The sequence below is a fragment of the Ranitomeya variabilis genome, chromosome 8 (genome assembly GCF_051348905.1).
Source record: "Ranitomeya variabilis isolate aRanVar5 chromosome 8, aRanVar5.hap1, whole genome shotgun sequence".
In the NCBI taxonomy this organism is placed as follows: Eukaryota; Metazoa; Chordata; class Amphibia; order Anura; family Dendrobatidae; genus Ranitomeya; species Ranitomeya variabilis.
This window is the reverse complement of record NC_135239.1, coordinates 53,304,400-53,376,488: the sequence shown is the minus strand read 5'-3', so window position 1 is coordinate 53,376,488 and position 72,089 is coordinate 53,304,400. Positions and strand designations below refer to the sequence as shown.

Here is a 72,089-nt window from a genome sequence, read left to right as displayed (position 1 = left end):
ATGGCATTTTAAGGGTTAACAAGCTCCCGTTTCAATTCTACAACTGAAAAGGAAGTAAGCGAGTTACTAACTAAACGCAAGCGTGGTTTTACGATGGTCGATGCAGAAGAATATTGTCATTATTTATCACGATTGCATCAATGGTCCTAATATAGTGACCCAATATAGTCAGAAACATCTCCGGTCACATTAGGGTATGTTCCCAAGGTCAGGAACCGGCAGCGCTTTGGACGCAGCTCATGTCTGCCCTGTCCAAAGTGCTGCCAACTTTCGAACGCAGGTGATTCCGCATGTGTTCATTGAACCGTGCGGAATCACTGCATCCTATACATTGGACGGTGATATTTATCTTACGGAGATGGAGCGTCTCCACAAGATAAATAGGCATGCTGCGGTCTAGAAAGATGCGCCGCATGTCTGTCTCTGCAGGTGGGCCGGAGGCTTCCCTGCACGCATAGTGGAGATGGGATTTCTTCAAATCCCATACACTATGCTGTAACATCTGGACGCTGTGGGTTCGACGCTGTGGATTTACACAACGTCCAACCCACAGCGTTTCCTGACCGTGGGAACATACCCTTAGAGATTTGCGGTGTTGCTCTGCCATTTAGGGGATGTGCATACAATGTCTTTTTTCAGGTTGAACCCACCTGAAAAGCGGCAAAAAAAAAAAAAAAAAGCCAATGAGAACGAACATATGCACTGCAATGTCAAAATATCTTGCTGTGAATACGTGCTATGTTTTATGACTTCTAAGTGCTTCAGGCTACGAAAGCAGTGAAGTGGCTAAAAGAAGTGACCGGTCACTCCTTCTGGTGGCGTCTGCTTGGAAACTACTGTCATGTTATATGAAATTAAAGAAAAAAAAAAAAAAATTAAAAGGCCACAAAATGCTTCCAAGAAGATGATTGGGAAAGGGGGAGAAGTCAATTAAAAAAATAAATAAATAGAAAGTCGTCTGCTTCAAAAACAATGCTGGAATGCTGGCGTCTAAGACGTCATGTGCACATACCCTTATCTCTTTTCAGATTGTCTATTTATGAACAGAAGCTGCACCGTGGGAGATATACGGATTCCTTTACTAAAGGATATAGCGACCATAAACTTCATAAACTCCCAAGAGTGAGAAAAGAAAGTTTATCGGGTCATTCCACAAAAATATCAACAAAATAAGCCTAAAAAGAGATTTTGATGTTCGGCGTCAAGCGTAATTTTTCATCATGTGTTAGGTCATGGCACAAGCAGTGGTGGACACAGACCAAAGACGGCCCCAGTGCAAGTACAATACATGGCACTTCGTAGCCCAATTCCACCTGCTTTAGGGGGTTTAAATGGCCCCTTACCTCTTGGGCCCTTGGGCACAAAATATTGTGAACTAATGCAAAGTTAATAAATCTCACTTCATTAAGTAAAAATAAAAGGTTAATCTGAATTAATAATTAATCAGATTTCACATTTTGCTGCATGTACACAAATACTGGCGACCAACAAGGAAATCTGACAATAGATATCAGCCGGTATGAGCTCCGGCTGCACAATATCCTGTACTGCTTTCCAAGAGCTAAACAAGGCATAAAGATGGAGGCACAAAGATGGAGGCACAAAGATGGAGGCATAAAGATGGAGGCATAAAGATGGAGGCATAAAGATGGAGGCACAAAGATGGAGGCACAAAGATGGAGGCACAAAGATGGAGGCATAAAGATGGAGGCATAAAGATGGAGGCATAAAGATGGAGGCACAAAGATGGAGGCACAAAGATGGAGGCACAAAGATGGAGGCACAAAGACGGAGGCACAAAGACGGAGGCACAAAGACGGAGGCATAAAGACGGAGGCACAAAGACGGAGGCACAAAGATGGAGGCACAAAGATGGAGGCACAAAGATGGAGGCACAAAGACGGAGGCACAAAGATGGAGGCATAAAGATGGAGGCACAAAGATGGAGGCACAAAGATGGAGGCATAAAGATGGAGGCACAAAGATGGAGGCACAAAGATGGAGGCACAAAGATGGAGGCACAAAGATGGAGGCACAAAGACGGAGGCACAAAGACGGAGGCACAAAGACGGAGGCACAAAGATGGAGGCACAAAGATGGAGGCATAAAGATGGAGGCACAAAGATGGAGGCAGTACATTTCTAATTGAAGGATATTGTTGGAAAAGTGCTGATGATTTACTTCCAAATCAAACTTAGTTTCTAGTCATTGCTACTTTACTATAGTTCACAAAATATGAAAAAGGCAACACAAAACTATCGTCATATTGATTGCTATGAAAACATACACTAAATGCAGCTATTTATATTTACTATCAATGCGTCATCTGTGTCTAAAATGCCAAAAATAAAAAGTCCAAGCTTCTCCTACTGATTAACTAGTCGAAAATGTAGAGGACTCTGAGGACATAAAATGGGATCTATGAGGTTTTGGTTGTTTTGCAGACACTGCAAAAAAATAAAATAAAAATATGGGTAAGTGAACAGCTTTAAAGCCTATAAGTCCATGTTCCAATGATGAGTTTTTGATGTTGCAGATTTTCGAAAAAACGCCAATAACTTATTTTACTTAATAGGTGGAGAAAATCTGCAACATCAAACACTCACTTTAGCAACAGAGGCTAATGGGTGCATGTTTTATCCATGAAAAATCCATCTAAATGACGCCATAGAAAGTGGCAAACTCTTACATTCATCAGCCATTGCACTGAAAACAAAGTGGTTACATTAACGGGAATTTAAAGGAGAATGGCGGATAGGAAAATTTCTTCTGAATCATTAATATTCACAATAAATCCCAATTAAATATAATTAATATCTATCTATCTATCTATCTTGATACTATACAATTCACTACATACAACTACATACAGATTTATATATGACCAAGAGAAATTCTAAAAAAAAAAACACTTAAAGATGCAAAATTAGGTATCTCACCATATTCAAGGGGAGAATATTATTCTAGCTCACCCCCAGCACACCTATTAATATATAGAGACCATCTAACTAAAACAAACAATGAGCACTGATAGTAAATAAATAGTAAAGGATGCTAAAACATTTTGATTAAATAAATCTACTTTCTTATTTATTGTCCTGGTTGCTGCACACGTCTTTATGTAATTAATCCCAATGACATGAGGTTGTGTTCTTGAGGGGCACATGTCCCCCCCATACAACCAGAGTCTTCCTGTCCAGTAATCTCACCAATGAACGTCGCACCCGGCCTCTTCCCAAACTGTACAGAACAATTTCGTGCCCGCTGCGACGCCACAGATGCAATAGCATCATGTGAAATGTCTCAGGAGAATGGCGAATATGTGAAGATATTATTTTTGCATTCATTGTGCAAGACCTTGGGGTAACGGACCCTTAGAAGAGGCCTCGTTTCACAATTCTCTCCATGGACTTAGCTTCCGCTTGTAAATGTAAAACATACGGAGTTAATTAGGGGTCACAATAAAACTGCGTCCTCCTGAGAGCGCGGATCCGACTTCAAATGATCCCTGGAAATGATTTTCTCCCTTGAGAACATGTCTAACATTGCAGAACGCCGACTAAGTGTCCGTGCCCAATCACAGACGTCGCGGCCTCGGTTGTGTAGAATGCGCCACATGTTCTCGCTGTGACGTGAAGGATATAGGGCGGTATATTTAATACCCGGGGCCACAGAATGTGAGAGCACAGAGTACCGATACCATGGCAGGCAGCATCTACCAGGACGGGGAAATGGAGAGAAAGCCCAGATCTCCTGCAGCCATGTCCCTGCTCACAGCATGGAGAGAGTGTTTTAGGATTATTTCTATGCAACGTGGAGCTGTACCTTGACAGGTGTATACAGGGACAAGGAGGTGCTATACGATAATTACCCCTCAAGAGTCATCTGGGTGGGGCCAATTAGAAGACACGTGCAATCCCATGCCCTTCGTTTCTTGATAGATGCCCCATAGGCTGGAAGGTGGGGTGGTGCTGGGGGTGCACAAAGTTCCAACTTAGCTCTTTGTTTAGATGACATTACAGCTATCTGGAAATGATGTATCCCATGTGGAGGGTCATTAGGCCAAACTCTTGCAATCTCTGGTAATCCCAAGTTTAGACCCTTCAAAACACTTTCTATGAAAGATCCAGTCACCGTGAAAATGTCATCCATTCTGCAGGCACCATGTCAGAGCAGGGGGAAGGGAGCAGACTGATATATAGTTTTAAGAGAAAATGTTCAGTGTAACCCATGAATTTATCATGTAATCCTCTGCTCTTTCCGGATTTCCAATCCAATGGGCGGTCCTCTCAGTGACTGCTCTGTATGTACACTATAGCTGTCAGTCACTGATCGGTCCAGTGGGCGGTCCTCTCAGTGACTGACAGCACGCTCTGTATGCACACTATAGCTGTCAGTCACTGATCGGTCCAGTGGGTGGTCCTCTCAGTGACTGACAGCACGCTCTGTATGCACACTATAGCTGTCAGTCACTGAGAGGACCGCCCACTGGACCGGATATCCCAGAAACAGCCGAGGATTAAATGATGGGAACACAGGTTATACGGAATATTTTCTCATAAAATGATATATCAATCTGTTCAGCTCTCTCAGCTCTATAACATGCTGCCTGCAGATTGGACAGCAATTTCTATGGGATATTGAGGTTTAAGTGTTTTTTTTCCTGCAGAACTTGAGAAAAACGAAAAAAAAAGTGCACATTGCCTCTTTGAAGCGGACCCTGATGAAATCTGCTCAAAACTAAGCATTGTCAAATCAAAAGACTGAAAAGAGAGAAAAAAAAAACTTTTCCAAAACAATTCTAGAAAACACTTCAGGTATGATCAGACAGGTTTATTCATTTAAAAATCCACATTGGAGGTTTTATATCTGGATTTAGAAGTCAGTCTGGTTCAAAATATACAGACAAAAAACCCTCCCAAGTCTGTATACCGTACAGGTAAAGAAAACCTCTAGATAAAGGGGCGTCCTGTAAAGAAGCTGGTGCTTGAAAAACTTGTCTCTAAAAAAAACTCTGAACATAAACTTTCCATCTTTTATGTAGCAGCCCAATGTTATATGACATATGAGAGTGTGGAGTGATAGATCGGTATATAATAATAATAATATAATAATAGTATATAACATGTAATGTAATATTATACAGGGAGATCAGAATGAGTTCCCAGGATCTAGGGCTCCTGTTCTTGGCCTTCAGTGTCAGGTCCTCATGTGGTCAAGGAACATTCAGAACATTAGAACTTCTAGAAATATTTACATCAATATAATAACTGAACAACAATGATTAGATTACTGATACTCATCACTTTATATATAATCCAGGGGGTGTAATGGAAGGATCATGACACACTCTGATTACAGGCTGGTGGTCTCACCTAGTGCGGAGGTCCTCTGCCAGCAGGACACAGCCACCAGCAGCAGAATCTGTAGACAGCGCATGGTGTGATGTAATCCGGGGTGATGAGATTAGGGCGGTAGTCCTGGGGCTCTGGTAATCCGGGGGTAGCCGCTGACACTGCAGAGTAGATGATCCTGTCAGTCCTCCCGGACTCCGCTGCTGTGAGGAGCTGTGTGTGACTTGTCCTGCCCGCTGCGCTCTTTATACTCACCTGACTGGGAGGAGAGTCCGGCCTGACTCACTGTGCAGCTCTTCCTGTCATTACCGCTCTGTGCCGCCAGAGGCCGCTCTCTGCGCTAATTACTTCTACAAATTGCAGAAGTTCGGAGTCGCCTGTAGCCAAAAGTTCTGTGTGATCAGGAGACAGACAGCGGTCACTGGTGAGAAAGGGCGAATCACGTCTGGACTGCAGTCTATATTAGGACTCATAGCTGTCTGCTATCTGATACCTGTCTATTATCCCTCAGAATATAGTCCTATCTAGCTATTTGCTATCTATTATCTATCGATCTATTTATGCATTCATCTATTATCTATCTACTATCTATCTATTATCTATCTGCTATCTATCTATCTATCTAGTCATTTGTCTATTATCTATCTATTTATCCATTCATCTATCTATCTATCTATCTATCTATCTATCTATTATCTATCTATCTATCTATCTATCTATCTATCTATCTATCTATCATTCATCTATTATCTATCTATCTATCTATCTATCTATTATCTATCTATCTATCTATCTATCTATCTATCTATCTATCATTCATCTATTATCTATATCTATCTATCTATCTATCTATCTATCTATCTATCTATCTATCTATCTATCATCTATCTATCTTTCTATCTATTATCTATCAATCTATCATCTATCTATTATCTATCCAATTACAAAGAAGACTTATACAATGAAGCATTTTCTCTCTTGCCTATCAGACCATATAATATACCTGCTACAGTGTCATTGCGATCTTTTTTATGAAGGGGAGACAACCTGTGATCTAAAAACAAGGCTGACTCAACATAGGTATACGATTAGGAAAAAAAGGTTAGACTTACCTGTACCTAAACATTTTACGGAACTCAAGCACTCTGAGAAGAATCTCAAATTCAGAATCATAGATCAGGGCCCCCCATTGAGGAGGGGTGTAAATAGGGTCAAAATACTCAAAATTAAAGAATTGGAGTGAATTAGGAGACTGAACACGTTTAATCTATCTATCTATCTATCTATCTATCTATCTATCTATCTATCTGTCTGTCTGTCTGTCTGTCTGTCTGTCTGTCTGTCTATCTATCTATCTGTCATATATCTATTACATACCCTCCCTACTGGATCTATCTATCAAAATAAATGAAATCACACTTTCCCCTGTCCTGGAAATCCGCTGCCTCGGAGTAACCCTGGATTCTGCCCTGTCCTTTAAACCACACAGCCAAACTCTCGCCACATCCTGTCGCCTCCAGCTCAAAAATATTTCCTCAACACTCACGCTACCAAAATGCTCGTGCATGCCCTAATCATCTCCCGCCTCGACTACTGCAACATCCTCCTTTGTGGCCTACCTTCTAACACTCTCGCACCTCTCCAGTCCATCCTTAACTCTGCTGCCCAACTAATTAATCTCTCTCCTCGCTACACTCCTGCTTCCCCTCTTTGCAAATCCCTTCACTGGCTCCCAATTTCCCAGCGTATCCAGTTTAAACTACTAACACTAACCTACAAAGCCATCCATAACCTTTCTCCTTCGTATATTTCCACACTAATCTCTCAATATCTTCCCTCACGTAATCTCCGGTCCTCTCAAGACCTCCTCCTCTCCTCCACGCTTATTTGCTCCTCCCCCAATCGCCTCCAAGACTTCACCCGAATATTCCCCATCCTCTGGAATTTTGTGCCCCAACACGTCCGATTATTCACAACATTTGGATCCTTCAAACGGAACCTGAAAATCCACCTCTTCAGGAAAGCCTACAGCCTGCACTGACCACAGGACCACCTCGACACCAGCGGACCTACTGCAACCCTCAACCTACTGTCTCCTTCCCCACAATCCTGCAGAATGTAAGCCCGCAAGGGCAGGGTCCTCTCCCCTCTGTACCAGTCTGTCATTGTTAGTTTTGTTTACTGTAAGTGATATTTGCATTTTGATGTAACCCCGTCTCATGTACAGCACCATGGAATTAGTGGTGCTATATAAATAACTACATCGTGGCCCAATTCTAACGCATCGGGTATTCTAGAATATGCATGTCCACATAGTATATTGTCCAGTCACATAGTATAATACTCCATGCAGTTATGGCCCCATAGATGCCCCATATAATGCTCCATGCAGTTATGGCCCCATAGATGCCCCATATAATGCTCCATGCACTTATGGCCCCATAGATGCCCCATATAATACTCCATGCAGTTATGGCCCCATAGATGCCCCATATAATGCTCCATGCAGTTATGGCCCCATAGAAGCCCCATATAATGCTCCATGCAGTTATGGCCCCATAGATGCCCCATATAATACTCCATGCAGTTATGGCCCCATAGATGCCCCATATAATGCTCCATGCAGTTATGGCCCCATAGATGCCCCATATAATGCTCCATGCAGTTATGGCCCCATAGATGCCCCATATAATACTCCATGCAGTTATGGCCCCATAGATGCCCCATATAATGCTCCATACAGTTATAGCCCCATATAATGCTCCATGCAGTTATGGCCCCATAGATGCCCCATATAATGCTCCATGCAGTTATGGCCCCATAGATGCCCCATATAATGCTCCATGCAGTTATGGCCCCATAGATGCCCCATATAATACTACATGCAGTTATGGCCCCATAGATGCCCCATATAATGCTCCATGCAGTTATAGCCCCATAGATGCCCCATATAATGTTCCATGCAGTTATGGCCCCATAGATGCCCCATGTAATGCTCCATGCAGTTATGGCCCCCATAGATGCCCCATATAATGCTCCATGCAGTTATGGCCCCATAGATGCCCCATATAATGCTCCATGCAGTTATGGCCCCATAGATGCTCCATATAATACTCCATGCAATTATGGCCCCATAGATGCCCCATATAATGCTCCATGCAGTTATGGCCCCATAGATGCTCCATATAATGCTCCATGCAGTTCTTTATGGCCCCATAGATGCCCCATATAATGCTCCATGCAGTTGCAGCGCCCCAGAGTCCTGGTCGTTGCAGTACTGTGGCTCCGCCGCTAAGGGGGCTATGGTACGTCTGATGGCACTGAAGGAGTTCATCTGACCAGGTATCACAGACACCAATACATTTCACAGTCTGGCCTCCAGGGGGAGCTAAGGGTACTATTCATTAGGCCACTCCTCACAGTCTGGTAAAACTGGGGGTTAGGCAGGAAGTTAGGAAGAACGCTGACTGGGTTGGAACCAGGCAACACCTTGTGGCAGAGGGTGTTGTAGGGGAAGATTCGGTAGGGTCCCTGTCAGGGGTGGGATCCTGACAGACGCCTGGCAAACAGAGAGAAAGCTACGGGACCGCGCCTGCACTTGATAGCGGCGGTGCCCTAAGAAAGGACAAGAAGCGAGATTTATTGTGCTGAGTGAGAAACGAGATCAAAGCAAGAAGGAGAATACCAGTAGGAGTCGTGCTGTAAGATCGAGGCAACATCCTACTGAGGTGCAAACAACCGGCGGCCGGAATGCCGAGGAGGTACAGAGCTCTAAGCCATACTTCAAACCAATGGCAGGACAGTCAGTCACAGGCGGGCTGTCTCACCTAAATCACCTACGCAGACATAGGGGGCAACCTTTGGAGAGGGGCGACTCTAGGGTCCCGGAAGAGCTCCGAGCCTACCCGTCATACGGGTGCGTCCCAACCATAACACCAGGGAGGGACGGAGGATTAGCAGAAGATCATCTAATCGAGTTGTGAGGGAACACGAGAAACAGACACAACAGTTGTGGGGACTATCCCGTAAGCTCAGCAGGGGAGGACCACAACACACAAGCGCTAGAAGGAAGGCACAGATTTCCACCTGCAACGGGAACTCTGGAGGTGCCATCGGACCGGCCGGACTTGCGCAGCCCGGTTAACCGTATTCCGGACTGAGGACCCAGAAGCCTTCAGTAAAGAGGTAAAGAGACTGCAACCTTGTGTCCTCGTTATTAACTGCGACCGGCACTACACCGCACCACTACCACCATCCACATCTATTACTGTACGCCCCTCAGCAGGGTCACGGACCTGGTCTAGCCACCGTGACAACCCCAGAGCAGAGACTCAGAGGCCCGGTACCGGGTACCCCTCGGCCCTGCGGCAGTGGGGGCGCTACAACTTGGCGTGATGAACAGGATCTACTTAAGCCTGAATAATCGGGTCATGTGTGCCTTGGAACTGTGATTTATTATACTTGGACTGTGATTTATTGCAAAGACTGTGCCGCGCCATTTACCGCCAAAAGGTTCCCGCCAAAAGCCGCCGCCATTGAGACATTATGTGGCGGGCGGAACGAGTGGGGGTGTCGTCGTGGGAGTAGCTTGGAAGAATGGCGCGAAGGTTGAGCCAGCCCCTCACAGATACTACTATGTTCGGGAGATATGCCCATCAACAAGGAAAGCCCGCCTCCTAATCTGGGACGGCGGCGGGAAGAAGAACCGCTATCCAGAAGGGGTAAAACCGGAAGCCCTGGACGACGCGAGGCAGAGCCAGATTGGCGAGATGACGAATGAAGGTCGCCCAGAAGAGGGGGAGAAGGCCCGCACCAGTCCCAGCCAATGGGAGCTGAACAACCTTTCACCAGGCTGCGAGGACCAGGAAATTCTCGGGGCGGAAGTGGAGGAGCTCTGCCGTCAGCTTCGGAGTCTGTGTCGGCGGAAAGCCGCTACCAGTGAGGAGCCGCGCCACTCCCAAGCGCCGACACCGCAAGCTGAGGAGAAGAGGACTGACGCCGGGGATGTCGCAGAGGCGGATGGTGCCATTAATCCGGCCCGGGCGGCTGAAAAGCCCCTGCTTGTGGACGTAGATGCCCCTCCACCCCGACGACCCAGACGGGTGTGTAGCCGCCTTGAATGTGAGCGGCCGTGGGAGACGCTAAAGACCGCTGATGTCCCCTTACGGCCCACCGTACAGCCCGTGAGCCTCCAGGGTGAGTGGATGACCTTCGAAGGGACCCGCGCTACCACCAACCATCAAAGCAAGAAGGAGAATACCAGTAGGAGTCGTGCTGTAAGATCGAGGCAACATCCTACTGAGGTGCAAACAACCGGCGGCCGGAACGCCGAGGAGGTACAGAGCTCTAAGCCATACTTCAAACCAACGGCAGGACAGTCAGTCACAGGCGGGCTGTCTCACCTAAATCACCTACGCAGACATAGGGGGCAACCTTTGGAGAGGGGCGACTCTAGGGTCCCGGAAGAGCTCCGAGCCTACCCGTCATACGGGTGCGTCCCAACCATAACACCAGGGAGGGACGGAGGATTAGCAGAAGATCATCTAATCGAGTTGTGAGGGAACACGAGAAACAGACACAACAGTTGGGACTATCCCGTAAGCTCAGCAGGGGAGGACCACAACACACAAGCGCTAGAAGGAAGGCACAGATTTCCACCTGCAACGGGAACTCTGGAGGTGCCATCGGACCGGCCGGACTTGCGCAGCCCGGTTAACCGTATTCCGGACTGAGGACCCAGAAGCCTTCAGTAAAGAGGTAAAGAGACTGCAACCTTGTGTCCTCGTTATTAACTGCGACCGGCACTACACCGCACCACTACCACCATCCACATCTATTACTGTACGCCCCTCAGCAGGGTCACGGACCTGGTCTAGCCACCGTGACAACCCCAGAGCAGAGACTCAGAGGCCCGCTACCGGGTACCCCTCGGCCCTGCGGCAGTGGGGGCGCTACACAGTTCTTTATGGCCCCATAGACGCCCCATACAGCATTGTGCCACATGAAATGCTGCTGCTGCTGCAATAAAAAAAAAATCACATACCTCTCGTCGCTGCTCCTCAGCATCCCGTCTCTCCGCACTGACTGTTCAGGCAGAGGGCGGCGCGTACACTAATACGTCATCGTGCCATCTGACCTGCACAGTCACTGCAAGAGGACGGGAAGACGGAGCGGCGCCCGGAGGATGGAACGCGGACAGGTGAATCCTGGCGCTCCTGATGCTGTCCCTGCCTGTCCCATGGTACCGCAGCTTCTTCGCGCCTGCGCGAGAAGGACCTGCCATGACGTCACGGTCACATGACCGTGACGTCATGGCAGGTCCTTCTCATGCAGGCGCGCAGGGCCTGTGATGACGTCACGGTCACATGACCGTGACGTCATGGCAGGTCCTTCGCGCATACCATCCTTGCCACTGAAACCTGCCGGCGGAAGGTGAGTGTATAATGATTTTTTATTTTTTTTATTATTTTTAACATTTGATTTTTTTACTATTGATGCTGCATAGGCAGCCTCAATAGTAAAAACTTGGTCACACAGGGTTAATAGCGGCGGTAATGGAGTGAGTTACCCGCGGCATAACGCGGTCTGTTACCGCTGGCATTAACCCTGTGTTAGCGGTGACTGCGGGGAGTATGGAGCGGGCGCCGGGCACTGACTGCAGGGGAGTAGGGAGGGACTAAGCGGACTGTGGCCGTCGCTGATTGGTCGTGGCAGCCATGACAGGCAGCTGGCGAGACCAATCAGCGACTTGCATTCCATGACAGACAGAGGCCGCGACCAATGAATATCCGTGACAGACAGAAGGACAGACAGAAAGACAGAAGTACCCCTTAGACAATTATATACAGTAGTAGATAATAATTATCTATCTATTTATCTTCTATCTATCTAGCTAGCTAGCTATATACAGTGGGTATGGAAAGTATTCAGACTCCTTTAAATTTTTCACTCTTTGTTTCACTGCAGCCATTTGGTAAATTCAAAGAAGTTTCTTTTTTTCCTCATTAATGTACACTCTGCACCTCATCTTGACTGAAAAAAAGTAGAAATGTAGAAATTTTTGGATATTTATTAAAAAAGAAAAACTGAAATATCACATGGTCATAAGTATTCAGACCCTTTGCTCAGACACTCATATTTAAGTCACATGCTGTCCATTTCCTTGTGATCCTCCTTGAGATGGTTCTTCTTCATTGGAGTCCAGCTGTGTTTAATTAAACTAATAGGAATTGATTTGGAAAGGCACACACCTGTCTATATAAGACCTCACAGCTCACAGAGCATGTCAGACCAAATGAGAATCATGAGGTCAAAGGAATTGGCCAAGGAGCTCAGAGACAGAATTGTGGCAAGGCACAGATCTGGCCAAGGTTACAACAGAATTTCTGCAGTACTCAAGGTTCCTAAGAGCACAGTGGCCTCCATAATCCTTAAATGGAAGAAGTTTGGGACCACCAGAAGTCTTCCTAGACCTGGCCATCCAGCCAATCTGAGCAATCGTTGGAGAAAAGCCTTGGTGAGAGAGGTAAAGAAGAACCCCAAGATCACTGTGGCTGAGCTCCAGAAAAGCAGTAGGGAGATGGGAGAAAGTTCCACAAAGCCAACTATCACTGCAGCCCCTCTACCAGTCGGCCTTTATGGCAGATTGGCCAGATGGAAGCCTCTCCTCAGTGCAAGACATATAAAAGCCAGCATACAGTTTGCTAAAAAACACATGAAGGACTCCCAGACTATGAGAAATAAGATTCTCTGGTCTGATGAGATGAATTTAGACCTTTTTAGTGATAATTCTAAGCAGTATGTGTGGAGAAAACCAGGCACTGCTCATCACCTGCCCAATGCAATCCTACCAGTGAAACATGGTGGTGGCAGCATCATGCTATGGGGGTGTTTTTCAGCTGCAGGGACACGACGACTGGTTGTCATTAAAGGAAACATGAATGCAGCCAAGTACAGAGATATCCAGGCTGAAAACCTCTTCCAGAATGCTCTGGACCTCAGACTTGGCTGAAGGTTCACCTTCCAACAAGACAATGACCCCAAGCACACAGCTAAAATAACAAAGGAGTGGCTTCAGAACAACTCTGTGACCATTCTTTACTGGCCCAGCCAGAGCCCTGACCTAAACCCAATTGAGCATCTCTGGAGAGACCGGAAAATGGCTGTCCACCAACGTTCACCATCCAACCTGATGGACCTGGAGAGGATCTGCAAGGAAGAATGGCAGAGGATCCCCAAATCCAGGTGTGAAAAACTTGTTGCGTCATTCCCAAGAAGACTCATGGCTGTACTAGACCAAAGAAGGGTGCTTCTACTGAATACTGAGCAAAGGGTCTGAATACTTATGACCATGTGATATTTCAGTTTTTCTTTTTTAATAAATTTTCAAAAATTACTACATTTGTTTTTTTCAGTCAAGATGGGGGTGCAGAGTGTGTAATAATGAAAAAAATGAACTTTTTTGAATTTACCAAATGGCTGCAATGAAACAAAGAGTAAAAAAATGTAAAGTGGTCTGAAGACTTTCCGTACCCACTGTATACAAAGTAGACAAGTAGACCATAAAAAATACAACATAAAGGGAAAGCCCCAATCACTATCACATACAATATTGTAGAAAATGCAGGAGTTTTTGATATCATCCACTACACAGATATATATTTTCTTACTATATATCTGCTAGAATCCTGCTTTAAACAAGTTTTATTAAGTTTCCACTGTCCATGTGTGAGATTTGCTTGGAAACCCTACAACTAGGATTGAAAAAGAAATGAAAAAGAGCAAACATTGGACAGAGATAGAAATGTTTGGTCAGATTTATGACCCTCATATTAATGGTCATGTGGTGGTCATGATGTGACTACGTCAATAGATGAGAACTAGGATGAGCAATTCTTATTGGATCGATATCAGGTTATTTCTAATCTTTACTTTGACTCTTTTCCAGTTTCATCTTACAGAATATATGAACATGAACTTGCCTGAATTTCATGCATAATCCTGTATATTCTTTATCCATTATATAGCTTCTCTGCTGACTCAAGTTTACCACGTTCATGTCTGATCATGAAAAAGAATGTGGAAAGTTCATCAAGCTGCCTAATTTACAATACAGATTTATCAATGGTAACAACATTCAATGAATGCCTCAAGCAACTTTTTCCTCATAACTGAACCTGAACCTAGTTAGTATATATTTGGTATGAAGACTTCCGTATAATATATAAAGTACAGGTGGGGCTGGCAATTTATGGCCTGGAAGAGAAAAAGAATGAACATAACTATGTGGTTAATGGGGCCAGAGCTGAAAGGTGGCCAAAAAGCCTCAAACATACAAAACCTGTACCAGGGTCCCCAAACTATTATGTGCCATTTATAATCCTGCTGTCCAGGGGACATGGATCTTGTGAGCCCACCTTTTATCTATAAACAACGTTCACGTTGCCTCCTTTGTGTCCTTTGGGTGGTAAAATTGCCCTCTAGAAAATATTAATGCCCTGTGTAAGTTCCCAAGAAAAGTGTCTACATTTTGCCCCTAGAAAGTAATAATGCCCCATGTGCACCTTTGACTGTCACAATAATTATACTTTGATTATAACAATAATGCTTCTTAAGTGTCCCCTTAACGTTTAATAATGTTCCCAGAGTGCCCCATGTATAGCTCCCCTATACACAGTATGATGCCCTATACCTCTCCTATACATAGTAAGATGGCCCCACAGCTCCTCTATACACAGTATGATGATTCCACAGCTCCTCTATACACAGTATGATGCCCTATACCCCTCCTATACATAGTAAGATGGCCCCACAGCTCCTCTATACACAGTATGATGCCCTATACCTCTCCTATACATAGTAAGATGGCCTCACAGCTCCTCTATATACAGTGTGATGATTCCACAGCTCCTCTATATACATTATGATGGGCTCCCAGTTGCACCACAGAATAATGCTCTCACAGCTTCCCTATACACAGTATAATACCCCCTGCTCCCTTATACACAATATAATGCCCCCACAGCTCCCCTATTTACAGCATGATGGTCCCTCGGGTCCTCTATAAGCAGTAGGTTGCCACCACAGCTACCCCTAAAACACAGCATAATGGTCCACACCATCCTGCATTGATCAGGGGGTTGGACATGATGACCCTGGAGGTCCCTTCCAACTCTAACAATCTATAATTCTGATTCTATGTATAAGGACCCCTGCATTTGCTCCCATACTGTAAAAGGACCCCCAGATTAACTCTCATGCTGTATTAGGGCCCCCTTCATTAGCTCCCTCGCTGTATAAGGGCCCCGGCAATATCTCCCATGTTGTATAAGGACCCCTTGATTAGCTCCCATAGTGCGCCGGTGCACCACCTGCTGTTCTGTAGACAGCAGCCTTAAAGACCCGTGGTCTTCAGAACAGAGAGCAGTAGTGAAGGGAGATCGTGTTTCACTGCTGTGCTGCAGAGATTAATTATATTGTGGTGATGCACACTCCAATATAATTAACAGTAGCAGTAGCTCCTATTGGACCCCTTCGAGCACGGGGCCCGAGATGACTGCCCACCTGTAGCTTTGCAACTGGTCCATAATTTTGTCGGAGTCTGAAATTCTCTGCTACTATTGCAGCGCCCCCACCGCCGCAGGGCCGAGGGGTACCCGGCACCGGGCCTCTGAGTCTCTGCTTCTGAGGTTGTCACGGCGGCTAGGCCCCGGTCCGAGACCCTGCCGGGGGGCGTACAGTAGAATGCAAGGTGTGGGTGTTGGTAGTAATGATAGCGATGTAGCGGTGCAGTTGTGGGGTGCAGGTCGCGGTAAATAACAAGGACACCAGGTTGCAGTCTCTTTACCTCTTTACTGGAGATCTCTGAGTCCTCAGTCCAGAACACGGTTCACCAGGCTACGCAAGTCCAGCCGGTCCAATGGCACCTCCAGAGTCCTCCTCTCAGGTGGAAATCTGTGCCTTCCTTCTAGCGCTATGTGTTGTAGTCCTTCCCTGCTGTGCTCACGGAAAGTGACCCCACAACGGTTGTGTCTGTTTCTTAAGTTCCCTCACAACTCGATTTGATGTTCCTCTGTAATCCACCCCGCCCTGTATTCAGGTTGGAATGGCACCCGTTTGTCAGGTAGGCCTGGAGTTCTTCCGGGACCCTAGAGTCGCCCCTCTCCCGCAATTGCCCCCCAAGACTTCATAGGTGATAAGTGGTAGACAGCCCGCCTGAGACCGACTGTCCTGCCGCTGTTTGGAGTATGGCTTGAAGCTGTATTCTAATCCACTCCCTCGGCGTTCCGGCCACCGGTATTGCGCCTCAGTAGGGTGCTGCCTCTTTCAACAAAACCCCTGCTGGTATTCTCCTTCTGCTTGATCTCGTTTCTCACTCAGCACAATCTGCTTCGCTTCTAGTCCTTTCTTGGGCACCGCCGCTAAGCTGAGCAGGCACGGTCCCGTTACGTTCTTTCTATGCCAAGCCTCTGCCAGGATCCCACCCCTGGCAGAGACCCTACAGTCTCTCCCTTCACAACACCCTCTGCCACAGGGTGTTGCTCTGTTCAATCCCGTCAGCGTTCTCTCTCTAACTTCCTGCCTGACCCCCAGTTTACCCACTATGGTGGGGAGTGGCCTAATGAATAGCACCCTTAGCTCCCCCCGGAGGCCCTGCTGTGAAACATATTGGTGTCTGTGATACCTGATTGGAGGAACTCCTTCAGTGCCATCGAACGTACCATGGCTCCCCTTAGTGGCAGAGCCACAGTACTGCAACGACCAGGACTCTGGGGCGCTGCACTCCCCCCTGGTTAAACACAGTACTCCGGGACTGGGAAGAAAAACAACAATACAGATTAGTAAACAGACATACAATTTTGTTGAGTGCAAAACAATAAGTATACTTGAACAGGCTTCCCTTTATGGGAGGTGAGGACACTTTTAACGTTACAAACATAGTCAACATTATAAATTACAGGCTATACATAACTCCTGTTACCCAACCGGGTATTCTACTTAGTGCAAATTCTGGAACAATAAATTAACATTGCCTTTAAGAAACATACACTCTTAGTTTACCAAAGGCCTTCCTATAATCACATTACAGGGTAGGGTAACTTCACATTCTCCTACTTTGAACCTGCAGGACCGCCTGTCCCTATGGCACCAGACCTACTGCCTCTCCTTTCTTTTACAGGACCGCCCCGTTCAGCCAGGGCCTACTGCCTTTCGCTACTATACATAGTATAGACATAACATTCCTTTCGTTTAAAGAACTCTGAGCCCGCTCTACTCGGCTCCTTTAAGGACTCACTCTCTAACCCCTACGGGTTCGCTTTCTGTCCTTAGCAACAAAGTAACTTTCTATGGGGACGCAGGGTTTACCTTCTATCCTCACCTTCATCATTACTTCTTTACTTTCAACTATGCAGATCTCTACTTCTACCCCTGCGGGCTCTCTGCATCTTTTCCTTTCACAAAACATTATTTTCAGGTTTCACAATTCAAACAATTTAAACACATATAACTTTCCATGTAAAACAGTTACATTCTTTCTCAAAGCATCATCATGGCGTTACTGTTCTGCAACAGTATCTTTCTCAAGTTCAATTCTTCACATCCCCTTTAAGAGGGGACCAAGCCTTTCTGAGGTAGCTCATCTTCTCAGCCTACCAGTCCACGCAAAGGCTCCGGAATGGCATCTTCGCAAAGTGTCTTTTAACTAAAACCAGTAGGAAAGGTATCTTCGCAAAGTGTCCTTTAACTAAAACCAGTAGGAGGCACCCTTAAGAAGGTGCAACTATTTACAAGGAAGTTCGAATCATGCACAGTCCATGATTACTGCAGTTCTTTAAACTTGTGCAAAATTTTAGGAAAACTCAGAACAAACACAGGGATCCCGGGTCAACAAAGGGATCCATTAACCCTGGACGGGTTCTAGCAGCAAACAGGAACAGTTAAAGGAAAACTATTTACATTTCTATAAAGCAATAAAATCTTACTGGGGTTCTGCGGAAGGCGACCTCTTATCCGGCCTCACCAGGCCAACAGATCGCACCGGTGAGCCAGGACGCCGTTCCGGTCCCAGTAATGATAAAATCCCTCGCCGGGAGGTCCTCCTTGTCGGCAGGTGCACCCGTCCTTCTGGGGCGCGGCGAGGCTGTGCTTCTCGTGATTCCGCGGGGCCGGGTCCCGCTGCCTTCCCTACGGGATCATCCCCTTCTGATGTTCCAGCAGCCTGGAGGGCAATGCATCGTTGGACACCTCGGGCGACCCAGCCCGTCTCGCCAGTGTCCCTCCTCCACCTCGTGTAGGTGACGGCATCTCCCGGCTCCAGGTCGCGATCGACTCTCCCACTACAAGGCTCTACCTCCTCCCGATCCACGCGGACCTGCAGCGGCTCTCCAATTTCCTGAATCACCCCTCTTCCATACCGGGGGTTGAAGGCCACCACTACACCCCAGTGTGAGGACGGAATCTCTGGAACACTGACCAGATCAATTTGCTCTGCAGGTTGGGGCCGGCTCCGCCATGCTGCCATCAGACGCCGTAGATGCTCGGCGTCCGGCATGATCTTTAAATCCGGTGTTGATAGCGTACTTCCAGCCGCGGTCAGTTGGGAGGGGACAGGAGACGCTGGAGTCAGACGGATCTCCGTGGGCTCACCTAACCGGGTGAGCACTCGGGCAGCGGCCTTCAGCCGGCGGCTTAGCTGTCTGGCCTCGGCTGCAGCCACACATTCCTCGGACAGCGGCAAAGGGGGTCGACCCATCGGTGACTCTGTGGGGGTCAGACCCCGCAGTGTTGGCGTCCCTGGGGTTATTTCAGGCTGTGCAGGCTCAGGCCGAACCGGGTCGGCGCCGCGTGGTGCTCCGGGTGTCGCCATTTCTCGTTCTTTTCCCGCGTCTTCCTCCCGCGGTCTCTTCCGTGGGCGGCCCCGTCCCCATGGTCTCCACCCTCCGACCAAGATCAGGAGGCGTACCTCGGCTGTTGACGGGCACGTCCTCAGGACACAGAAATACTTAGACTGGGCGGCCATTGTTGTTCGCGCTCTGCAGCTCGTCTACGCCCACTCCACGCCCCTCTTCTCTTCCTGCGCTCTTCTCAGCGCTGCAATGGCGGCGGATTTTGGCGCGAACTCTCAACGGCAAGCAGCAGCACACAGTTCTCTCAATAAAGTACAGTCCAAGCACAACAAATCACAATCTCTAGGCACACATGACCTGATTCTTCAGGCTTAAGTAGATCCTGTTCGTGACGCCAAGTTCCTGCAGCGCCCCCACCGCCGCAGGGCCGAGGGGTACCCGGCACCGGGCCTCTGAGTCTCTGCTTCTGAGGTTGTCACGGCGGCTAGGCCCCGGTCCGAGACCCTGCCGGGGGGCGTACAGTAGAATGCAAGGTGTGGGTGTTGGTAGTAATGATAGCGATGTAGCGGTGCAGTTGTGGGGTGCAGGTCGCGGTAAATAACAAGGACACCAGGTTGCAGTCTCTTTACCTCTTTACTGGAGATCTCTGAGTCCTCAGTCCAGAACACGATTCACCAGGCTACGCAAGTCCAGCCGGTCCAATGGCACCTCCAGAGTCCTCCTCTCAGGTGGAAATCTGTGCCTTCCTTCTAGCGCTATGTGTTGTAGTCCTTCCCTGCTGTGCTCACGGAAAGTGACCCCACAACGGTTGTGTCTGTTTCTTAAGTTCCCTCACAACTCGATTTGATGTTCCTCTGTAATCCACCCCGCCCTGTATTCAGGTTGGAATGGCACCCATTTGTCAGGTAGGCCTGGAGTTCTTCCGGGACCCTAGAGTCGCCCCTCTCCCGCAATTGCCCCCCAAGACTTCATAGGTGATAAGTGGTAGACAGCCCGCCTGAGACCGACTGTCCTGCCGCTGTTTGGAGTATGGCTTGAAGCTGTATTCTAATCCACTCCCTCGGCGTTCCGGCCACCGGTATTGCGCCTCAGCAGGGTGCTGCCTCTTTCAACAAAACCCCTGCTGGTATTCTCCTTCTGCTTGATCTCGTTTCTCACTCAGCACAATCTGCTTCGCTTCTAGTCCTTTCTTGGGCACCGCCGCTAAGCTGAGCAGGCACGGTCCCGTTACGTTCTTTCTATGCCAAGCCTCTGCCAGGATCCCACCCCTGGCAGAGACCCTACAGTCTCTCCCTTCACAACACCCTCTGCCACAGGGTGTTGCTCTGTTCAATCCCGTCAGCGTTCTCTCTCTAACTTCCTGCCTGACCCCCAGTTTACCCACTATGGTGGGGAGTGGCCTAATGAATAGCACCCTTAGCTCCCCCCGGAGGCCCTGCTGTGAAACATATTGGTGTCTGTGATACCTGATTGGAGGAACTCCTTCAGTGCCATCGAACGTACCATGGCTCCCCTTAGTGGCAGAGCCACAGTACTGCAACGACCAGGACTCTGGGGCGCTGCACTATTATCGTTAAACCTGAGATCCTCTGCTACCACTATAGTACCATCAGGCCACAGTAGTTGCGGTCTTGCTTTTCAATATGCCAAAGGATGTTGGGCAGCTCATGCAGCTATGTAGGATGCAATGGCAGCTTCTTCCCATATTCAAATGTATTTGCATATATCAAACGCGGATACGATTGAACAGTGTGGTGCCAAGACTGGGGCAGAGTAACACCTGTGAGCCCCCGCCCCAATGTGCAGCGGCGTGAAGAGGTCAGCACTCTACCGACATCATAAAACTGCTGCTAGTGCCAGGACCACAAAGGCAAAAGAGACCTTGTGTCACTAAGCAAATCATGGAGGAGCCGAAGATTAAATATCATGCTATTTTAGGTGAGGGGGCCACGAGGAGAGAAGGGTTGTGTTACTACGAGGGCACATAATGTAACAATTTGGGAGATTATGGGGCAATTTGGAACATTAAGGGGCAATTAAGGGAGATTGTGAAAAGGAGGCATAGTATAGCAAGGATCAGTGGGGTGGTGGGGACCTGGAAAGGGGCAGTTTGGGGCAGATATTGAAAGCGGAAGTATGTGGGGGGACATTATGGAAAGGGGTTGTGTGGAGGATATTATGTGGAGGATATATTATATAGGGGGATGTTTTGGAGAAGGGGTAGTGTGTGGGGGCTATTATATATATGGGCAGAGTGGGGAAATATTTTGGAGAAGGGCAGTGTGTGGGGAAGTACTATAGAGAGGCAGTGTTAGTGGGATGTTTTAGAAAGGGGCAGTATGGGGGGATATTTAGGAGGGGATATTTTGTGCAGGAAGCACAGTGAGGGGCAATACATAGGAAATATTTTTATTTATGGGGCAGTATAATGATGCTTTAATTTATAAGGGCACCATGTCGGAATGTACTACTGAAAATGGAAAAGAGGCAAATCTCCAGAGAGAAGCTCTAGACATGAAATCTCATCATGGCTACATGGAGACAAAATAGATGGGAAAGACTCCAGCAAGAGACAATGTCACCTACAAGGTACCTGGATGTAAATGTTTATTTGTGATATGGACTACGTCTCATCAGTGCTGTGGTTCCTGTATGGTTCGCAGTCTGATGATGGCTGGTAACAACTCCCAGCATCTTCTTACCATTGTTAAAAACATACTGGAAATTGTAGCTTCATCCAATACAAATGTGTATGTGGCTGACCTTACATTGCAATTGATGACTGTACTAAACTTGACAATGCATTGATGTACTGATGGTGTTTCTTTCACTACATTCATATCCTGATGGTATTCTGGCATTGCATTCTTGTAATAAAGGTGTTTCTTTCTTTGCACTCATATGCTGACAGCAGTTCTGGAGCTGCACTTATGCACTGATGACGGTTCTTGCGCTGCACTCATGCACTGAAAGTGGCTCTGGCACTACATTAATGTATTGACAGCGGTTCTAGTGCTGCTCTCATGTAATGATGGCAGTTCTGTCACTGCAATAATGTACTGACGGCGACTCTGGCTCTGCATTCATGTATTGATGGGGCATCTGGCACTGCATTCATGTACTGATGATGGTTCTGGTGCTGCATTTATGTAATGATGGTCATTCTCATGATTCACTCATGTACTGATAGTGGTTATGGTGCTGCACTCATCTGCTGACAGTGGTTCTGATCTTGTGCACATGTTGCAATCCATAACATGTTTCATGGGTATGTTAAAACCTAAAAAGTGCCAAAACTTACAGATTTGAGATTATGATGAGGATTTCGCAAGCTTCTGCTCCAAAAAACTCAGTTTAAGTTAGCGTATTTTCACACTGATTTTTTTGAAGCAAAAGCTGAGCAGAAATTCTCCAAATCCTTCTCAAATGCTCAAAATTTGGTTCCGGTAATGTATTAATGCACTGATGGTGGTTCTGGTGATGTATTCATGTAACTATCCCAGTAAAACAAAATGTGGCCCTTGGGATTGGTTCAGTATGGCAATGTGGTCCTTTTACCAAAAACTGTTGTGCACCCCGCAATAGAACATACTTTCAAGGGAGGCTACGTGTGAGATCAGAAGTTAGCTGGACAATCATGATCTACTTTTTGAGAATAAATTATTCTATTGTGGCCCAAATTGTCCGTATATTCTGTGCACTAGTCAGTGGAACTTCACCTAAATTCAGTCTTTATTTCATTAAAGATAAGGCAAAAACAACAGCAATATTTAGGCCACACAATGGCTTCTGTCCAGCCACTATTGAACTGTGCATTAGTCAAAGACATAGTATTAAGCCCACCCATGGCCCCTGGGTCAGAATTAACAGAGTCATCTCAGTATAATTAATGTATTGGTGATTTTATGACAGCTCTGTTTTATTACTGGAGCCTTAGATATGAAAGGATAGCAGCACTAAATGTTTGACACATAAGCAAAGACTTATCCATCTTTCCTGGTCTCTAGGAGAGGTGGCTGTACTCCAAAACTTTTTGGCGACAGTGATGATTTAGTGTATCTGCATTATTAATGCAATGTCATCCCATGGAAATGCTCACTGTGTCTGCAGCTGGAGATTTTATTAAGTATCACATTTACAGCTTCCAATCTTTTTTAAAGATTTATCTGTGTGATAACAGCTTGACTATAAAAGGTAAGAGATCTTATGTCTACAGAAATAACCTAGTAAGATACCCATTATATAATAATATTATCATAATGCTAAGCTAACAATATCTTTTCTCGCTAAACTTTAAAAAACTAAGACACATTTTTGGTTCCTTTTTAAAACTGAGTTTCCATAACTGGTGCCATGATCCTAAAGCTATCAAAAACATGCATAAATTAAAAATATTAATCAACAATCTCTTAATATTTTTATTTTAATAAAATAGTTTTATGTATGCATTTTTCATAATATCAACATTGGTTTAACCCCATCATGAGCGGACTATTATCCGTTTTCTATTTTTTTAAATTTTTCCTCCTCTTCTTTCAAGACCCATTACGTTTTTATTTTTCCATCCACATAACCGTATTAGGCTTGTTTTTTTGTGGGACAAGTTGTATTTTTGAAATTTCACTAACTATTTTATCATGTGATGCACTAGAAAGTGGGAAAAAAAATTCCCAATACATTGAAATGGCAAAAAAGAGCAATTTCACAATTATTTTCTAGTTTTTTTCTTACTATACAGTAAAATTGACCTGGAAATATACGGTAATTCTCCAAGTCAGTACGAGATACCAAATTTGTATAGTTTTTCTTATTGATGTGAAAAAAAATTAGGAATTTTGTAAAAAAAAAAAGAAAATTTGCTTGTGTCATCATTTTCCGAAACGTTTTAAATTTTTGGGACATGGGGTTGTGCGAGGACTTATTTTTACGGCCTGAGCTGACGGTTTAACTGATACCATTTCGGGGTAGATACAATGTTTTCATCGCCTTTTATTGCATTTTATTGAAATATTATGGAGGTCAGGAAAACGTAATTCTGGTGTTTCGATTTTTTTTCTTGCTAAACCAGTTACTGATTGGATTAATTTATTTTATATTTTGATAGATCGGACTTTTATGAACGCAGCAATACGTTCTCGATACAGGTCTCGATATATGGAGGCACAAATCACATGTTTTTTTTCTTACAAAGTTCCATAATTTTTTAAACCATTAAAATAATAAAAAATATTAAGTTTGATATAACTGTAATGATGTTATTCTCTCATTTTTCCTGCACAGTGAACGACTTAAAAACAAAACCTGAAACACAATAAAATTACTTTTTTTCCTCAATATCACAACATTTGTATTTTTTTTTTTTTTTAAATCAACAGAATTACTCAAATAACTTGTTCGGCAAAAAAGCAAGTCCTCATATGGCTATGTCCACTGAAACCTAAAAAAAGTTATGGAAAAAGGAGAGGGAAGAACAAATGTGCAAAAAATAAAAATAAAAATGAAACCATCTCATTCCTGTTTATACTGGAGTTATTGTTTTAGTGTGTCGGTATTAGAACCTCTGAAGTAGGAAGAAATCTCGGAGGAGGAAAGTATTTTCGGGAGGTAACAGTTGACTAATCAGGGTAATGCTTTAATAAACTGTGGGATATTAGATTTGTAGGACATTTCCGACACATATCACCCACCAAGTTAATTGCACATTCCCCTTAGAAGTGAAGAACAATAATCAGGGGGCGTTCCGCAGGGTGGTTTGTGGTCTGCTTTATTAACACCAGGCTGGGAATTCCTCAGTGTGGGAACCTGGAGATGCTGGAATACCACATTAAATGAGGAGCGTGGTCAGGTGGCTGTGATATATATATATATTCTGACATAAAGCAGGTTTGCTGGCAATTTTCCATCCTCCGGGCATAGCTAATGAAAACAGATGTCAGACAAGTCCACTCAGTCCAGCTACTGATAAGGTGGGGTACCAGCCGGTGATGGCTTTGCTATGATCTATAGGAATGCTTTCTAGACCGGAATGTACTTATATAGCGGTATATATAACACTTCTGCTCCTATCCATCAGTATTGGTTCTGCAGCATAATTGATCTATCTACAGATGATCTCATGACCTTAAATGTTCACCAAAAATACGTGTGGAGTCCAAAAAAATGATTGAAGACCATCAGTAATATTTATAACCTCCTAGGAAAGAATAATGTTCCACTTAAGGTACATCTAGTGTGAATATAGAAATGTAAATTACTTGGAATACAGGTGGGGAATTCTCACATTCAAGGATTAACTCCGACAAGTGGCTAAGTAAGCTTTGTTCGTGCAGAAAACATTTCAGAATTGATGAAAGAAATGAATAGTAAAGTGAATAGTGCAAGTTAACATAAGAAAAACCTAGTACAGTTTTTTAGGCTGTGATCACAGAGACTATGTTCAAGGGTTAAAAAAACAACAAGTATTTTAAGCAGGATTCGCTTCAAGAAACGCTCGTCTTTTGGGAAGTTTTACACAATGTCTCTTTTCTTTAAGTGTTTCCAGAATAGTTTTGGAAGCTTTTTTTCTTAATTGTCTTTTTTTTTTTCCAGCTATTCTATTTGACAATGCTTGAATTGGATTCCATCAATATCTGCTTCAAACAAGTGAAATTTATTTTTTTGTCCAATTTTTTTTTCCTCCATACTATGTTGTGCATAAATATGTGATTCTTCAGAATTTGTTTTAGGCCGCCGTCACACATGCGAGTTTTACGGACGTAAGAGCGCAGAAACTACGTGCGTAAAACTCGCATAACATACGGCACAATGATTCTCAATGGGTCTAGTCCTATCAGCCGTATATTACGGATCCGTAATATACGGCTTTCTACGGCCGTACAAAATCGCAGCATGCTGCGTTTGACAGCGTATTGCGCAAAAAAATCGCCAATGAAAGTCTATGGGGGCGAGAAAAATACGGAATTCCACATGGACCAGCAGTGTGACTTGTGAGAAATACGCAGCGGTGTTAGTGAAAAGTCGGTAATTCAATTGCCGGCTTTTCATTTCTCTTGCACAAACCCGACAGGATATGAGACATGGTTTACATACAGTAAACCATCTCATATCCCCTTTTTTTTTGCATATTCCACACTACTAATGTTAGTAGTGTGTATGTGCAAAATTTCAGCGCTGTAGCTGCTAAAATAAAGGGTTAAATCGCGGGAAAAATTGGCGTGGGCTCCTGCGCAATTTTCTCCACCAGAGCGGTAAAGCCAGTGACTGAGGGCAGATATTAATAGCCAGGAGAGGGTCCATGGTTATTGGCCCCCCCCCTGGCTACCCCAGAAAAGGCACATCTGGAAGATGCGCCTATTCTGGCACTTGGCCACTCTCTTCCCACTCCCGTGTAGTGGTGGGATATGGGGTAATGAAGGGTTAATGTCACCTTGCTATTGTAAGGTGACATTAAGCCAGGTTAATAATGGAGAGGCGTCAATTATGACACCTATCCATTATTAATCCAATTGTCTGAAAGGGTTAAAAAACACACACACATTATTAAAAAGTATTTTAATGAAAGAAACAAACAGGTTGTTTTAATAATTTATTGCTCTCTCAATCCATCAGGAACACCCTCGCTTGGCAAAATAAGAAACACACAATATACATACCTTCTGATGTCCGATCACGTCCCACGAGGTAATCCATCTGAAGGGGTTAACTAATATTACAGGCAGGAGCTGCGATAAACCACTCGCTCGTGCCTGTAATCCCCGGGTGCTGAAAGGAAAGCCGAGTGATCTATACTTACATTGAGTCGCGGTGATGCGCCCCTGGTGGATGTTCTCATGAACTGCAGCCTGGGAACTTTTTCCCACGCTCCAGGTCATATGAGGACATCCAGTAGAGGGCGCATCACCACGAATGAAGGTAACTATAGTGTTATGACCCCAGTGGACAGGGTCTCAGAGGAACGTGTAAGTCTGCAAGATACAAAAATCCAGCTCATAGGGCTGTGGTAACTGGGTTGACCAAATAGCTACTCCTAACGCCAACACTAGAAGTAGCCGGGGATCATGCCTACGGTGATCGCTAGATGACTCGCGCCAGCCGGAGAATCTAACTACCCCTAGGAGAAGAAAACAAAGACCTCTCTTGCCTCCAGAGAAAGGGACCCCAAAGCAAGATACAAGCCCCCCACAAATAATAACGGTGAGGTAAGAGGAAATGACAAACACAGAAATGAACCAGGTTCAGCAAAGAGAGGCCAGCTTACTAATAGCAGAATATAGCAAGATAACTTATCTGGTCAACAAAAACCCTATTAAATCCACGCTGGAGATTCAAGAACCCCCGGACCGTTAGACGGTCCGGGGGGAGAACACCAGCCCCCTAGAGCTTCCAGCAAAGGTCAGGATACAGATAGGAACAAGCTGGACAAAAATACCAAACAAAACAAAAGCAAAAAGCAAGGAAGCAGACTTAGCTTGAAAAACAGGAACCAGGATCAGAGGACAAGAGCACAACAGATTAGCTCTGATTTCAACGATGCCAGGCATTGAACTGAAGGTCCAGGGAGCTTATATAGCAACGCCCCTGAACTAACGGCCCAGGTGAGGATATAGGAAAAGACAGACGCTCCAGAGTCAAATCACTAATGACCACTAGAGGGAGCAAAAAGCAAAATCACAACAGTACCCCCCCCTTAGTGAGGGGTCACCGAACCCTCACCACGACCACCAGGGCGATCAGGATGAGCGGTGTGAAAGGCACGAACTAAATCGGCCGCATGAACATCAGAGGCGACCACCCAGGAATTATCTTCCTGACCATAGCCCTTCCACTTGACCAGGTACTGAAGCCTCCGCCTGGAGAGACGAGAATCCAAGATCTTCTCCACCATGTACTCCAACTCGCCCTCAACCAACACCGGAGCAGGAGGCTCAGCAGAAGGAACCACAGGCACAACGTACCGCCGCAACAAGGACCTATGAAACACGTTGTGGATAGCAAACGACACAGGAAGATCCAGGCGAAAGGATACAGGATTAAGAATTTCCAATATCTTGTAAGGACCAATAAAACGAGGTTTAAATTTGGGAGAGGAAACCTTCATAGGAACAAAGCGGGAAGAAAGCCACACCAAATCCCCAACACGTAGTCGGGGACCCACACCGCGGCGGCGGTTGGCAAAGCGCTGAGCCCTCTCCTGTGACAACTTCAAGTTGTCCACCACAAGATTCCAGATCCGCTGCAACCTATCCACCACAGAATCCACCCCAGGGCAGTCAGAAGGTTCCACATGACCCGAAGAAAAACGAGGGTGGAAACCAGAGTTGCAGAAAAACGGCGAAACCAAGGTGGCGGAACTAGCCCGATTATTAAGGGCAAACTCAGCTAACGGCAAGAAGGTCACCCAATCGTCCTGATCAGCAGAGACAAAACACCTCAAATAAGCCTCCAAAGTCTGATTAGTTCGCTCCGTCTGTCCATTAGTCTGAGGATGGAAAGCAGACGAAAACGACAAGTCAATGCCCATTCTACTACAAAAGGATCGCCAGAATCTGGAAACGAACTGGGATCCTCTGTCTGACACAATATTCTCAGGGATGCCGTGCAAACGAACCACGTTCTGGAAAAACACAGGAACCAGATCGGAAGAGGAAGGCAGCTTAGGCAAAGGAACCAAATGGACCATCTTGGAGAAGCGATCACATATCACCCAGATAACAGACATGCCCTGAGACACCGGAAGATCAGAAATGAAATCCATGGAGATATGTGTCCAAGGTCTCTTAGGGACAGGCAAGGGCAAGAGCAACCCGCTGGCACGAGAACAGCAAGGCTTAGCTCGAGCACAAGTCCCACAGGACTGTACAAATGACCGCACATCCCTAGACAAGGAAGGCCACCAAAAGGATCTGGCCACCAGATCTCTGGTGCCAAAAATTCCTGGGTGACCTGCCAACACCGAGGAATGAACCTCGGAAATGACTCTGCTGGTCCACTTATCAGGCACAAACAGTCTGTCAGGTGGACAAGAATCAGGCCTATCAGCCTGAAATCTCTGCAACACACGTCGCAGATCTGGAGAAATAGCTGACAAGATAATACCATCCTTAAGAATACCAACAGGTTCAGCGACTCCAGGAGCATCAGGCACAAAGCTCCTGGAAAGAGCATCGGCCTTCACATTCTTTGAACCTGGTAAATACGAGACAACAAAGTCAAAACGGGAGAAAAACAATGACCAGCGGGCCTGTCTAGGATTCAGGCGTTTAGCAGACTCGAGATACATCAGATTTTTGTGATCAGTCAAGACCACCACACGATGCTTAGCACCCTCGAGCCAATGACGCCACTCCTCAAATGCCCATTTCATGGCCAACAACTCCCGATTGCCCACATCATAATTTCGCTCCGCAGGCGAAAACTTCCTAGAGAAAAAGGCGCAAGGTCTCATAACAGAGCAACCAGGGCCTCTCTGCGACAAAACGGCCCCTGCTCCAATCTCTGAAGCATCCACCTCAACTTGAAAGGGAAGCGAGACATCAGGCTGGCACAAAACAGGCGCCGAAGTAAACCGACGTTTCAACTCCTGGAAAGCCTCCACGGCAGCAGGAGCCCAATTAACCACATCGGAGCCCTTCTTGGTCATATCCGTCAAAGGTTTCACAATGCTAGAAAAGTTAGCGATAAAACGACGGTAGAAGTTAGCGAAACCCAAGAACTTCTGAAGACTCTTAACTGACGAGGGCTGAGTCCAATCAAGAATAGCTCGGACCTTGACTGGGTCCATCTCCACAGCAGAAGGGGAAAAAATGAACCCCAAAAAGGGAACCTTCTGTACACCAAAAAGACACTTTGAGCCCTTGACAAACAAAGAATTTTCACGCAAAATTTTAAAGACCATCCTGACCTGCTCCACATGCGAGTCCCAATTATCAGAAAAAAACAGAATATCATCCAGATAAACGATCAGAAATTTATCCTGATAGTTCCGGAAAATGTCATGCATAAAGGACTGAAAAACTGAAGGGGCATTAGAGAGCCCAAAAGGCATCACCAAGTACTCAAAATGACCTTCGGGCGTATTGAATGCGGTTTTCCATTCATCCCCTTGCTTAATGCGCACAAGGTTGTACGCACCACGAAGGTCTATCTTGGTAAACCACTTGGCACCTTTAATCCGGGCAAACAAGTCAGACAACAGCGGCAAAGGATACTGAAATTTGACAGTGATCTTATTTAAAAGCCGATAGTCAATACAAGGCCTCAAAGATCCGTCCTTTTTAGCCACAAAAAAGAATCCCGCACCAAGAGGGGAAGAAGACGGACGGATGTGTCCTTTCTCCAGAGACTCCTTGATATATGAACGCATAGCGGTATGTTCAGGTATCGACAGATTAAACAGTCTTCCCTTAGGAAATTTACTGCCTGGAATCAAATCTATTGCACAGTCACATTCCCTATGAGGAGGCAATGCACTGGACCTGGACTCGCTAAAGACATCCTGATAATCAGACAAGTACTCCGGAACTTCCGAAGGCGTAGAAGAAGCAATAGACACAGGCAGGGAATCCTCATGAATACCATGACAGCCCCAACTAGACACTGACATAGCCTTCCAGTCAAGGACTGGATTATGGGTCTGTAACCATGGCAGCCCCAAAACAACCAAATCATGCATTTTATGTAGAACGAGAAAACGTATCACCTCGCGGTGTTCAGGAGTCATGCACATGGTAACCTGTGTCCAATACTGCGGCTTATTTTCTGCCAATGGCGTAGCATCAATACCCCTAAGAGGGATAGGATTTTCTAATGGTTCAAGAATAAAACCACAGCGCTTAGCAAATGAGAGATCCATAAGACTCAGGGCAGCACCTGAATCTACAAACGCCATGACAGGATAAGATGACAGTGAGCAAATCAAAGTTACAGACAGAATAAACTTAGGATGCAAATTACCAACGGTGACAGGACTAACAACCTTAGATATACGTTTAGAGCATGCTGAGATAACATGTGTAGAATCACCACAGTAGTAGCACAAGCCATTCCGGCGTCTATGAATTTTCCTCTCATTTCTAGTCAGGATTCTATCACATTGCATCAAATCAGGTGTCCGTTCAGACAACACCATGAGGGAATTTGCGGTTTTTCTATCACATTGCATCACATCAGGTGTCTGTTCAGACAACAACATGAGGGAATTTGCGGTTTTGCGCTCACGCAACCGCCGGTCAATTTGAATAGCCAGGGACATGGTATCATTCAGACCTGTGGGAATGGGAAAACCCACCATAACATTCTTAATGGCCTCAGAAAGGCCATTTCTAAAATTAGCGGCCAGTGCACACTCGTTCCAATGTGTCAGCACGGACCATTTCCGAAATTTTTGGCAATACACCTCAGCCTCGTCCTGGCCCTGAGACATAGCCAGCAAGGCTTTCTCTGCCTGAATCTCAAGATTGGGTTCCTCATAAAGTAAACCGAGCGCCAGAAAAAACGCATCAATATCAGCCAATGCTGGATCTCCTGGCGCCAACGAAAAAGCCCAATCCTGAGGGTCACCCCGTAAGAATGAAATAACAATTTTTACTTGTTGAGCAGAGTCTCCAGACGAACAAGGTTTCAGGGACAAAAATAATTTACAATTATTCCTGAAATTCCTAAACTTAAATCGGTCTCCTGAAAACAGTTCAGGAATCGGAATCTTGGGTTCAGACCTAGGATTTCTGGTAACATAATCTTGTATACCCTGCACACGAGCGGCAAGCTGGTCCACACTTGTAATCAAGGTCTGGACATTCATGTCTGCAGCAAGCTTAAGCCACTCTGAGGTAAAGGGGAAAAGAAAAAAAAAAATGAGAGAGGGAAAAAAAAAACTCAAAATTTTCTTTCTTATAATCCCACTTCTGCAATGCATTAAACATTTAATACTGGCCTGGCATACTGTTATGACCCCAGTGGACAGGGTCTCAGAGGAACGTGTAAGTCTGCAAGATACAAAAATCCAGCTCATAGGGCTGTGGTAACTGGGTTGACCAAATAGCTACTCCTAACGCCAACACTAGAAGTAGCCGGGGATCATGCCTACGGTGATCGCTAGATGACTCGCGCCAGCCGGAGAATCTAACTACCCCTAGGAGAAGAAAACAAAGACCTCTCTTGCCTCCAGAGAAAGGGACCCCAAAGCAAGATACAAGCCCCCCACAAATAATAACGGTGAGGTAAGAGGAAATGACAAACACAGAAATGAACCAGGTTCAGCAAAGAGAGGCCAGCTTACTAATAGCAGAATATAGCAAGATAACTTATCTGGTCAACAAAAACCCTATTAAATCCACGCTGGAGATTCAAGAACCCCCGAACCGTCTAACGGTCCGGGGGGAGAACACCAGCCCCCTAGAGCTTCCAGCAAAGGTCAGGATACAGATAGGAACAAGCTGGACAAAAATACCAAACAAAACAAAAGCAAAAAGCAAGGAAGCAGACTTAGCTTGAAAAACAGGAACCAGGATCAGAGGACAAGAGCACAACAGATTAGCTCTGATTTCAACGATGCCAGGCATTGAACTGAAGGTCCAGGGAGCTTATATAGCAACGCCCCTGAACTAACGGCCCAGGTGAGGATATAGGAAAAGACAGACGCTCCGGAGTCAAATCACTAATGACCACTAGAGGGAGCAAAAAGCAAAATCACAACACTATAGGTCATTGACTTACATTTCCTTCATTCGCCGGGGAATACAGACACGAGCGCACAGCTGCATTAGCAGGGCTCCTGCCTGTAATATTAGTTAACCCCTTCAGATGGATTACCTTGTGGGACGTGATCAGACATCAGAAGGTATGTATATTGTGCGTTTCTTATTTTGCCAAGCGAGGGTGTTCCTGATGGATTGAGAGAGCAATAAATTATTAAAACAACCTGTTTGTTTCTTTCATTAAAATACTTTTTAATAATGTGTGTGTGTGTTTTTTAACCATTTCATACAATTGGATTAATAATGGATAGGTGTCAAAATTGACGCCTCTCCATTATTAACCTGGCTTAATGTCACCTTACAATTGCAAGGTGGCATTAACCCTTCATTACCCCATATCCCACCGCTACAGGGAGTGGGAAGAGAGTGGCCAAGTGCCAGAATAGGCGCATCTTCCAGATGTGCCTTTTCTGGGGTGGCTGGGGGCAGATGTTTTTAGCCACGGGGGGGCCAATAACCATGGACCCTCTCCTGGCTATTAATATCTGCCCTCAGTCACTGGCTTTACCGCTCTGGCTGAGAAAATTGCGCGGGAGCCCACACCAATTTTTTCTGCGATTTAACCCTTTATTTTAGCAGCTACAGCGCTGAAATTTTGCACATACACACTACTAACATTAGTAGTGTGGAATATGCAAAAAAAAAGGGGATATGAGATGGTTTACTGTATGTAAACCATGTCTCATATCATGTCGGGTTTAGGCAGGAGAAATGAAAAGCCGGCAATTGAATTACCGGCTTTTCACAGATATCGCGCTGAATGAAATATAAATACAGAATATATATATATATATATATGTGTCTCAATGACATATATATATATATATATATATATATATATATATATATATACTGTATATATGTTTTACCGAACATTTCAGCACATAAATCCATTAGATGTCGGTTTTGCAAGCCTGCGAGAAAATCTCGCAGTACGGATGCCATACGGATTACATACGGAGGATGCCATGCGCAAAATACGCTGACACACCCTGCCTACGGATCACTATTTTGGGAACATTTTTCCGTATTACGGCCGTGTCACGGCCGTAAAAAACGGACCGTATTGTTTTACGCCAAGTGTGACGCCGGCCTTAGTCTTTGCCTGATGAAGAGACCTGTGTAGGCTCGAAAGCTTGCAATTTGTTACCATCTTTTCAGTTAGCCATTAAAAGGTACCAACCACTGAGGACTCTCAATTCTAAATTTTTGTCCAACCGGACATTTTTCAAAACTTTTTCAATAAAAAAGCTTAAAAATCTCCTCATATGAACAGCAAAGTGAATAGAGATTAATACGAATATGTTATTAAGCTATTTTGAAGCAGAATCTAAAAAAAACTCTTCAGAAACCTGTGACCAAAGCCTAGGCCTGAATATTTAGTGACCATTCTATTGCGTATATTGGGGAAAGGCTTGTGCTGAAGCACGGTGCCATACAGACATGCGGTCTAAGGGGGAACGTTTCTACTTGTGGATAGTACCAAGCTCCTGTAAGGAGACATACAGGCCAGGCAATGATCTTCTAACAATTTCAATATCCAAATAAAGTTCAAGTCATCTTCTCTGAAGAGGATATTTGCATATTTATATTTCCAGAGGAGCATCGCATGGCCTGTAAGTCTCCTTACGCTGACTTGGCAATCTCACAAAGAGACCTCATGTCAGAGACTTCTCACCCGGCTAAATCAGAATTCTTACATGTGGCAAGGCTTGTTAAATGGTTGATATTGACTTTTAGGATTTTTCCCCCAAAAGGTGGCACTAGAATTGAAAGGGTTGGTCCAAAACGAACATTGATTTTCATCCTAAATGTCTCTCTTTATTTTAATAATATAATAGTTTTTCTAACATTGTTTAATTAAAATGTCCTTATCCTTCCACTCATCTAACTTCTTCATTCTTCATTTTTTACCTGTTTTTCTGTTGTTGACACTGTGAGAATCCCTAGTGCATGTTCGGATACTAAAATGGTATGTCACCCGGGGGGAGAGACTGCAGCCACTATCACAGCCTCTGTCTCCAGCCTGAAACTAAGCATCATCGGTGACGTCCATTTCAAGGGCTGGGTTAGTCCCTGCTGTACTGAGCATGCATTGGTTGTCAGATCCGACTTATGCTCAATATGAGCTCCCTTCTTATTACGCAATATTCTTCTCTGTGCACAGTGACAATGTACTCCATAGCCAACTCTAATTAGGAGTGACAAGTTGGTAACAGAGCGCACTGTCAGTCTGCATTGTAAGAAGATAACCTGGTGAGCAGACAACAGCCCTGCCCTTGAGTCAGACATCACTTTTGAGGACGAGCTGCTGGTCTCTTCTTGCCGCCTTCTTTCTCCCGATACAATGCGTGCTGACAGTGCTCTCTATTGCCACCTTTTCACTTCCAAGTAGAGCCATAGAGGGAGTGCACTGTCTCTGTGCACTGAGAAAAATTGGTGCAAAGGAGAATAGCTAGTAATAGCATCCAGTCGGGTTCCTTTATACATGACAACTGGAATTTAAGTGTCAACGATGCATAATATGCATTCTTGTAATGAACTGGAATATAAGTGTCAAAGAGTTTAGAATACTTTCTCATTTTTTTTCACCTGGAAGAAAGATTGTTAATAAAAAATCTGCCTTGCCCACTACAAGGTCAGCCTGGTCCCAATGTACCTGACTGTTTTGGGCAATGAATGTTGTTTTTTTCTTAATTATTAAGAATATAAATCATAATATATCTATTTGTATGGGAAGTTGCTTTTAGTAAATGTGAGCAGACTATCTGATATTATTTTTGTTATTTCATTATTCAGAGACTTGGGCTCATGTAACATAGTCAGTATGTTGTTTTAGTAATGAAACCTTAGAATTTATAAATCCCTTGAGGTCTTTAAAACAATTCTGCATATTTATATTACAGCATACAAAGTCACATAGGTCATTATATCAGTCCACAAGATACATAACAAACAGCGCTTGGTGTAGGCACATCATTAATATGGAATTTAAATCCCAGACTGCATGCAATAAACACTGAGCAAAGTTAAAAGGTTAATTCCTTGCTGGAGAATTCCCCAAACTTGTTCCTATTTGAGGCCTTTGTGCAGCAAGCTGTGGACCATTCATTAAAAAAATGATGTCTGCATTTTCACTTTGTATATGAATGCAACCAAATATCTTGTCACTGAATCGTAGACGAGAAGCAGATTTACAGCCTATGTGAACTGTAACATCTCTTATTTTATGTTTCATAAAAAACACTACACTAAAGAAGCAGTGAAAGTGCTCTGAGTGTACAATATGGTACAATATCTCCATAAAACAACACATAGAGAGATTACAGCAGACTCCCTAGAAGACAAAATAAGGCTACACGCAATAATATAAATGCAAGAGTAAGGCCGGGATCACACTTGCGAGTGCAATGCGAGAAACTCTCTCTCCTCAATACCAGGCATTGCCGCCGGCACTCGGGACCAGAGCGTCTGGCTTCATGTATTTCTATGCAGCTGAATGCTCCGGTCCCAGTGCCGGCGGCAGTGCCGGGTATTGAGGCGAGAGACTCACGCGAGTTTCTCGCGTTGCACTCGCAAGTGTGACCCCGGGCTAAAGGTATCTTTAACCCTGTACTTACAGTGGGGGGAAAAAAGTATTTAGTCACCGACCATTTGTGCAAGTTCTCCCGCTTTAAAATATGAGAGATGCCTGTAATTGACATTTTAGGTAGACCACAACTATGAGAGTCAAAATGAGAAAACAAATCCAGAACATCACCTTGTCTGATTTGGCAAGATTTATTTAGCAAAATATGGTGGAAAATAAGTATTTAGTCACCTAAAAACATGCAGGATTTCTGGTTCTCACAGACCTGTAACTTCTTCTTTAAGAGGCTTCTCTTTCTTCCACTCATTACCTGTAGTAATGGCGCCTGTTTGAACTTGTTATCAGTATAAAAGACACCTGTCCACAACCTCAAACAGTCACACTCCAAACTCCACTATGGTGAAGACCAAAGAGCTGTCGAATGACACCAGAAACAAAATTGTAGCCGTGCACCAGGCTGGGAAGAATGAATCTGCAATAGGCAAGCAGCTTGGTGTTAGGGCTAGCGGAATGCACCGAGTATAGATAGGTAGCTACAAGGTGCATTCGCAGCCCGGAGTCCACCGTGCAGAGATATCTGCTGCAAAGTAATGGCGGATAACCTCTGAGCTCACACGTGGGTTAAGCTTCACTCCGTGTGAACTGGAAGCAATCTCTGTTGCCTTACAGAGTCGTGCTGTACACAAAACTATTACCCTAACTAAGGGTTGTGCTTGCTCTGGTACTCTTCTGTGCTAACTGCACACATGAAGGAACCAGATGCTAAGCCAAGGCTAATTGTCCACACTGATGCTAGCTGCCTGTCTGAGTGTACAGTCCCAAAGCTACAGCCTCACACCACATATGTATAGAGTGGTATAGTATCCACTGGCATAAGCCAAACACATTTGATACTAGCGCATGGCCGTGCGGCCATGCAAACCTTTTATAGTTGCAGCTCTACAGGACCTTCATGGTGAACCAATAGGAGCTGCAACAGGGCCTGAGCATGTGACCCCCGACCTCCAATGAGAGGTCCTCCCATGGGCATGCTCAGTGCATGAAAAGCAGGACTTAGTCCCAGAAAAACCTGCTCGCCGCTGACCAGTGCTGGCTACAAAGGCAGAGCCTGGAAAGGCAACAGTAACCATTTACACAGTATCAGGCTGAGCCAGACTCCGGGACCGACGTCTCTGCTGAGCAGGTTCCCCTGCGGCTGGAGGAGAATGGGAGACCGCAGCAGACATGGTTCGAGATTCCCTCCTGTGCAGCGGCGGGAACTCAACACCTAACCTAACACTTGTGATGAAATCAACTGTGGGAGCAGTAATAAGAAAATGGAAGACATACAAGACCTCTAATAACCTCCCTTGATCTGGGGCTCCATGCAAGATTTCACCCCGTGGGGTCAGAATGATCACAAAAAAGGTGAGCAAAAATCCCAGAACCACATGGGGGGACCTAGTGGATGACCTGCATAGAGCTGAGACCACCATAACAAAGGCTACCATCAATAACACACTACGCTGCTTGGGACTCAGATCCTGCAGTGCCAGATATGTCCCCTTGCTTAATCCAATACATGTCCGGGCCCATCTGAAGGTTGCTAGAGAGCATTTGGATTATCCAGAAGAGTATTGGGAGAATATCATATGGTCTGATGAAACCAAAGTAGAACTGTTTTGTAGAAACAAAACTCATCGTGTTTGGAGGAGACAGAATGCTGAGTTGCATCCAAAGAACACCATACCTACTGTGAAGCATGTGGGTGGCAACATCATGCTTTGGGGCTGTTTCTCTGCAAAGGGACCAGGATGACTGATCCGGGTACATAAAAGAAAGAATGAATGGAGCCGTGTACTGTGAGATTTTGAGTGCAAACCTTCTTCCATCAGCAAGGGCATTGAAGATGAAACGTGGATGGGTCTTTCAGCATGATAGTGATCCCAAGCACACTGCCAGGGCAATGAAAGAGTGGCTTCATAAGAAGCATATGAAGGTCCTGGAGTGGCATAGCCAGTCTTCAGATCTCAACCCTATAGGCCCAAAACATCACTGCTCTAGAGGAGATCTGCATGGAGAAATGGCCCAACATACCACCAACAGTGTGTGCTAACCTTGTGAAGACTTACAGAAAACATTTGATCTCTGTCATTGCCAACAAAGGATGTATAACAAAATGTTGAGAAGAACTTTTGTTAATGACCAAATACTTATTTTCCACCATAATTTGTAAAATAAATCTTACCAAATCAAACAAGATGATTTTCTGGATTTGTTTTCTCATTTTGACTCTCATAGTTGTGGTCTACCTATGATGTCAATTTTTACAGGCCTCTCTCATCTTTTTAAGTGGGAGAACTTGCACAACTGGTGGCTGACTAAATACTTTTTTTCCCCACTGTATATTACTGAGTCTACCCTTATTTTGGCTAGGGTTCGCTCATTCTGGCATATGTGAGTGAGGCCTTACAGGGAGTCTGCAGTAATCTCTCTATATTCCGTTATGGAGATCAGGTCTTGTGCAAACAAAATACCACACAACCCCCCTTTTTTTTGCCTTTTAATAATTTTAGCACTGCGTTTTTCACCATGACTATCTAATAAAATATGTCACTGATTTTTGAATGCAGGTTGTCTCATATTCCCATTAACTTTGAGTTACTAGTCCTTTTGTACATCATCTTCCCCTCTTTCACATTTATCATTTTTGAGTATACAACACAGAACCCTAGTATGTTGGCGGTGCTGGTCCTCTTTGTTTTTCTGGTCTTCGTAAAGAAACTTTAACATACAGAGAGAACAAATCCGTGTAAAGAAATCTATATGACTATACTGCACATTGCAAGTAAACGCAGACTGCACCTCATAGTACCTCTAGTATGAAATTATATAGACAGCAGGGCAGCATTTATAGTTAGTGTTGCCCTAGGCACCAGGATCTGCTCATTTACTGGGCTCATCTGTGCATTTTGGGAAAATTGGTAAGTATAGTATTAATTAAAGGGGTTTTCCACTATTGTGACAACCTCTTCTTAATCAATAAGTTTTCCCTGTATAAAATAATAACACCTTTACTCGCCTCCGGTGGCAGTGACTTTCCTGTGATGTTGGCACCTAATCTCCCAGGGGTCGTGTAACATTTTTATGTCATGTGAGCCCTGCAGCCAATCAGAGACCTCTTCCCCCTCACTTACTTTGGACGTGACTGACATCCGGAGGATGTCGGAGATCAGCTACAGCTTTCACTTCTTCCGGGTGTCAGTTTTTATGTGCATACTGTATATATTTATTTAAGAGGCTGTCAGTGTTAAAAAAACACACACACACAAAATGAGAAACAGGAACTGGTTAAAAAAAACAAACAAACTCAATACTTATTTGCCTAATCCTGCCGCTCTAGCACTACTATTCTAGCAAAGATGTCACATACATCCACGACCACTGCAGCCAGTCGTACATACAAGCATCACTCCGTCCTGAGGACAGTGATTGGCTTCAGTGAACAAGTGGATGTACAGATGTATAGTAGTTGTAGAAATCAGGGCTAAGAGCAGTGCTTAGGGCATATACTTTTTTTCCCCTATATGACACTGTCTGGCTTATGATTGGTCAGTTTCATGCAGAGGACAAAGTGCATACCCCCAGAGAAGAGTTTGTGGTAACTCCCAGTTGGGCTTATGTTAAATTAAAATCAAAACTTTATGAGCTAAGATCTCCGCAAATGTTTAATTCAGCTCTGCAACCACTATTTTATGATGTGGCCAGTTTAACACCAGTTTACCACGCTCAAACTAGTGAAAGGCCTCTTTAAACAGACATTTCTGTATATGTTACATTTTGTCTCAAGAGCATTCATATGGTCATATTGTTGGTGAAATGTATTCCCATTGTTCATAGTGATATTATCCATTTCAGATGCTCCTTCATATTAAATCACATTTCATTGTAAAACATAAAAATCATTATCATCTGTTTTACATTGTTTTGCTCTAAATACTGGATTTTAACCCCTTCCCGACCTTTGACGCCACGTAGGCGTCATGAAAACCGGTGCCAATCCGACCCATGACGCCTATGTGGCGTCATGGAATGATCGCGTCCCTGCAGATCGGGTGAAGGGGTTAACTCCTATTTTACCCGATCTGCAGGGAGAGGGGGAGTGGTACTTCAGCCCAGGGGGGGTGGCTTCACCCCCCCGTGGCTACGATCGCTCTGATTGGCTGTTGAAAGTGAAACTGCCAATCAGAGCGATTTGTAATATTTCACCTAACAAACTGGTGAAATATTACAATCCAGCCATGGCCGATGCTGCAATACCATCGGCCATGGCTGGAAAACCTGAAGTGACCCCCCCCCACCCCACCGATCGCCCTCCCAGTGCTCCGTTATGGGGTCCGGTCCCCTCCGTCCTGTGCTCCGCTCCCCTGTCCTCCTGCCCGCTCCCCCCCTGCTCCTATGTCACCCCCCGGTGCTCCGACGCCCCCCCCCGTGCCCCGATCTCCCCCCCTTATACTTACCTAGGCTCCCGGTGTCGGTCCGTCTCCTCGCTGGGCGCCGCCATCTTCCAAAATGGCGGGCGCATGCTCAGTGCGCCCGCCGAATCAGCCGGCTGGCTGATTCATTACAGGTACATTTTGATCGCTGTGGTAGGTTCTAACACAACGATCAAAATAAAAAAATAATAAATAAACCCCCCCCCCTTTATCACCCCCATAGGTAGGGACAATAATAAAATAAAGAAAATATTTTTTTTTCTTTTTCCACTAGGGTTAGGGTTAGAACTAGGGTTAGAACTAGGGGTAGGGTTAGGGGTAGGGTTAGGGTTACGGGTTAGGGGTAGGGTTATGGCATGTGCACACAGAGCGGATCGGCCGCGGATCCGCAGCGGATCGGCCGCGGATCGGCCGTGGATCCGCAGCGGATTGGCAGCGGATCCGCAGCGGATTGGCCGCGGATCCGCAGCGGATTGGCCGCGGATCCGCAGCGGATTGGCCGCTGCGAATTCGAAGCAGTTTTCCATCAGGTTTACAGTACCATGTACACCTAAGGAAAACCAAATCCGCTGTGCCCATGGTGCGGAAAATTCCGTGCAGAAATGCTGCATTGTATTTTCCGCAGCATGTCAATTCTTTGTGCGGATTCCGCAGCGTTTTACACCTGTTCCTCAATAGGAATCCGCAGGTGAAATCCGCACAAAAAAACACTGGAAATCTGCTGTAAATCCGCAGGTAAAACTTTTTTTTCAAAAATCGTGCGGAAAGATCTCACACGAATCCGCAACGTGGGCACATAGCCTTAGGGTTAGGGTTGGAATTAGAGTTAGGGTTGGAATTAGGGCTAGGGTTTGAAATAGGGTTAAGATTAGGCTTGTGGTTAGGGTTACGGATAGGGTTAGGGGTGTGTTGGGGTTACAGTTGTGGTTAGGGTTGGGATTAGGGTTACGGTTGGGATTAGGGTTAGGATTAGGGTTGGAATTAGGGTTACGGGTGTGTTGCGGTTAGGGTTGTGGTTAGGGGTGTGTTGGGGTTAGGGTTGTGATTAGGGTTATGGCTACAGTTGGGATTAGGATTAGGGGTGTGTTGGGGTTAGTGTTGAAGTTAGAATTGAGGGGTTTCCACTGTTTAGGCACATCAGGGGTCTCCAAACGCAACATGGCGCCACCATTGATTCCAGCCAATCTTGCGTTCAAAAAGTCAAATGGTGCTCCCGCCCTTCCAAGCCCCGACGTGCGCCCAAACAGTGGTTTACCCCCACATTTGGGGTACCAGCGTACTCAGGACAAACTGGGCAACAACTGTTGGGGTCCAATTTCTCCTGTTACCCTTGCAAAAATAAAAAATTACTTGCTAAAACATAATTTTTGAGGAAAGAACAATTATTTTTTATTTTCACGGCTCTGCGTTATAAACTTCTGTGAAGCACTTGGGGGTTGAAAGTGCTCACCACACATCTAGATAAGTTCCTTCGGGGGTCTAGTTTCCAAAATGGGGTCACTTGTGGGGTGTTTCTACTGTTTAGGCACATCAGGGGCTCTGCAAATGCAATGTGACGCCCGCAGACCATTCCATCAAAGTCTGCATTTCAAATGTCACTACTTCCCTTCCGAGCCCTGACGTGTGCCCAAACAGTGGTTTACCCCCACATATGGGGTATCAGCGTATTCACAACAAACTGGGCAACAAATATTGGGGTCCTTCTCCTGTTACCCTTGTGAAAATAAAAAATTGCTTGCTAAAACATCTTTTTTGAGGAAAGAAAAATGATTTTTTATTTTCACGGCTCTGCGTTGTAAACTTCTGTGAAGCACTTGGGGGTTGAACGTGCTCACCACACATCTAGATAAGTTCCTTGGGGGGTCTAGTTTCCAAAATGGGGTCACTTGTGGGGGGTTTCTACTGTTTAGGCATATCAGGGGCTCTGCAAACGTAACATGATGCCCGCAGACCATTCCATCAAAGTCTGCATTCCAAAACGTCACTACTTCCCTTCCGAGCCCCGGCATGTGCCCAAACAGTGGTTTACCCCCACATATGGGGTATCAGCGTACTCAGGAGAAACTGGACAACAACTTTTGGGGTCCAATTTCTCCTGTTACTCTTGCAAAAATAAAAAATTCTGGGCTAAAAAAATATTTTTGAGGAAAGGAAACACATTTATTATTTTCACGGCTCTGCGTTATAAACTTCTGTGAAGCACTTGGGGGTGCAAAGTGCTCACCACACATCTAGATAAGTTCCCTTGGGGGTCTAGTTTCCAAAATGGAGTCACTTGTGGGGAGTTCCTACTGTTTAGGCACATCAGGGACTCTGCAAACGCAACCTGACGCCCGCAGAGCATTCCATCAAAGTCTGCATTTTAAAACGTCACTACTTCCCTTCCGAACCCCGACGTGTGCCAAAACAGTGGTTTACCCCCACATATGGGGTATCAGCGTACTCAGGAGAAACTGGACAACAACTTTTGGGGTCCAATTTCTCCTGTTACCCTTGGGAAAATAAAAAATTGTGGGCTAAAAAATCATTTTTGAGAAAAGAAAAATTATTTTTTATTTTCATGGCTCTGCGTTATAAACTTCTGTGAAGCACTTGGGGGTTCAAAGTGCTCACCACACATCTAGATTAGTTCCTTGGGAGGTCTAGTTTCCAAAATGGGTTCACTTGTGCGGGAGCTCCAATGTTTAGGCACACAGGGGCTCTCCAAACGCGACATGGTGTCCGCTAATGATTGGAGCTAATTTTCCATTCAAAAAGCCAAATGGCGTGCCTTCCCTTCCGAGCCCTGCCGTGCGCCCAAACAGTGGTTTACCCCCACATATGGGGTATCATCGTACTCAGGACAAACTGGACAACAACATTTGGGGTCCAATTTCTCCTATTACCCTTGGGAAAATAAAAAATTCTGGGCTAAAAATCATTTTTGAGGAAAGAAAAATTATTTTTTTATTTTCACGGCTCTGCGTTATAAACTTCTGTGAAGCACCTGGGGGTTATAAGTGCTCACTATGCATCTAGATAAGTTCCTTGGGGGGTCTAGTTTCCAAAATGGGGTCACTTGTAGGGGAGCTCCAATGTTTAGGCACACAGGGGCTCTCCAAACACGACATGATGTCTGCTAACGATTGGAGGTAATTTTCCATTCAAAAAGTCAAATGGCACGCCTCCCCTTCCGAGCCTTGCCGTGCACCCAAACAGTGGTTTACCCCCACATATGAGGTATCGGCATACTCAGGAGAAATTGCCCAACTAATTTTAGGATCCATTTTATCCTGTTGCCCATGTGAAAATGAAAGAATTGAGGCTAAAAGAAATTTTGTGTGAAAAAAAAGTACTTTTTCATTTTTGCGGATCAATTTGTGAAGCACCTGGGGGTTTAAAGTGCTCACTATGCCTCTAGATGAGTTCCTTGGGGGGTCTAGTTTCCAAAATGGGGTCACTTGTGGAGGAGCTCCAATGTTTAGGCACACAGGGGCTTTCCAAACGCGACATGGTGTCCGCTAACGATGGAGATAATTTTTCATTCAAAAAGTCAAATGGCGCTCCTTCCCTTCCGAGCCTTACCATGTGCCCAAACAGTGGTTTACCCCCACATGTGAGGTATTGGTGTACTCAGGAGAAATTGCCCAACACAATTTAGGATCCATTTTATCCTGTTGCCCATGTGAAAATGAAAAAATTGAGGCTAAAATAATTTTTTTGTGAAAAAAAAGTACTTTTTCATTTTTACGGATCAATTTGTGAAGCACCTGGGGGTTTAAAGTGCTCACTATGCTTCTAGATAAGTTCCTTGGGGGGTCTAGTTTCCAAAATGGGGTCACTTGTGGGGGAGCTCCAATGTTTAGGCACACAGGGGCTCTCCAAACGCGACATGGTGTCCGCTAAAGATTGGAGCCAATTTTTCATTCAAAAAGTCAAATGGCGCTCCTTCCCTTCCGAGCCCTGCCGTGCGCCCAAACAGTGGTTTACCCCCACATATGAGGTATCAGCGTACTCAGGACAAATTGGACAACAACGTCCGTGGTCCAGTTTCTCCTTTTACCCTTGGGAAAATAAAAAAATTGTTGCTAAAAGATCATTTTTGTGACTAAAAAGTTAAATGTTCATTTTTTACTTCCATGTTTCTTCTGCTGCTGTGAAACACCTGAAGGGTTAATAAACTTCTTGAATGTGGTTTTGAGCACCTTGAGGGGTGCAGTTTTTAGAATGGTGTCACTTTTGGGTATTTTCAGCCATATAGAACCCTCAAACTGACTTCAAATGTGAGGTGGTCCCTAAAAAAAATGGTTTTGTAAATTTTGTTGTAAAAATGAGAAATCACTGGTCAAATTTTAACCCTTATAACTTCCTAGCAAAAAAAAAATTTGTTTCCGAAATTGTGCTGATGTAAAGTAGACATGTGGGAAATGTTATTTATTAACTATTTTGTGTCACATAACTCTCTGGTTTAACAGAATAAAAATTCAAAATGTGAAAATTGCGAAATTTTCAAAATTTTTGCCAAATTTCCGCTTTTTTCACAAATAAACTCAGAAATTATCGACCTAAATTTACCACTAACATGAAGCCCAATATGTCACGAAAAAACAATCTCAGAATCGCTAGGATCCGTTGAAGCGTTCCTGAGTTATTACCTCATAAAGGGACACTGGTCAGAATTGCAAAAAACGGCAAGGTCATTAAGGCCAAAATAGGCTGGGTCATGAAGGGGTTAAACATTTCTTGGTTCTATCTCTTTGTTGTGACACTTTGTAACAATCAATATGGCTACAATTAAGGATCCTTTGTACAAGCATTTGTCTTTCAGTTTTACCAGATTCTCAGAAATACTTGCACACAGACACAAGAAATTGACATATTTGTAATATAAAAATATTATGTTTTCCAATGGGTGGGCAAAGTTAAGCTAATTCTGGTTGATAGCATACATCTGCTTATATTAGCGTAACAATTTCCGATCACCAATTTTTCTTCCTGAGATATTTATTTGCCTGTCAAATAAACACTGTAGGGAAAATATTAAAGATGTTAATGTTGTTGCTTATGTAGAATGGAAAAAATGCTAAATGTTTCCTGCATTGCACAAGACTCCTGCTCCTAAATTTTCACCCAGAATGTCCCTTGCTCGGGATCCTGTTACCGTACACATTATAGAATGGAAATCTTTCTTTCTTTCTTTCTCTGCAGATGACAATGGAACATTCTTTGAGAATTCTTGTAAGTGTAACATAATCTCCCCTTTGATTGAAGTCATACTATGGAATTTACACTGCCAAGAGCGAGTCAAAAATCTGACTTGCCAAAGTTACCAGTCAACTTTGATATCTCAAAGCCACCAGTTGCCTAGACAAGGAACAAACCCTTCTTGCAGGAACTATGCTTTAAAGCCTGTGTTCTAAAGCTTTTACCATGCCAAAGACGTAAATTTGCCTCCTCTTCAGCCTTCAGGTCCAAAAGGATGACTATGTTGCTGTTATCCACTATCAATCATCAGGAGCACACCGCCCAAGTTTTCTGGAAGCTGAGAGGCAGAGGAGCAATGAGCTCCTGAAGACAGAAGATAAGAACACTCCTTTAATAACTGGCACACAAAAGAAAAATCACATAAGCTGCACCAACAGTCACTTCATGATCCAAAAATTGCAGGTTGGTGTGAGACTATTGTTATGCTGATTGTGGGTCCAAGATTCTTTCATGAAAATGTGAACACAGCCATGTACGTGGACATCTTCTATGCACAGTCAACCAAGAATTCTTTCCTTCAAGAAAGAGAGTTCTGTTTTTTTTTTTGGTAACCCATATATTGAAGCATGGCCTCTATGCTCTTCCCTAAAGTTTTAAGATCAGTAAAAACACAAAGACATATCATCAGTCATGCAATCTGTATTTGTTAATTAACAGAACTCTTCACCTTAGAGTCTTGGAAGAGACATTGATGGCACATTGCTTGCATTTTCGAGGAATATGCTACCAATATCTTTCATGAGACAATTACTTTAAAATATGCAGTACATTGTCCTCCCATTGGATTGAATTTATGTATAGAAAAGTAAAGTATTCTAACCAAACTTTAGATTTAGCACAAAATAGTTATTGACCAAGTAAAAAAATGTTGCCTGATTTCTGTTGAATACTGGATCGATATTGATCCATAAATTAAGGTGAGAAGTAAAAAGAACAAGAATCTTGTAAATGATCACATTCTAGAAGTTGTTGTTCCAGGAAATAATCAATGTCATATTTGTAGGCATCAGGTGCAGTGAGAGCCTTTGGTTACACATCTTGTTAAGGGAAATGAGTCAGGGAACTTTTAATATTTGATAACTCTGATGCATCTTGTTTATTTAGTGGGAAGAATTCGCCTTCATCATCCGCCTCACATTTACATATTTGCTAAAAGATTTCATTAACTCAATAAAGATATAATCTAGCTGTTTACGTTCTGTATTCTTCAGTTTTTCTTTCCACCAACTTTTTAGCTCTTCTAAATTGTCATGCTTTTCATGGAGATGGTGCCACTAGTCTAACCCTTTTCTGTCCACAGTTCCCACATGAAATACAATTGGTCTACACGCAGAATAAATAGCTTAAAAATACTAGGTGGTCTAGAGTAGTGATGAGGACAGTGCCAATATCTCTGGTGGTCTGAATATTGTAAAGAGTGATAAACTCGAATTATTTGGATATATTAATACAATTTTGTGCAATTTACAAAGTCTTTGGGAATCTTTATCTGGTTCCAGACTATATGAAACAAGGTCTTTATTTTGCAAACAGGGTCATTGTGGAGTTCAGTCTTTGGTCATTTGTTTTATTAAAAAATTGGACCATAGCACTGTGTAACTGGAAGCCAAGACTTCTGTGATCTGTCTGGTTGAAGCACACTGTGGTCCATGTGAGTTTTCCCAGATGTCATCATTGCCATTGGACATTACTGGACATGGCTTTACTTGTTTTCTTAAGTGGAGAAATGTCCATCAACTTAACTTTAGGTCCCAACATTTCTAAAGCAAAAGAAAATATACCAAGGTCACTAATTATTATGTATAAAAGACCTGTAATTTATCATAAATATGTTTTTTACAATTTTCTCCTGAATCTGCTGTTATTTTTCTTTTGTTTTTGTGCCTTTCTGTTCCTGAGATATGGCCCTGTCTTCCCTGCATGTAGTCTTTATAGCGAATGCAGGTGTTGTTTTTAACTCTTCTGCATGGGAGTCTTCTCAAGGACCATGCCTATTCGGCTTAAAAAAAGAGATTTACATGTAGGAAAGAAGGAGATATATCTCAGTGATGGAGGAGCACAGGGACAAAAGAATAATAACAACGCCAGATTCAGGTGAACAGCCGCATTTACACCAGGTTAAAAAAATAACATTTATGGCAAGTGATATCTTCTCTTTAATAGTTGCATCAGTATAAATCTATACCCCAATGTAACATTGGCTTTGTGGGAATGTAGACCACCTTTGGAGCAGAGAAGTGAGCCCACATTTCATCAGATATTTGATGTCCCCTATGGATTATTAACAGAGGTGTATCAATGTTTTCTGAGAACCAGGAAGCAGAGCTGAATCCTGACAGTGAGGCTATTACATGCTGTTAGGATTGGCTACAAGGCCTAATTTTATAATTAAAGGGCTTTGAGATGAAAGTCTGCAGTCACTCTAGGTGACTGCAGGTTTCTGAATTCTCACAGCACATGCATTGCACACTTTTAGGATTCTCCCTTGCACAAGCATGTGATTTGTATACTTCTGGCCACATTCCGCCTAGACGTACCCGGCCTTGCTCAATTAATTTTCATTGAGTGAGGCCACACATGTCTAAGCGACACGTGACCGCATGTATGTAAATCGCCAGCACAAGAGTACCCTAACGCTGTGCAGTGAGCACTGTGAAGACTCAGAAGTCTGCAGTCACATAGAATGATTGCCGACTCATCAAAAACCTGGACATCCCCTTTAATGCTTCTAACATAAATAAAAATATGATAGTCAGTATCACAAACATTTTTTACATCCAGTTACCTTATAGATGACATTGTTTCTGGACTTGTTCTCTTTCTTTTCTTCTTCCTCTTGTCCAGACCCCATGATGAGTTTTCTCATCCACAGCTCATCTCTGCAGACTTCCATCTTCTCCGCTCTTCTGCAGCACATCCCCACCCGATGCCCTTAAAGATAGAAGTGTCTTTATAATGCAAGTCTGCAAGGACAGGGTCCTCTCCCCTCTGTACCAGTCTGTCATTGTAAATTCCTTTACTGTAAATGATATCTATAACTCTGTATGTGACCCCTTCTCATGTACAGCACCATGGAATTAATGGTGCTACATAAATAAATAATAATAATAATAATAATAATAATAATGCTCCTGAATAAAAATATCTGCCCTATGCTGTGACCCTGAATAAATAATTGTCCCTCACTATATTCACTACACAAAATATTACTCCCACAATGTCCCTCTTATGGTACGTGCCGTTCACATTGCCCTCGCCTTTCCATACCGGCCCCCTCTTTACACTGTCCTCTCACACTGGGTCCCCCATCTCATACCTTCCTCCTCATTTTGGGTCTTCAAATTTCTCCCCCTCCCCATATTGTGTTTGCACCTGTCCCTTCTTTGCTCCCCAAACTTGTGTTCTCAAATCATCCCCCATTACACAAAATCTCCCCCAGCGCCCCGTTACACTAAATACTCCATCACAGTAAATCTCCCCCAGCCCTGCTACAGTAAATACCCCCACACACAATAAATACCCCCTGACACACACAGTAAATACCCCCACACACAATAAATACCCCCTGACACACACAGTAAATACCCCCACACATTAAATACTACCCCACACACAGTAAATACACACATATACAGAAAATGCACCCCCTCACAGTAATACCCCCAACCAGTAAACACAACCCACACCCAGTAAATACCCTCTCAACACAGTAAGTGCCCCCCAGGCAGTAAATACTCCCCCACATGCCACATGCGCAAATAACCCCCAAGCAATAAATACCCCCCAAGCAGTAAATACCACCCCATCTTTGGCGTCTTCATCTCCCCTTACTATTGTGGAGCACTTCGCATAGGCAAGTGACGTCAGCAGAGTGATCACATGACCTGATCACACTGCTGACGTCACTCTGACCTGACGGTCAGAGCTTCAATTGTACTACAATTGATTGCTGGGAGACGGCGCGCTGCAGCTTATCTGTACCGTTTGTCAGGTTGGTAGCCAGCTCAGAGAATGGCCGACTGACAGTCTGGGAGGCGGCAGAATGCAGCTGCCGGGGGAGACACTGCGAACCGCCACAGTAGGTGGCTCAACTGCGCCCCCCTGCCATGCCCTGGCTGCCCCTAGATATGCTTCTGATTATTCATCAATGTTGGTGGTCAGAATTCTTCTTTAGACTGAATATAATATAGTCATTTGAGAGTATTGTAGAGAATGTAGATCAATGATGACTATAAGTGATGACCGTAAGGGATTACAATGTAAACACAAGATATGACTTAGACAAGTGTTCCCCAATTACAGTCCTCAAGATCACCATCAGATCGTGTTTTCAGGATTTCCGTAGTATTGCCCAGGTAATAGTTCCATCACCTGTGCAAAACTAAGGAAATAATGAAAACATGGTCTGCTGGTGGCCCTTGAGGACTGTAGTTGGGAGAACACTGCCTTAGACCATAACCACTGTCAAGACCAAGCAGAGAGCACCAGTATCCTGGCATGGGTGAGCCTTTTACAATCTACAACTATTTCAAGCACTAATATCCTTGAAGACAATTTATTACCATATGAAACGCATGCTTACTATTCAGTTTCAATAGTCTACTGTATTATAAATGGAAAATTGCACATAGCCCAAGTGAATCTAGTGCTGCCATGGGCTGTTTCATTATTCATGCTTTATATGGATTGTGTACACATCATTTCGGCATAAATCATTTATACCTGTGAACGAATTCCAAATAACAGATAGTCAATATCTCTCTTCGGTAGAGGCCATTCTAGCCTCTCTGCTCCCTGAGAAAGAAACACAAATGGCCCCATTCTCCCAAGATTGGTGATAGGAAGAAGAGATGGGTGTAAGTGGCACAGATCATGCCACGGCTTGTGTACTCCATGGCACCCGATTTATATTCCTGTCCCATATTGATATTTTCATAGCAGCTCCCATACTATGAGCCTCGTAGCTCAGCAGAATACACACATAAATGATCTATACTTGCTCCTTCCTCCACTGTCAGGACTGAAGTCCCATGTGAGGAGTCATTCTAGTTTGCTATTAGTGTTTCTGGGGAATAATAGTGTTGTAGAAGTGTTTGACTCACTTATCGCTCTTGCTGAAATAGGCGCCATATCTAGAAGATTTCCATTTACCTGCAGTAAAGAAAAGTTCTCAGCAAACATTGTGGATTTGCACTTCCGTAATGACAATCATGATGTTTTGCAAGAAATGGGTCTGAATAATAAACTGCTGAGATTCCTAGATAAAACTAGGTGAAAAGGAAAGAAAGTTTCTTACACAAACCTTTTACTGTGTGTATGGTGATTTTTTGATAAGTTGTCCAGAAAATAAAAAAAGACAGGAGGTAACTATATATATGACATTTTTGAGGTTTACAAAAATAAAAAGTTTCCTAGTGGAATGTTTTTAGGAGTTGTTTTTATTTTCCTAAAACGGTGGTTTTGAAGAGTTTTGGAGGCACTTTTAGAAGAGATTATATCCCTGCAGTCTTAGGCCACATTCACACTAGCAGTATTTGATAAGTATTTTACCTCAGTATTTGTAAGCCAAAACCAGGAGTGGAACACTCAGAGAAAAAGTATAAAAGAAACACATCATCACTTCTATATTTATCACCCACTCCTGGTTTTGGGTTATATATATGGAGGTAAAATACTGACCACCAAATACTGAACGTGGCCTTAATTAGGGAGGGGGGGGGGGATCTTGGAAAACCTCTTTAAAGGGGTTGTCCGGTCAAAACACATAAGGTTAAAGTCAGTCTGTGTGACTGCAGACTTATGAACCCCCCAGTACATGCACGCATTCGCCGGTTTAAGACCGGGAACTGGAGGAAATATATAAGTTATACATACCCCCAGCCAGTTGGAGCGACTTTGCTCTCCATAGACTTGTATAGAACGAGGCCGAGCTCTCTAGTCCTCCACACCTACTAGATGGCCACGTCACTAGATGGGGGTATGAATAGCTTATATACCGTATTTTTCAGACTACAAGACACACAGGACCATAAGACGCACCCCAAATAGCAGAAAAAAAGATTTTTATAAGATGGGGATCCGTCATATTGTCCAAATTTAAGGTATCTTACCTGAGGGCTGGCGGTGGTACAGTAGGGTCACACAAGGCATGGTGGCAGCAGAGGTGCGGTGATGCTGAGGTGCGGGGGGGCGGTACGGAGTGCACCTTTGCAGGGTCTCTTTCTGCTAAGGTGGGCGACACCGCGGCCTGGTGTCCACGGGGGGTTGCGGCAGTGATGTGGCGGCAGCAGAGGTGCGGTGATGCTGAGGTGCGGTGGGTGGTACGGCATACACCTGAGCAGGGTCCCTTCCTCAGGTGTGGTCACGCTGTGGCCCGGTATACAAGGCAAGCAGCAGAGCCGGGTTAATCACGGGTTTCTCGGTGGCGGCGGCCATCTTCCTGAGGTCGCGCGTGCGCAGATTGAGTACACGCGCGGCCTCAGGAAGATGGCCACCACCACCGAGAAACCCGTGATTTACCCTGGTCTGCTGCTCGCCTTGGATACCGGGCCGCGGCGTCACCTCACCTGAGGAAGGGACCCTGCTCAGGTGCACGCCGTCCCGCCCACCGCGCCTCAGCATTACCGCACCTCTGCCGAAGCCACACCACTGCCGCAACCAACCAGTAAACCTGTGTTCGAACTATAAGACGCACCCCCCATTTTCCTCACAATTTTTTTGGAGAAAAAGTGCGTCTTATAGTCCGAAAAATATGGTATACCCTCTGATCGCAGGTCTGAAACCGGCGAATCCATAAGTTGGTGGATTCATATGTCTGCAGTCACACAGAGTGACTGCAGACTTATCGGTTTTGACCTGACAACCTCTGTAAGACCTCTTTTAGACATCCATATAAAATTGTGCAGGAAAAAAACAGTACCGGTATCATAAGTGTTTTGGATCTGTGCTCCATCAGTGTTTTTCCGGTATGGCTGAAGAAAAAGAAGTTACAAAGCTTCTCCTATACTTTGCAATGTTAAACATGTACAACACGCGGATGCCATCCGTGTGCTATATGCGCTTTACACAGACCCGTAGACTTGTATTGGTCCTTGTTGTACGTGCAGCTGGTAAAAAATGGACATGGGAGCATCCCCATAGGTTATTATGGGTACGTGTGATATCTGTGAAAAAAAACTGATGCCACACTTACCAGAAACATGAACGTGTGGAGGGGCCTAAACCTTATCTCATGGACACACGGCTGTAAAGTTCATGAATACTATAGCTCTTTATGCCATTACATGACATAATTTGAAGAAATAACTAGATTTTGCCAGACACTCCTTATACCCTGAGTACAGTGCATCATCGTGAAAACAAACACTGAAATTTTACATCAAAAGTTTTAGAGACACTGCTAATAAATTTAGGGCATAATTCAAACTCGTATTATCAAAAAAGGAATATTAAATACCTTATAAAATGTAAAAAACAATTCAATATTTTATTTTTTTTTAAAAAACCATGAATAATGTAATTCAGACATTCCTATTGTGAAACCACAATAAGTGAACTTGGACTATTGTACTTGGACTATTTACCTAACTATTAACCGGCCGGTCTGAGAGCCTTTGTGTCTATAAACCTTCAACTGAATGTTCAACAAAGGTGTGTTCATTAGTATAGCACAGCATGTCACCTGCAAATTAAGCCTGAATCCAAAGTTACAAGACAAACCGACTTTAAAAAATTGTACAAATTCACTGAAAACATTTTTTCAAGCTGCATCATAGATGTATAAGGCGAAGTTCACATGTCCAGTAATACTAATCACCTGTTTGAAACAGATTCAGAAAGCAAAAAACCCCCAAAGAAACTTCTGTTTCAAAGTGAAGAAAAACAGATGGCTATTTAATGGCTCCATTTTCCATAGACTTCAATGTTAAAAAAATAATAATAAATTAATCTGAAATCCGCTTTATTAGTTGGACAAATAAGTTGTATCTGCTCAACTTTTTCATCCTGCTGTGATAACTGATTAATGGTGGATCCGTTTCAAACAGATGATTGCTGGACATGTGATCTCACTTGTGGGGCTCATGCAGACGTCTACGATACTCCGTATGAGGATGGACTGCAATGCGTGGACTGGTAAGAACCTCATAGGCATATATGAGGCTGCTAAGCTCAGGTCAACAGACATGTGGCCAGTGTATGGTTTATGGTCCATGCTCGAGGCGAGTGTCACAGTCGTCTGCATGAGCCCTTAGTCGTATATGTGCCAACGGGGCACCTGGGCAATAGCAGCTATTGGCGATCGCCGATACTACTACTACTGCGCAGGTGCAGGAGGCGCCATTTTGGAGGAAGAAAAGTTTTTCTCTTCTCTAGCAAGATGGCGCCGCCGGCACATGTTCAGTAGCAGCTATCGGATCACCTGTTTATACGCCGATAGTTGCTACTGCGCAGGGGTGTTGGGTGCCATTTTCAAATGGATATATATATATTAAATATTAGGATAACCTCAACCATAATAATAATATACACAGTACGCATGCGATTATGCCGCAGCGCAGGTGCCAAAGCTGGCGTCTGCCTACAGAAGGTTGTTTTTTTTTTTTTCTTAAGTATGTACAGTATATATAATATTCATTATGTAAACTAGGGGGCAGGTCAGTGAGGGATCAGTGACCTATCAGCAGTCTGCACTATGAATATCTAAGCAGAGCACCACATGAAGACCCCCACAGGCCGCCCTGGAGCACTGACATATCATTAATTCAAAACTGAAAATAAAGATTAAACACCAACCACAAGACAGATTTCATCACCAGGTATCAGTGTAATCAGTATAACGGCGCCAACCTGACACTGTTTGTACGTTACTGTGCACAGTCCTGCTGACAGGTTCCCTTTAATAAGTTCATGAGGATAGATGGTGGCATGGCACAATGACTTATATAATAAACCAGAGCATACATAGAATATCTAAACTGTACCTGCAGGCCATGATGTACAGGAGATGTGGATGATCCGATTGTGTCAGTATGCTCCTCAAGGGAGAATATTTAAAATAGCAAGAAAAATGGATATCCTCATTGTGCACCTAGATATATCCTGCTTGGTCTTACATTCAGGCAGGGTCGGACTGGCTCACTGGAAAACCGGAGGATTCTCCGGTGGCCCCAGGCACTGACACCTGCTGGCATACTGGCCTGCAGGTGCCTAGGGCCTCCACTGCTTCAGGGGCAAGTGGTATGTCGCTAATAGCGGCACACCCAGCAGTTATGGGGCCCCTGAGTCAGGGGGGCCCTCCTGGTGTCAGCTGAGCAGCAACTGGGGACAGGAGCCTGTCCCCGTTGCTAAAGAGAAATGAATGTTCACGCTTCCCCACCCTCCCGTGGGTGTGGAGAGGAGTGAGTATTCATTTCACATAGCGGGCAATGTTAGCCGCAGGCTGAAGCTAACACTGCCCACATGTAAATCCGGAGCAGCTGCATTGTGGCCCTGTAAATGGGCCCCTGCAGGGAGGCTAATCCCTGCAGCTTGGCAGCGAAGCAGAGCTGCAGGGATCCAATGCCATCCTGCTTCCTGCCTGCTAACCGGCGCTTCCTGTCTGACACAGGGCAGCTGGATGACGTCATCATTCAGCGCGGTTGTTTCAGAGAGGATGCTGCCGACGCCAAACATGCTGGTTCCTGGATGTGCTGCGGTGAACATGCAGATAGGCGAGTGTTGCTGTGTCTCTGTTTGTCTACCTGCGTGATTGTATGTGGTGCGGTTCTGTGTGTGTGTGTGTATTGGAGATTGACAATGATGTGGGTGATGGAGAGAGCAGTGATGGGAATGGTGGGGGAGAAGGCAATGTTGGTGGTGGTGGAAAGGATGATGGGGTGATGGGGGAGAAAGCAATGATGGGGGTGGAAGAAATGACAGTGATGGTAGTGGTGGAAAGGACAATGGTGGTTGTGGGGGATTAGGCAATGATGGAGGTGGTGGAATGGGCAATGATTGAGGTGGTGGGGAAGAAAGCAATGATGGAGGTGGTGGAAAGGAAAATTATGGTATTGGTGGAAAGGACAATGGTGGTGAAGGAGGAGGCAATGATAGAGGTGATGGAATGGCAATGATAGGGGTTGTGGGTGAGAAGGCAATGATGGGGAGGTGATGAGGACAATAATGGAGGTGGAGGGGGCTGCATTATACCCTATGAGGGGAGCTGCGTTATACTTTGAGGGGGCTACATTATATTCTGTGGGGGGGTCTGCAATATATTCTGTGTGTGGGGCTGCATTATTATCTCAGGGGGCTGCATCAAACTATATGAGGGGGGCTGCATTGTGTCCTATGAGGGTGCTACATTATATTCTATGGGGGGCTGCCTTATACCTTATGAGGGGGTTGCATTATATTTTGTGGGGTGCTGCATTATACCTATCAGGGGGGGCTGTACTATATTCTATGAGGGGCTGCATTATATTCTGTGAGGGGGCTACATTATATTCCGTGAGGGGGGCTACATTAGATTCCATGAGGGGGGCTGCATTATATTCTTTGAGGGGAGCTGCATTATAGTCCATGAGGGGGGCTGCATTATATTCTGTGAGGGGGCTACCCCAACTCCTGCTACATAATTAAGATGTGTACTACCTTATATTATTCCCTGATATTAGCGTGTTTTACCACACAATTATTGGTCTGGCATTTATTTCTATGTAGCTACATAGTGGGCCCCAAGAATGATTTTCTTTGGTGAGCCCAAGGTGCTCTAGTCCGACGCTGCATTCAGGTGATCTTTCTCATTAAATATATCATTTCCATACTTAGTAAGAATGCAATATGGCTTTCTAACTTTACACGGCATTCTGCTCTCAGTTGCAGAAAGTGATGCAAGAGTTATAAAGAAACTTTACGCCGATCATTGTCACAGAACTCTACATTTTTCAAGTGTTATTCACTACCCCACCCGCCGAATAGGAGAGCGAGAACAAATACCAGGAGCAGGGAGCATGTGTTGTCTGAGAAGTAGAAGCCAATCTTACTTCAGTGCCACATCTTAGTCCCTATAAGGAAAGATTCCTATGTAATTAAACACTTTCTGTCATTGGTGAAGCATTGTTCTTCAGGCAGAAACCAATGACACAATTCTTATTCCCTTCAAACAAGAGGATTACAGAACAAGTCGTGACGATGTATCACCATTGTTGGCGTCATCTGTTTATCTTCAAGTAATAAAATTTGATATGAACCAATATTTTTTTCCCAAATGGTATCACTTATGTCAGCGATTTATAGTGTTCATATTAACTCTCGTTTACTTCAGGTGTAATTAGGGTGAATAAAACGTTTGTTGGCAGATGAGACATGTTCGTTATCAACCAGGATGTTCCATAAATGGTTGTGGCGCAGTTACACTTAGGTCAGCATTGAGTGCCCGTCTACAAGTATTATGCTCAGTAGTTCTCATCAAATACAGCAGTAATAAACATAATAATTAAGCAAACACTATAATGCACACAGTGATGTCACAGAACATGGATAATAAAGCGAAATCAAAGTTCATCCCTGTGATGTCATAGGAAAGGGTTATTGCACATAGTATAAAAATACTGCCCAGAGTGATGTCACAAAATAGGAAGAATACACATTATACTAACATCGGCCAAACTCATGTATGGGGACCCCCTGACACCCTCATGACAAATGATGTCAGGGAAGGTAAGAATCTGATTTTGGATTGCCAATCCTTTCATTCTTGGTGAGATAAGTCGCTGCCTGAGAAGTCTGTCAGCGACTCTTTCTTAGACAAAACAGCCAAGCGCTCATGTGTATGGAGGAGTCGGTAGTGATACCTTCAACATTAGTGATCAGTTAAACCATTGTGTGGCCAACAGCTATCTATTTTGTATGGGGTTCCTTAAAGGTACTGTCACACTCAGCGACGCTGCGGCGATATAGATAACGAGCCGACCTAAACTAGATCGCTGGAGCGTCGCTGTTTATTTCGCTGTAGAGACGTCAAACACAGCAACTCCAGAACGATGCAGGAGCGATCCAGTGACGTAACGGCGACTCACTTCTCGTTCTCGCTGGTTGTTAGCTCCATGTCAAACAGCCGGAGTGTACCGACTGGCTAGAAGGAGACGCTGCGACGCCCCCTATGCTCGTTGCTGGCGTAGTTGCTTTTGATGTCAAACATGACGATACACGCCAACCTGGCGACGAAATAAAGTTCTGGACTTCTAGCTCCGACCAGCGATGGCACAGTGGGATCCAGATCGCTGCTGCGTGTCAAACACAACGAGATCGCTATCCAGGACGCTGCAACGTCACGGATTGTTGTCGTTCTCTTTGCAAAGTTGCTGAGTGTGACGGTACCTTAAGCCCACTATACACATTAGATGAATGATAGCCGAATGATGGTGCGGATGATTATTTGGCCAGCACCCACCTTGGTTGTCTCTAACCCATACACAGCAGCGCTTGTTCAGCCAAGCACTCCTGCGTTGTCTACGAGAAAGTCATCGACAGACATCTCTGGTGGCATCTAAACAACAAGAGAACAAAGGGATCTGCAGTCCAAAATTGGACATGCTGGATCCTTAAAGAGAACCTATTATCAGGATTTCATAACCCAAACTAATGGCATACATGTAAAGATGCTTTAATACTGATTAAATCCTTACCTTTCTTTAAAAAAAGTTTTGCTGTTTTTGAGAAATCCATAGTTGAAATTGTATGTTAATGAGTTGCAAGAGGGCACTGTGTTTCCTCTCTGTTTTTTTTTTTCTGTACTTCGGGTATTTTTCTTACAATGTGCAGTGACAGTGCACTCTCTTATCAGCTCCTTGCTTCTGTTCAGAGACGGCGAGCGAGCACTCTGTCATTGTGCATATTGCACAGTAAATCGAATATATTAAGCATACGTCAGAATTGACAACCCACACATGCTCAGTAGAATGGGGACTAGCTCAGCCCCTGAAACTGACGCCACTGATGATGCTTTCAGGAAGGGGGCAGAGGTTCCAATAGTGACCGCAGCCTCTGCCCCTTGATGATGACTTGTCTGACTGTCCCAGTATACACTGGGATTCTCAAAGCATCATCAAAAAGGAAGTAGTAAAAAAAATAATCAGAGTAGAGGGTGGGGTTAGAGAGTGATATAGACTTTTTGACTAAAATATATTAGAAAAGAAATTAAATTATGGCATTAAATAGATACAGTGGTGCTCAAAAGTTTACATACCCCTGCAGAATTTTTGCTTTCTTGGCCTTTTGTCAGAGAATATGAACGATAACACCAAAACTTTTTCTCCACTCATGGTTAGTGGTTGGGTGAAGCCATTTATTGTCAAACTACTGTGTTTTCTCTCTATACATCATAATGACAGCCCAAAACATCCAAATGACCCTGATAAAAAGTTCACATACCCCATTTCTTAATACCGTGTATTGCCCCCTCTAACATCAATGACAGCTTGAAGTCTGTTGTGGTAGTTGTGGATGAGGTTCTTTATTTTCTCAGATGGTAAACTGCCCACTCTTCTTGGCAAAAAGCCTCCAGTTCCTGTAAATTCCTGGGTTGTCCAGCATGAACTGCGCGCTTGAGATCTCCCCAGAGTGGCTCAATAATATTGAGGTCATGAGACTGAGATGGCCACTCCAGAACCTTCAGTTTGTTCTGCTGTAGCCAATGACAGGTCAACTTGGCCATGTGTTTTGGATCATTGTCAAGTTGGAACGTCCAAGTACGTCCCATGCGCAGCTTCCGGGCTGATGAGTGCAAATTTGCCTCCAGTATGTGCTGATAACGTGCTGCATTCATGTTTCCTTCAACTTTGACCAAGTTTCCTGTACCTTTGTAGCTCACACATCCCCAAAACATCAGCGATCCACTTCTGTGCTTTACAGCAGGAATAGTGTTCCTTTCATCATAGGCCTTGTTGACCTCTCTCCAAATGTAACATTTATGATTGTGGTCTAAAAGTTCAATTTTGGTCTCATCACTCCAAATTACCTTGTTCCAAAAGTTTTGAGGCATGTCTCTGTGCTGTTTTGCGTATTGTAGGCAAGATACTTTGTGGCATTTGCACAGTAATGGCTTTCTTTTGGCGACTTGACCATCCAGCCCATTTTTTAGAGAGTCCAGTATTTCATCTGATGTTATTTGTGGGTTTTTCTTTGCATCCCAAACAATTTTCCTGGCAGTTGTGGACAAAATTTTTGTTGCTCTACCAGACCGTGTTTTTTTTTACAGAGCCCTTGATTTTCCATTTGTTATTCACAGTTTGAACTCTGCTGACTGGCATTATCAATTCCTTGGATATCTTTTTGTATCTCTTTCCTGTTTTATACAGTTCAATTACCTTTTCCCACAGATTCATTGACAATTCTTTTGCTTTCCCCAATCCAGAAATGTCAGTGGCTGGATGAAAGATGCAAGAGTCTGGATCCCAGAAACTCAGCTTTTATGCACACACTGATTACAAGCAAACAGGGCACAGTTGAGGATGTTACCTTTAGTAGCCATTCAAACCCATATGGGTCAACTTTTGTGCATGTTATGAGGCCAAAATATTTGGATGTTTTAGGTTGTCATTATGATTTAAAAAGAGAAAACACAGGAGTTTGACAATAAATGGCTTCCCACAACCACTAACCACGAGTGGTGAAAAAGTTTTGGTGTTATCATTAATATTCTCGGAAAAAAAGGCCAAGAAAGCAAAAATTCTGCTGGAGTACAGTATGTACACTTTTTAGCACAACTGTAGACATTTAGCATTAAAATAAATTTTACTTCTGGACCAACCCTCTAACTTCCTTGGAAATCAATTTTCCGGGACTCGTGTACACATTAGAATGTTGGCCGAAGCTGTAGATATCGGTGGGTTGAAGCCGACATTAGTCTAAATGTGTATTTGGGGCTTTAGTTTTGTGACAAGAAATTAACGTAAATCTAAATTTCCATGATCACTACACTATGGGACTGTAGTATGACTACAGGATCAGACTAGACAAGATTTGTTTGCAATCCGTAACCATGAAGACACACAAGTTTGCAAAGGAGTTGTATACACAAAATGTTTTTATAAGAAAGCAGTGGATGAAATGTCTATGTAGCCTGTAAAACAGTGTCTGTATCTTGTGTTTGATAAAGGCATAATTTGGTATTGTACAGACTCACAACCTAATACTACATGTAGCTGTAGATTGAAGCAACGTGGATTGAGATCTTCTCAGAGGCACGTACTGTATATTTCCAGGAACTCCACAAGCTCGTTAAGGATCTGCAGAAGATTTTCCACTTCTCTATGTTTAGTGATTGTCATGGAATTCCTTCTGAATCTGAGGACAGTGTAGTTTGGTCATTACCATAGAGGATTCGGATGACCTCATCAGAGGGCCATCCCCCCATACAGTGCGCTGCCGTGCCAGCTGCTCCATTAATCACATGGAAATCCTTCTAATTGCTTTTCCAGTGTGTTTGAAAACAGCTGCTTTTGTACTAGTAAAGTATGCTTTTTACAATCTAGGGTTTCCTTAGAAGCCTAAATGAATGAAAACTAAGTGTATGTGCACACATCAGGATTTCTTGCAGAAATTTCCTGAAGAAAACCGGAAATTTTCTGCAAGAAATCCGCATTTTTTTTTTTTTGCGTTTTTTTCCCTTTTTTTCGCGTTTTTTTTAGCATTTTGCAAGCGAAATTAGCTTGCAGAATGCTAAAGTTTTCCAAGCGATCTATAGCATCGCTTGGAAAACTGACTGACAGGTTGGTCACACTTGTCAAACATAGTGTTTGACAAGTGTGACCAACTTTTTACTATAGATGCAGCCTATGCAGCATCAATAGTAGAAAGATATCATGTTAAAAATAATAAAAAAATTAAAAAATGGTTATACTCACCCTCTGCAGACAGCCGATCTCCTCAGCGGCGTCCGTTCCTATAGATGGTGTGGTGCAGGACCTTCGATGACGTCGCGGTCACGTGACCGCGACGTCAGACGTCATCGCGGTCATGTGACCGCAATATCATCGCAGGTCCTTCACACACACCATCTTTAGGAACGGAAGCAGCAGCATGCACCGCTGAGAGGCGGGAAGACTGCGGGGGCCATCGAAGGTGAGTATATGACTATTTTTTATTTTAATTCTTTTTTTTTTTACCAATTATATGGTGCCCAGTCCGTGGAGGAGAGTCTCCTCTCCTCCACCCTGGGTACCAACCGCACATAATCTGCTTACTTCCCGCATGGTGGGCACAGCACCTTGCGGGAAGTAAGCAGATCAATGCATTCCTAGGTGTGCGGAATCCCCGCAATTCCGCAAATTTAATGAACATGTTGCTTTTTTTTCCGCAATGCGATTTTTTCGCGGAAAAAAATGCAACATTTGCACAAGAAATGCGGAATACACTTAAAATAATGGGAGGCATATGTAAGCGTTTTTTTTGCGTTTTTATCACATTTTTATAGCGAAAAAACGTGAAAAAAAAGCGAAAAATACTGAACGTGTGCACATGGCCTAAGGCTATGCTACAGGGGCACAGCTGTGTAGTGTTGTAGAGTCAGATGGGGTCCTGGTGCCGTACAATGAATGATGAGCCTTGGGATTTTACAAGATTTGAGCTCATTATATAAAATCCTTAAAGGGACTATCCCACAAAAAATAAATTGAGCATCCATTTACAGGATAAGTGATAAATGTGTCTAATCAATGGGGAGTAAAAGAGGAGTTTATAGAGAACTTGATTCATACTGCCCAAACCGTAGGCAGCATGCCTCAGAGCCTAGCTGCATGATTTCAGCCAGATAGACTGCTCGTTCTTGCTACATTTCTTATGTATATACATGAGAGAAACCTGTCGACAAGAGCAACGTGGGGAGTAGCCAGATGGCAGTGGTGCCAGACTAGTCTCGAGTCTCTCTATTGTCTCCTGTTGTCTTTTCAAACTGTTTTTTTTTACGTGCAACAGCGTTTCAGAAAAAACATACCTGGCTTCATTTATGCAGTCAGGCTTTCATTAATGCCGCCCGTAGTTTGTGAAGCATGAATCGAAAGACAGGTTCTTTTTAAAGAGAATGATCGTCATCCATGTGCCCTGAAACTCCATTCAATCTATACGGAAGTGTTCCCCAACTCCGGTCCTCAAGAGCCACCAACAGGTCATGTTTTCAGGATTTCCTTAGTATTGCACAGGTGATAATTGCATCCCCTCGACAGGCAAGAATTCGTTCACCTGTGCAATACTAAGGAAATCCTGAAAACATGACCTGTTGGTGGCTCTTGAGGACCGGAGTTGGGGAACACTGCTATACGGGAATACTGAAGAGAAACTGTTCTAATCCTTGGACGCACCTTCAATTGAAATGTATTGCTGCACAGAGACAAGCTCTCTACACAGCAATACCAATGTCAGCCGCCGTGCAAACAGAGGCCAGCAGCTGACATCGGTGTGCCAGCACATGGCAGTGACACCATAAGCTGCCATGGTGGCACCCCAATGTCAGTTGCTGGCCTCTGATTGGCCGGTGGATGGCGTCAATATTGCTCTGTAGAGAGCTTGGCTCTGACCGGCGATACATTTCAATTGAAATAAAGCTCTGCCTTCTGCAGCCTCCTGGACTGGGCCGCGATCGTTAAGGGGTCTACAGGGACTGCGGCAGCATGTACAGAAAAGATGCCCAAATAATGGAGGACAGGTGAGAAGAATTTTTTTCTTTTCTGTGCACCATATGGGACATTACTCCTGGATGAGGACATTACTCCTGGATGGGGAAAATACTCCTGATTGGAGTACTGGATGGAACATTACTCATGAATGGGGACATGGGTCCTGGATGGAAACATTATTCCTGCATGGAGAAATGGATGTAGACATTACTCCTGAATGGAGAACTGGATGGGAACATTACTTCTGAATGGGGACATGGGTCCTGGATGGAGGCATTCATCCTGGATGGGGATGTTACTCCTGAATGGGGAATGGGGAACTGGATGAGGACATTACTCCTGGATGGAGAACTGGATGGTGACACTAGTACTGGATGGCAACATTACTACAATATGGGGACCTTACTACCAGATATGGACATTGTTACAAGATGGTGAACAGTATGGGGCATTGCTACACGATGGGGGACAGGATGGGGCATTTGTACAAGAAAGGGACCATGATGGGCAATTAGTACAAGAAGAGGACCAGGATGGACACATTACTACAAGATGGAGATATTGCTACAAGATGGGGAAAAGGATGGGGTGTTACTAAAAGATGGTGACCAGGATGGGGACATTACTACAAAATGAGGACTAGGATAGGAACATTACTACAAGATGAGGACCAAGATGGGGACATTACTACAAGATGAAGACCAGAATGGAGACATTACACCAAGATGAGGACCAGGATGGAGACATTACACCAATATGGGGCATTACTACAAGATAGGGGACCTAAGTTACTACAATATGGGGACCAGAAAAGAACATTACTACAAGGGGGTCCAGGATAGGGAGTTCCTACAAGATGGAGACATTGCTATAAGATGGGGACCAGGGTGGGAGACATTGCAGAGATGTATATGATATACAGTGGTGTTCAAAAGTCCTGCATAGGATTAATTGATTTTTCAAGTTTTAAACGTTTTCTGTCGAATATCTTCGATGCTAATATGACATATTATATATGGTTTTGTTCAGAATACAATTTTGCATTCTCTCCCTCTAATATTTTTAGCTTTTGAAGCAGTTATGCCTGAAATTATTGCAACAGTATGGGAACTGAAAGCACAACTAAATATTGTACAGCTTCAGATCCAAAATTAGCCAATCACAGATGAGGTTCTTGTGACCAATCATAACCTGGATATGGCAGCCAATCACATTGCATTACATTGCATCACATCTGCTGCTTTGTTTGTTTGTTTTATCTGTTGGTCTATCTAGTGAATCATACTGTAGAGTTTTATGATGGGAGCCTTCAGATTTTTGTCAGCGGAGGATTGTGTGCGAGTTGTGGTGCTACATGAAGAGGGTGAACTGGCCCCCAGATCGCAAGGAAGGTCGGCTGTAATCAGAGTACAGTCATAAGAATTTTGCAGAAACATAAGCAGCTTGGAATTACCCAGGACAGGCCCAGATCTGGTCGGCCCAGAAAGTCAACTAAAAGGGAGGATGGGGCTGTATGGCAGCCAATGGTGTTGGAAGGCTTCATATTGTGGAGGGTATGGTTAATGCAAAAAAATACATAGACATCCTTAATAAGAAAATGCTGCCTTCTGCTCAACACCTGTTTTCAGGGGATTATACCTTCTAGGATGATAATGCTCCTTGTCACATAGCTAAGACAGTAACGGAATGGTAAAAAAAGAACAAGGTGGCTACTATTGACTGGTCAGCTCAGTCCCCGGACCTCAATCCAATTGAAAATTTGTGGCACAAGGTATCATTAGAGATATCTAGAAAACAGCCAAGGACCAAGAGTGAGTTGATTGAGGCTCTGATACAGGCCTGGAACCACATCATCACTCGTGAACATCTGCAGAAGCTTGTTCACTCAATGCCACAGAGATGCAAGCTGGTGCTCAAGAGCAAACGCTGGCCAATAAAGTATTAGAAGCTAAAGATGCACTCAAAAGGCCCTTTTCAGGACTCTGAATTAAATAAAAAATAATAAATCTTAAAAAGTAAAATTTAAGTCTGTGTTACCTTGCATTGGAAGTTAATGAACTTGGAAACCTGTTCACCATTCTACACACTGTACTGGTGTAGGTATGGTTATGCTGTAAAAATTTTTATTAAAAATGCGCATACCATAACAATTTATACACTTGGGACATTCAAAAATGAGTATGGCATACAATGAGGGATTACAAAAACATATATGTTCCACCAGTTTCACTGTAGAGATGCAGAAGTATGAAACATATAGTTTTCTTCACGCCTATGCAGGACTTTTGAACACCATTGTATGATGCAAATTGTAAGACAATATTACTGTATATGGCCAATTGGGATAAACAAAAATGTAAAAACGTTAAAAACAAACTCAAAATAAAGCATGAAAAAATATTTTGCCACTAAAAATGCTATTTTATATAAAAACTGAACAAGTAAACTAAAAAAGTGCACGTTTGTTATCGCTACATCCATAATGACCTAAGCTATAAAACTACCATAACCCATACAATGAATGACTTTAAAAAAAGTAAAATAAACACTGCAAAAATGTTTAAAAAAATGATCAAAAGGTGTAAAAAATGGTATCAATAAAAATGTCACTTTGTCCTACAAAGAATGCGGCCCACCAAAGTCAATTTTTTTTTCTGTGTGCGACCTATATACCCAGCCGAGTTTGAGACCCTTGATTTAAACCATTCCATTGTAGATCTCGCAATATGTTTAGGGTCGTTGTCCTTCTGGAACGTGAACCTATGCCCCAGTCTCAATGCCTTTGCAGCCTCTAACAGGTTTTCCTCCAGGATTGACCTGTATTTAGCTCCATCCATTTTCCCATCAACTCTCATCAGCTACTCTGTCCCTGCTAAAGAAAAGCATCACCACAGCATGATGCTGTAACCAGTATACAGTGGGTATGGAGAGTATTCGGGCCCCTTTAAAATTTTCACTCTTTGTTTCATTGCAGCCATTTGGTAAATTCAAAAAAGTTCATTTTTTTCTCATTAATCTACACTCTGCACCCCATCTTGACTGAAACAAAACAGAAATGTAGCAATTTTTGCAAATTTATTAAGAAAGAAAAACTGAAATATCACATGTTCATAAGTATTCAGACCCTTTGCTCAGTATTGAGTAGAAGCACCTTTTGAGCTAGTACAGCCATGAGTCTTCTAGGGTACGATGCAACAAGTTTTTCACACCTGGATTTGGGGATCCTCTGCCATTCTTCCTTGCAGATCCTCTCCAGTTCCTTCAGGTTGGATGGTGAACGTTGGTGGACAGCCATTTTCTGGTCCCTCCAGAGATGCTCAATTGGGTTTAGGTCAGGGCTCTGGCTGAACCAGTCAAGAATGGTCACAGAGTTGTTCTGAAGCCACTCCTTTGTTATTTTAGATGTGTGCTTAGGGTCATTGTCTTGTTGGACGGTGAACCTTCGGCCAAGTCTGAGGTGCAGATCACTCTGGAAGAGGTTTTCATCCAGGATATCTCTGTACTTGGCCACATTCAAGTTTCCTTAAATGCCACCAGTCATCCTGTCCCTGCAGCTGAAAAACACCCCCATAACCCCATAGCATGATACTGCCACCACCATGTTTCACTGTTGGTATTGTATTGGGCAGGTGATGAGCAGTACCTGCTTTTCTCCGCACATACCGCTTAGAATTATCACCAAAAAGGTCTATCTTTGGCTCATCAGACCAGAGAATCTTATTTCTCATAGTCTGGGGGTCCTTCAGATGTTTTTTTTAGCAAACTCTATGTGGGCTTTCATATGTCATGCACTGAGGAGAGGCTTCCGTCGGGCCACTCTGCCATAAAGCCTGACTGGTGGAGGGCTGCAGTGATAATTGACTTTGTGGAACTTTCTCCCATCTCCTTACTGCATCTCTGGAGCTCAGCCACAGTGATCTTGAGGTTCTTCTTTACCTCTCTCACCAAGGCTCTTCTCTGACGATTGCTCAGTTTGGCTGGACGGCCAGGGCTAGGAAGACTTCTGGTGGTCCCAAACTTCTTCCATTTAAGGATTATGGAGGCCACTGTGCTCTTAGGAACCTTGAGTACTGCAGAAATTCTGTTGTAACCTTGGCTTGATCTGTGCCTTGCCACAATTCTGTCTCTGAGCTCCTTGGCCAGTTCTTTTGTCCTCATGATTGTCATTTGGTCTGACATGCACTGTGAGCTGTGAGGTCTTATATAGACAGGTGTGTGCCTTTCCAAATCAAGTCCTATCAGTTTAATTAAACACAGCTGGACTCCAATGAAGGAGTAGAACCATCTCAAGGAGGGTCACAAGGAAATGGACAGCATGTGACTTAAATATAAGTGTCTGAGCAAAGGGTCTAAATACTTATGACCATGTGATATTTCAGTTTTTCTTTTTTATTAGCTCTGCAAAAATTTCTACATTTCTGTTTTTTTTTCAGTCAAGATGGAGTACAGAGTGTACATTAATGTGAAAAAAGAACTTTTTTGAATTTACCAAATGGCTGCAATGAAACAACGAGTGAAAAATTTAAAGTGGTCTGAATACTTTCCGTACCCTCTGTATTTGATGGTGAAGATGGTGTTTTCAGGGTGATGTGCAGTGTTAGTTTTCCGCGACACAAAGCGTTTTGCATTTAGCTCAAAAAGTTCTACTTTGGCCTCATCTGACCACAGTACCTTTTTCTACATGCTTGCTGTGTCTTCCTACATAACTTTTTGCAATCTGCAAAAGGGACTTCTTATGGCTTGCTTTCCAAAATAACTTCCTTCTTGTCACTCCTCCGTAAAGCCCAGATTTGTAGAGTATACAACTGATAGTTGTCCTATGGACAAATTCTCTCACCTCAGCTTTGGATCTCTGTAGCTCCTCTAAAGTGACCATGAAACTCTTGGCTGATTCTCTAATTGCTTGGGATATCACTTTAGGTGGATGGCCATGTCTTGGTATCTTTACAGTTGTGCCATACTCCTTCCATTTTGGAAGATCGATTGAACAGTGCTCCATGAGATATTCAGAGTTTGGGCTGTTTGTTATAACCTAACTCTGCTTTACTCTTCTCCACAACTTTATCCTTGACCTGTCTGGTGTGTCCCTTGGTTTTCATGATGCTATTTAATCCCTTATGTTCCCCCAAAAAACTCTGAGGCCTTCAAAGAACAGCTGCAGCTATACTGAGAGTAAATTACACATAGGTGGACTCAATTTAAAAATTATGTGGCTTCTGGAGGCAGTTGGTTACTCAGGATTTTATTTAAGGGTATCAGACTACAGAGGGTTGAATACAAATGCATGTCACAATTTTCAGATTTATATTTTTAAATATTTGGAAAACCATATGTCATTTCATTTACACTTCACAAATGCTTGCTAATTTGTGTTCGTATATCACAAAAATCCCAATAAATACATTTGGCATATTAAAATACTTTTAATACATTTCAATTAAAAATAAAATTAGACAATATACTTCACATCTATGATGAGAGCAACTTATGTGATGTCAGCAGCAGGGAATCTGCAGTGAGTAATATCAGTAAGGAAGAAACTTGGTAAAATGCTTGTGGTCTGTGACTTTAAGCCATACATCCAAACATACAGCACATTGGAGCTGTTTGATTCTGCGGAATGAGATCACTTTCTTTTCAGTGACAGGTATGTACATCTTGGCTACAGAATACAGGTCATGATGCTTTTCTTTTAGGGAGACTGTCTATTACTGCACAAAGTTTCCTTAGTTCATTTTTAGCTATGAAAGCACAGTAGGAGTCATTCATAGCAAGCTCAAATAGCTGACTTTCACCGAATTGCTGAATAATAGACTTACGGTAATGAGTATGAAGTAAGAATTTCCAAGCTATAAACCAGCACATAAAGGAATATTGGTTTAATATTGTATTTTTAAAGCAAAATAAAAATGTGAAAAAAAGTCTATGGCCAGAGGGTAACCGCAGTAACATTAAAGTTGGAGTACAGTAGCTTGCGAAAGTATTACCCCTTTAGCATCTTTCATGTTTTACTACCTCACAACCTGGAATTTCACTTTTTTTTGAGGGTACCTGAATATTTGGTTTTCTTTTCGTTGTGAAGTAAACAACAAATAGGGCAAAATAACTGGACACTTCAGTGTGCATAACTACTCACCCCCCTAAAATCAGTACTTTATAGAACCTGCTTTGGCAGCAATTTCAGCTGTAAGTGGCTCTGGATAAGTCTCCTTGAACCTTCCACATTTTGCCACTGGGATTTTTGCCCATTCCACAAGGCAAAACTGCTCCAGCTCCTTCAAGTTAGATGGTTTCCTCTGGTGAACAGCAATCTTCAAGTCTGACCACAGATTCTCAATGGAATTAAGGTCTGAGCTTTAACTTGGCCAGTACAAAACATTTACACATTTCCCCTCAAACCACTCGAGTTTTGCTTTAGCAGTAAATTTGGGTCATTGTCTTGTTGGAAGGTGAACCTCCATCCCAGTCTCAAATCACTGACAGATTGAAATGGGTTTTGCTCCAGAATATCGATGTATTTTGCACCATCCATCTTCCCCTCCACCATTTTCCCTGTCCTTGCTTTTGAAGCAACATCCCCACAGCATGATGGTTCCACCACCGTGTTTCACTATGGGAATGGTTTTTTTTTGTTGTGATGAGCAGTGTTGGTTTCATGCCAGACATAGTGTTTATCTTGGTGGCCAAATGTTCAATTTTGGCCTCATCTCACCACAGCACCTTCCTCTATACATTCTCACCACAGCACCTTCCTCTATACATTCTCACCACAGCACCTTCCTCTATACATTTGGGTAGTCTCCTGCACATCTTTTGGCAAACTCATAACGAGCCTTACAATTTTTTCGGTCCACTCTTCAATAAAAGCCACCTCTATGGAGTGTACAGCTTATTGTGGTCATCAGGATTTAAAGAGAACCTGCTTTAAAGATTTTTTTTACCCCAAAATAATGATGTGTATGTAAAGGCGCTTTAATGCTGAGTAACTCCTCCCCTTGCTTGTAGAAATTGGTTTTGCTGTTTTAGAGAAATCCATAGTTGAAATGATATGCTAATGAGTTGTAAGTGCAGTGGGCGAGCGCTGCACTTATAGCTCTTCCGCTTCTCTCTCTGTTCCCCACCCGCTGCTTGCCTCCTGTCTCTGACTGACAGGTCACTCATGTTTCATTCACCTGTCTCTGCTTGAGAAAATTGGTGCTACAAATGCTCTATCGTCTATTAGACAAATATGGAACTTTTGCAAAAAAAAATCACAATATTAGTCAATATTAGTATTTCTCAAAGGGGTGTTTCCAGTTTAGAAAATCCATTTTTCTCTACACTGTTGGGAAGTCTGGGTCGATGTAAGGATGGATCTATTGGTCTAGATCTTTACATTTTGGCCAGAGTATAAAGTGGTTACAAAGTCTGTCTCTGCAGGAACGGCATTACACAAATAACCCATAGATTTGAATGGTCACTGTGTAATACTTCATTTCCACTTCAGTAGTGCTGCAGAAAAACTCAACCCTTATTCCGAGGGGTCCCAGAGATAAGAACTGATCACTTGAGCTCCCTGAAGGGTAACTTTTTGATATCAGTTTATTGTCAATAAGTGCAGTCGGGATTGTCCAACATGAAGAAACTCTTTAACGAAAACATATTCACAGCTGATGTTGTGATATAGGGTGAGTCTATATAGCATATCATTTTTCAGCAATATGATTGCAGTATTTGAAAAAAGAGAAGTTATCATGGCATAATTATTGTTACGGCATTATTATAGTTACGGCATTATTATATTTATGGCATTATTATATTTATGGCATCATTATAGTTATGGCATTATTATATTTATGGCATCATTATAGTAATAGCAGTATTAGAGATATGGCATTATTATATTTATAGCATCATTATAGTTTCGGCATCATTATATTTATGGCATTATTATAGTTACAGTATTATTACAGTTATGGTATTATTATAATTATGACATTATTATACTTATGGCATCATTATAGCTATAGCATCCTTATAGATATGGCATTATTACAGTTACAGCATTATTATATTTGTGACATTATTATACAGTACCTATAGCATTATTATATTTATAGCTTTATTATAGTTGCAGCATTATTACAGTTATGGCATTATTATAGTTACGACATCATTATAGTTATGACATTA

General features: G+C 43.8%; 1 protein-coding gene and 1 long non-coding RNA gene across 3 annotated transcripts in view; both read right to left on the bottom strand.

Moving 5' to 3' along the window:
* The window catches only part of F3 (coagulation factor III, tissue factor), a 12,359-nt gene extending 6,744 nt beyond the window's left edge, over window positions 1–5,615 (bottom strand). Inside the window, exon 1 of one of the 2 annotated variants that reach the window (XM_077277511.1) lies at window positions 5,376–5,615. In XM_077277511.1, the coding sequence (XP_077133626.1) occupies window positions 5,376–5,439 (64 nt within the window). In that variant the 5' untranslated portion in view covers window positions 5,440–5,615. The remainder of the gene's footprint in view (window positions 1–5,375) is intronic. The other variant, XM_077277512.1, reaches the window with a different exon arrangement.
* Window positions 5,616–47,675: 42,060 nt separating this feature from the next.
* LOC143787684 (uncharacterized) lies at window positions 47,676–51,399 on the bottom strand. The gene is made up of 3 exons (XR_013218440.1): window positions 51,366–51,399; window positions 49,049–49,194; window positions 47,676–48,023 (listed from the first exon to the last, which is right to left on the bottom strand). It is a non-coding gene; the product is annotated as an uncharacterized LOC143787684 (long non-coding RNA).
* Between the last annotated feature and the right edge of the window lie 20,690 nt (window positions 51,400–72,089).